Source organism: Bufo bufo, chromosome 2 (assembly GCF_905171765.1).
Source record: "Bufo bufo chromosome 2, aBufBuf1.1, whole genome shotgun sequence".
Classification (NCBI taxonomy): domain Eukaryota; kingdom Metazoa; phylum Chordata; class Amphibia; order Anura; family Bufonidae; genus Bufo; species Bufo bufo.
The window spans coordinates 360064322-360136410 of NC_053390.1; the positions used below are offsets into that span (position 1 = coordinate 360064322).

The following is a 72089-nucleotide window of genomic DNA, read 5'->3' on the forward strand; positions in this document are numbered from 1 at the left end:
TAGTTTCTTAGATGGGGTCACTTTTAGGGAGTTTCTCCTCTAGGGGTGCATCAGGGGGCTTCAAATGGGACATGGTGTAAATAAACCAGTCCATAAAAATCAGCCTTCCAAAAACCATACGACGCACCTTTCACTCTACGCCTCGCTGTGTGGCCGTACAGTAGTTTATGGCCACATATTGGGTGTTTCTGTAAACGGCAGAGTCAGGGCAATAAAGATACAGTCTTGTTTGGCTGTTAACCCTTGCTTTGTTAGTGGAAAAAATGGGTTAAAATGAAAAATTAGACAAAAAAATGAAATTCTCAAATTTCCTCCCCATTTGCCAATAACTCTTGTGCAACACCTAAAGGGTTAACAACGTATGCAAAATCAGTTTTGAATACCTTGAGGGGTGTAGTTTCTTAGATGGGGTCATTTTTGGGTGGTTTCTATTATGTAAGCCTCGCAAAGTGACTTGAGACCTGAACTGGTCCCTAAAAATGGAGTTTTTGTAAATTTCTGAAAACTTTCAAGATTTGCTTCTAAACTTCTAAGCCTTATAACATCCCCAAAAAATAAAATATCATTCCCAAAACAATTCAAACATGAAGTAGACATATGGGGAATGTAAAGTCATCACAATTTTTGGGGGTATTACTATGTATTACAGAAGTAGAGAAACTGAAACTTTGAAATTTTCTAATTTTTCCAAATTTTTGTTAAATTAGGAATTTTTTGGTGCAAAAAAAAAGAATTTTTTGACTTCATTTTACCAGTGTCATGAAGTACAATATGTGACGAAAAAACAATCTCAGAACGGCCTGGATAAGTCAAAGCGTTTTAAAGTTATCAGCACTTAAAGGGACTCTGGTCAGATTTGCAAAAAATGGCCTGGTCCTAAGGTGTAAAAAGGCTGTGTCCTTAAGGGGTTAAGGGGGGTCATTTATCAATCTGAAATACGCATAAATTAGGCGCATTTCAGGCACAGATTGCGGCGCAACAACTAGTTGCACTGCAGTCTACGACTTCTCCCCTCTCGCACCAGGTCTAAAAAAGTGTGCATGGCGTGAGCGGAAAAGGGGACTGGCCGGCAGGCAGACCCATTTTTGCACCTGTTTTAGGCCTCATGCACATGACCGTTTTCTGATCCGCAAAACACGGAAGCCGCCCGTGTGCCTTCCGCAATTTGCATAACGGAACTGTCGGCCCATTGTAGAAATACCTATTCTTGTCCGCAAAACGGACAAGAATAGGACATGTTATATTTTTTTGGCGGGGCTACGGAACGGAGCAACAGATGTGGACAGTATCTTTTGCGTCCCCATTGAAGTGAATGAGTCCGCACCCGAGCCGCAAAAACTGCGGCTCGGATGTGGATTAAAACAATGGTTGTGTGCATGAGGCCTTAGGCGTTGAAAAATGTCTAAATGTAAGACAGCAAGGAAGCGGTCTTACATTTAGAGTAAAGTTATAAAGAGGCCGGCACCTTTAGATAACTTCAGCCGAACTACCGCCAGCTTAGGGCTTAATAAATGTGCCCCTAAGAGTTTCAAAACCAGACAAATTTGAGCAATTATTGCTAGAGGCTGTGAAGATATAAACTGGCAGAGGCAGATCAAAGATGGACCTCTGTGAGGGGGGCGAGGCAGAGAGCCTTGGTAGCAGGACTCTGGAGAGACAAGAGGGTTGATGAAACAGAAAATGCAAGGGGAAGAAGCAACCCAACAGGGTTTTTTAGAGGAACAGAGAGAGAGACAGGTGTGCAGTGGCTCTGTATGGGGTCTAAGGTGGAGACCGTACGTTTGCAGGGGAGATGTAGAGGGGGCAAAACCCCAAAAAATCATTAAACTGAAGCTGCTGCCTGTACAGAGAATAGTCACTCACCAAGTTGTAGTGCTTGCTTTTATTTTTTCTCCCCCTCTGTCCACTCTCACTTTGTTTTATTAGTTCTTTTCCTTCACCCACTGCCTCCTTATTCCTCCCTTGGATCCTTAATGGTACACATTCTCCTGCTTTGGCATCCTTCCATCTAGGGTGTGTGCAGGGGCGTAGCTAAAGGATCATGGGCCCTGATGCAAGAGTTCAGCTTCGGCCCCTTTTCCCTCAGTGCCCTGTGGCCAGGGGCCAGGAAGCTCATAGCCTTCGTGCTGCCTGAAGCAAAAATTGAAAAGGCATCCCCACCGCCCCCCCCCCCCATGCCAAATTCTTGACATAACCACTTCCCTCCAGCCATAGGTGTAACTTAACCAGCATGCACTTTCTATAATACAGGTGTCTTCTTATGCGGCACAAGGGTCTTTGGACCCCTCAGGCTCCAGCACAGGCAGGACTTAAGGCTGCAAGACTGGGGGTAGGCCTGGCATGACAGGCGTTTGGAAGGAGTGAGTTGGGAGGCTTAGGGTTAAGGGGTATTGCAAGGATGGGGGGGTGGGGGGACGTTAAGGGAGGAGTGTAGGGTTTAAAAAGGGCAGCGGGAGGTGGGATCAGGGTCATCTCGTGTGGGACAAAAGTCTTGCAGCAGCCCCCTCCCACCCACCCGTTGGCTGCTGGTTGGGTAGGGAAGCTAGCGGTGATCAAGGTTGATGTGGTTTATGGGTGGATTTTGGTCCAGCAGGGACGGCATTGTCATAGCGGCCATGGCGGGGGTGGGTCCTTGGAGTTGGTGGTTATGGTGGCTCTGGCGTGGTGGGGAGGGAGCCAAAGGGGCTCTGGACTCCCCAGGTATTGAATGTTGGGGTGTGATATGGCGGGTATCTGCCCCACCGTTGTTCCCCATGGTTACCGGTTCTGCCTCCGAGCTGGCGTTTATCGGCTGGAGGTAATTTAATTGAGGGCACGGGCTGTTATCCGTCAGGTTTTATGGGGCTCCAAGGACCCTCTCCGTGCTGGGCATGTTTCTCTGTGGTCTGGAAGTTTTTTCTTGCGTGGGAAGGCCTTGGATTGGTTATGTTATATGTTATTTATGCTTAAATTATTATTATTTAATAAATAAATGACTGCTGTGGCCAATAAAATCCACCGGAGGAGTTGTGTCTTTATTTGGGGAAGGAGGGGAGAGTGGGAGGTAAAACGACTCGACAATACGCTGGTCATGAGCCCGGAAGCGACTGCTACCTCTGCACCCCTTATACCTGCTCCCCTGGGTGTGTGTCACCTGTGACACAAGCAGGGAGAAAGAGTCAGCCAGTAATTCTTTTGTGTCTACTCCTTACCATGGCTGAACACAGCAGGTTAGGAAAAGATGAACCTCCTTCCCTGCCATAACATTGATGTATGCTTGCTCCTTACTCCGACCCTTTCTTCTATCTATTGGCAAGGCCTCTGCAGTAATTACATTGGACAAAAAAGCCCCGTACTTGGCTCTGCTTATAAGGTCTCAAATAATATTCCTTGAGCGCCAGATGGGCCCCTTTTTATTTTCGTACAATCCCTGCTTTTTGATGGCTACCCTGGAGACACGGAGCATGTTTCAGGCTACCTCAGACTCCCTGTAGGCACTGTAGCTAAATTGTAGTCACAAATCACAACTCCGTCCTAATGGAGACTGAGCTAAAAAGTGGCCAAACAGCAAGATCTGGGGAAAATAAATAGCAGATAACCATTCCCAATAAGCGGACTTAAAAATCAATTTAAAACTCAGACCTGGGCAGTCGCTTTTAATGGGACGAGAGGGGCTATAACCCGCCCAGGGGAGTCCTTCATCTCTTAGCTTGGAGACATAGGAATGATACAGAACCTGGCTGATTAGCTCTGTATACCCACAGTGATTCCACTGCAGCTAGTAATAATTGATGAGCCTGTGATATAATTTTGCAATAGAAGCTTAACATCTTTTCTTTTCTCAGAAATTCATTTGAAGGGAATTTACACGTAGTAAGAAATAGGGAGGTTATTTAACTTTGATGAGAAGTTACAGTATGTCATTATGAGAAATTTAATTAACCAATAATGGAAAAGCCACAGCCTACATTTTCGGCATTCTTTTGTGATTGGACTTTTCCTTTGGTCAACAGATTTCCTCGAAGATAATTTTTTTTTCATAGCTGCTTACAGTAAGTTAATATCGGATATACTCACATATACAAAAACACTTCCTTCTTGTGCAGCAATATTTATCTGTCATGAATGAGGAAGCACAGAACAGTACAGAGCAGACTATGACTTCTGTGACTGCAGCTTTCTGGGTGAGTAGTGCCTTTATTTATCTTTAACCATACTATCCCCTCACTATGACAATGTCTATCAAGAAAACACTTCATCTAGTATATTCAGGGCTTTAAAACTAACATCAAATGTCGATACACTACATTTATTTTATGAACTCATTTTCTGGAGAAAATGTTTTCGGGCTCTTTGGTTCTTGGCAAGCTCTAAATATCTATTTTGAAACAAGCAGTCTCTAGATGTCTTCTAGTATATATTCCAATGCACAGTATTCACTTCCTTTACATGAATATTGTAAACTAGACTGTGCTACGTGTCACTAGGGGGAACTTGCTGCATATGAGTTTATAATGCTCCCACTGGTTGTAACGTTAATTGTATGATTTCATTCTGTGGCTACTGCATGTAAAGGAGAGTGCTAGGCGGCCACTGTGTATGAAGGTGCACTCTGTTGGCGGTGTTGTCTATAGTGGGAAGTCTGCTGCATTGTTTATGAAGGTGCACTCTATGTGCGGTGTTGTTTATTATGGGTGGGCAGTAAGCTGGCACTGTTTATGAAGATGCACTCTGTTGGCAGTGTTGTCTATAGTGGGCAGTAAGCTGGCACTGTTTATGAAGGTGCACTCTGTTAGCGGTGTTTATAGTGGGCAGTCTGCTGCATTGTTTATGAAGGTGCACTCTATGTGCTGTGTTGTTTATTATGGGTGGGCAGTAAGCTGGCACTGTTTATGAAGGTGCACTCTATGTGCGGTGTTGTTTATTATGGGTGAGCAGTAAGCTGGCACTGTTTATGAAGGTGCACTCTGTTGGCGGTGTTGTTTATAGTGGGCAGTCTGCTGCATTGTTTATGAAGGTGCACTCTGTTGGCAGTGTTGTCTATAGTGGGCAGTAAGCTGGCACTGTTTATGAAGGTGCACTCTGTTGGCAGTGTTGTCTATAGTGGGAAGTCTGCTGCATTGTTTATGAAAGTGCACTCTGTTGGCGGTGTTGTTTATAGTGGGCAGTCTGCTGCATTGTTTATGAAGGTGCACTCTGTTGGCAGTGTTGTCTATAGTGGGCAGTAAGCTGGCACTGTTTATGAAGGTGCACTCTGTTGGCAGTGTTGTCTATAGTGGGAAGTCTGCTGCATTGTTTATGAAAGTGCACTCTGTTGGCACGATTTCTTTTTTGTGGGCAGTCTGCTCCATTGTGTATGAAGGTGCACACTGTTGGCGGTGTTGCTTATTGTGAGTGGGCAGTAAACTGGCACAGATTATGAAGATGCACTCTGTTGGAGGTGTTGTTTATTGTGGGCAGTCTGCTCCATTGTTTATGAAGGTGCACCCTGTTGGCACGATTTCTTTTTTGTGGGCAGTCTGCTCCATTGTGTATGAAGGTGCACACTGTTGGCGGTGTTGCTTATTGTGAGTGGGCAGTAAACTGGCACAGATTATGAAGATGCACTCTGTTAGAGGTGTTGTTTAATGTGGGCAGTCTGCTGCACTGTTTATGAAGGTGCACTCTGTTGGCAGTGTTATTTATTGTGGGCAGTCTGCTCCATTGTTTATGAAGGTGCACTCTGTTGGCAGTGTTGTTTATTGTGGGCAGTCTGCTGCATTGTTTATGAAAGTGCACTCTGTTGGCAGTGTTATTTATTGTGGGCAGTTTGCTCCATTGTTTATGAAGGTGCACTCTGTTGGCACAATTTTTTTTTTGTGGGCAGTCTGCTCCATTGTGTATGAAGGTGCACTCTGTTGGCACTATTGTTTATTGTGGGCAGTCTGCTCCATTGTGTACAGGGGCGTAGCTAAAGGATCATGGTCCATGGTGCAAGAGTTCAGCTTGGGCCCCCTTCCTTCAGTGCTTTATGGCCAGGGGCAGGGAAGCACATTGCCTTCATGCTGCCTAAGGCAAACATTGACACGGCACCCCCCTGTACAAATTTTTGACATTACCCCTTTCCCTCCAGTCAGAGGTGTAACTTGACTGGCATGCACTTTCTATAATACTGGTGTCTTCTTATGTGCCACAAGGGTCTTTGGGCCCCCTCAGGCTCCTGGGCCCGGTAGCGACTGCTACCTCTGCACCCCCTATAGCTACGCCCCTGATTGTGTATGAAGGTGCACTCTGTTGGCGGTGTTGCTTATTGTGGGTGGGCAGTAAGCTGGCACAGATTATGAAGGTGCACTCTGTTGGCAGTGTTGTTTATTGTGGGCAGTCTGCTGCATTGTTTAAGTGTGAAAGTAGCCTATGTCCAGCAAGCCCCCTCGGAAGCCAGTGTAGAGGATGGGAGTGGTAGTGGCCCTGGTGTAGTGTTGTATAGTAGTGTCATGGTGCCATTGATCCCTGGGGTCTGTTGCAGTGAAAGTTATTGTACTGAAGAGTTAAACGTAACAAAGTGCAATGTAGAACTTGAAATACATACAGTAGCAGCAGGCTTTAGTAATTCTTCGCTGGCACCAGCAAGGATATGGAGACAGGTTGGCTGGTGGTAATTCTGCACTTTACCTGTGACTTAGTGGTTATTTTGTGATGAGGGCTTGAATGTTTCCCTAACCTCACAGCAGTGTCTGTAGAAGCTGCATTTAGCAGTTCTCTCTGCTGTCTTTATCCTCTCAAGGCTTCACTTGAGGCAATTTAGTGATGGTTCTCACTGGAGAATCTGCTGTAGGAGCAGGAGCACTGCAGTCTGTGTCCTCTCCGCTCTGTCTCTAGACAGGAACTCCCCTCTCTTAGCAGGAAGATGGGCCGGCCTTTGGGGTGTGCGGGCTGTGCGGCCGCACAGGGCGCCATAGCAAAAGGGGCGCTGGGCGGCCGACAGCTCGCAATGTAATATGCGGCAGGCGAGGCTGCACTTGTGTTCTCCCTCGGGGCGCCCCCCTCCATCTCCCCCTCCCCTGTCTGACCTGCCTGCTGCCCCCGCCGCTGCCAATAAGAAGAGAGACAGGAGGAGGAGGGGAGGGGCTGTGGCCACTGCGCCACCAATGAAGATAACTGACCTGTTAATACAAATACAGGAGGCGGGTGCTGGAATCAAAAAGCCGGCACCCGACCTCTGTGACAGGGAGCTGCGATCAGCTGCAGTTGAGTTAACCCTTCAGGTGCGGTACCTGAGGGGTTAACTGCCGCTGATCGCAGCTCGCAGTCACAAAGGTCGGGTGCCGGCTATTTGATTCCGGCACCCGCCTCCTGTATTTGTATAAGAAACGTTGGTGGCACAGTGCGCCCCCCCCCTAGTATAAGAAACGTTGGTGGCACAGTGCGCCCCCCCCCCCCCCCCCCAACACCCCAGTATAAGAAACATTGGTGGCTCAGTGGGAAGTGCCAATGAGGGTTAAAAAATAATAAAAAAAATTAACTCACCTCCTCCAGTTGTGATGGATCATGTGATGTATCATGTGATGAGCACAGTGATGTCACCACAGGTCCTTTGACAGGTAATGAAGAAAGAACAGAAGACGATCAATTGGAGGAGGTGAGTTAATTATTTTTTTATTTTTTAACCCTCATTGGCACTGCCCACTGCACCACCAATGTTTATTATACTGGGGTGTTGGGGGGGTGCACTGCACCACCAATGTTTATTATATTGAGGGGGGGCGCACTGCGCCACCAATGTTTATTATACTGGGGTGTTGGGGGGGCGCACTGCGCCACCAATGTTTATTATACTGGTGTTTGGGGGGGCGCACTGCGCCACCAATGTTTATTATACTGGGGTGTTGGGGGGGCGCACTGCGCCACCAATGTTTATTATACTGGGGTGCTGGGGGGGCGCACTGCGCCACCAATGTTTATTATACTGGGGTGTTGGGGGGGCGCACTGCGCCACCAATGTTTATTATATTGGGGGGGCACACTGCGCACAACGACGGGTTAGGAAAATTTCACAGCAGAGTGCGCATGCGCTGGGAGCCTTGCCGGCGGTTAGGGTAGGGAAAAATTATGGGCCAGTGCACTGGCCCGTACGTAATTTTTCCCTTCCCTAACCGCTGGTGAGGCTCCCGGTGCATGCGCAGTGTCGGCCGGTGTCCAGCTGAGAACATCCATCCGATCACTGCGCCTGCGCACTGGCCCATAGTTTTTCCCTACCCTAACCGCCGGCGAGGCTCCTGGCGCATGCGCACTCTGCTGTGAAACTTCCCTAACCTGTCGTTGTGCGCCTGCGCGGCGCTGCACACCTCCTCACGTCATGTCCGGTGCGACCGGAAGTGACGAGGGTAGGGAAATCTCAAGAAGTAGGGAAGGATAACATTACACCGGCCTTTGGGGTGTGCGGGCTGGTAACTACTTGGTTGGATAGTCAGCCAGCCTATGCCATGATGCCAGCAACAAGCAGTGTTTTTGGTTTTTTTTTTGGGGGGGGGGGGGGGCACCACAAGGTTAGCTCGCACAGGGCGCCTGAACACCTAAGGCCGGCCCTGGATGGACCAGCCCTCTCCTACCAAGAGGGGAGGAACAGGGTGGTAATAATGGCCAGGAACAAATAGTAATATGTATTATATAACAATATAAACAATTTGTAGTACCCCCAGGTCTGGCGTACTACACAAGTATTTCATAAAGGCATGCACATGTATTAATATATGCTTAATATCTTTATCTTACATTCTTTGAGTCTAGTCCTCAATCTCATCAAATATATGTTGTTATATAGCTTTATTATTTAGCTTTATATATGAAAATGTATGTCAATAAATACGGAGATATGTCGCACTAGAGTGAGAGGGGATCTCTCAGAGGTGCTCCCACTGACAGAAAACACCCAGTCTGACAAAATGTGAATGAATAAATAAATAGTAGTGGGGCACTCTCTATGGTAATGGGATCTTTATTGATAATCGGATAAAATTTGACAATAAATAGTTCGACAGTCAAGGATATAGTACAGTTCAAATCAATTAGCAACAAGAAGTAACAATATAAATATACTAAGAAGTTATTAAATTCTAGAATAAAAACAATACAATCTTATACATAAATATCTGGATCCCAATTGCTGATGTAATTCCTAAAAACCAACAATCTGTGAATTCTCTGATGGTTTAAAAGAAATCACAATAAGACAAGTGGTAAAATTATCGACCAGAGGGAATTCGATATAAATATTCAAAAATGGAGTGGCTAATAAAATTCGATATGAAAAAATTCGATGATAAAAAATCGTAAGAAAATAGAACATCAGGCTTTTCGAGTGTTCAAACTATGTACCAGGTACTATCAGATTTTTAGCACAGAACAAAGTTAATAGTCAGGTGTTATTCGATTTAAAACACCAATGAAAGTCAGTAGCATATGGAGCGGCGTCCCACTCACTGTATGCAGACAGCGGCGTCCCGCTGTATTTTCAACAGAATTCGATCGCTTTTTTTCGGAAGGAATTAGCACAATCTTACCGGGAGGTCTTTTAAATGGACTTCGTGCCCTCGACACGGTGTACCTTCTTTGAGGATTAGGGTTCCGGTCTCAAGGGCTTTTTTGATCAAAGATGGTGTTCCAAATACATCTGGCTCACTGCTGATGTAGTGAGATTATATCCTTCAATTCCACATCACACTGCACTTTTGGCATTAGAATTTCATCTACACAAATATAGCCATCATACCTATGAATACATTCAATATATTCTAGAAGTCACACAATTCTTGATGGTGCATAATTATTTTTACTTCAATAATTCGTATTATTTGCAAACACGAGGAGTTTCTATGGGGGCAAAATTTTCCCCCTCCCTAGCCAATATTACAATGTCATATTGGGAGGAACGCTACATATTCAGTACGGATAATCCTTATTTGGAGGACATCCAATGGTATGGCAGATACATCGACGACCTGCTCCTGATCTGGTTACCTCAACAGCAATCCCTATGCCCTTCGCTTTGTGTGTTCACACGATGCGGTTTCGATTAATTTTTTGGATTTAGTCCTGACAGGTGTCAAAGGAGAGAGAGTTCAAACTAAAACTTATCGCAAGCCCACAACAGGTAATACCATTCTTAGGGCAGACAGCCATCACCCCATACACACAATCAAGTCGATTCCTGTGGGCGAATTTATTCGCGCAAGATTAAATTGCAGTGATGACATATCCTTTCACCATGAGAGTAAAGTCATCACTGCACGTCTTGCATCCAGGAATTATCCCTCGTGGATGATACAATGGGCGCAAACAATAGCACAGAGAAAAAAGCACAGGGACCTGTTGTTTGGAAATATGCAATCCACCAATACCTCAAAAAATGCCAAACAATTACCAACTTTAGTACTTACATACAGCAATCAGTTCCATCAAATTCGAGAATCTATCTCAAAGTGCATTTCTTTGCTGTTCGAAGATCCAGTGTTATATCAATTGTTGAGAGATGGACACAGGGTGGTCTCAAGACGACCTCCGTCTCTTGCGACCTCACTGTCTCCCTCTCTCTTCACCTCTTTACCCAAGTCTAAACGCAAACAGATTTGGTTAAAATACACTGGGTTCACACGATGCGGCAGTCATCCTTGTAGAGCATGCGGTTATGTCCTCCCTTGCAAGACTTTTCGAGACTCTTCAGATAATTATAGCTTTTCCATCAAATCGTACATTAATTTTAACTCCACTGGAGTGGTCTATGTGATCGAATGTGTGGAATGTAGACTTCTGTATGTGGTTTGTACAACTCGAAAATTTTAATCAAGATTATTGGAACACTTAAATTATATCACGAACAGCGCATATGTGAATATTTCAAACGCTGCAAAACATTTTATTACTTCGCACAACAGAAGTCTGCATACCTTTTCTGCATATGCAATCAAACACATTTTTCTTTCATCAAGGGGAGGTGATCTGCAAAAATTAACTCGTCAAATGAAAGCTTTTTGGATCTTGAAATTAAACACAAGATACCCCTTGGGTTTAAATTTAAGGAAAGACCTAATGTATATCTATTGAGAAGGAAGTACCCTTCGAACCTGTATTTAACACATGGCCATGTTTCTTTATGTTTGACTTTAATTGTATAATACATGAGGTATTTGCTACAGATGACAATTCAGACACTGTGGTTTTTCTACTGAACACAGGATAATAATGTTTATTGACAACTGACTACTGTACTTATGCAACCCCTCTTTGTATGATTTTTTTTGTCAATTTTAATCTGTACCATATGTACCATATATTTGAGGTTAAAACAGACAGCCTCTCTGCCTGCGATTATCCACTTCATTGCTTATACCTGAACTTAACCGCCCACCCAGAACATGGGGGATGGTGAATCACAAAGTTTATAAGCAAATGGAGCACTGCAGACAGAGGGCAAGTCATGAGTAAGAATATTTATTTGTTCGAAACGCGTTGACTGTAACGGACTGTAACTGGATGTGTGAAGATTATGCCATCAATGTTTTATTACCCACTGCTGGAATAAAGAAATCGTCACTCAAAGATTATAGGTGCTGGAATTCTTTCATCTTTATATTCGCTGAGGTCTTACCTACACTACTGTGCACCAAGGGTGGATCATTTGGAATTCAAGCAAATGAGCTGGATTTTCCTATTTTCTACATGAGTACTGGTGCCCACACACCATACAGGACACAGTACAAACAACCACACCCAGGTATCCAGCACACCAGTTACTGCCTGGAAACCCCCATGCAAACAGGACGCATGGCGGCCCCAGGCAGAGCAGCATACAGACTTGTAGTTCCCCCTCCGGGGAACCCTGACACCCCCTTCTGGAGGCACACCACAGAGGAAACATGTCTAGCAAACATGCTGGACTATAAACACCAACAGACCAGATATGTAACAACCACTAGACAAGACAACAACCACCCATACATAAACAACACCAAACATATGCAAGGGTAGTGAAGGAAAGGAGAACAACTGGAACATAGGGGAGACATCATGGTGACCTTGATGTTCCACAAGGTGGCCCTCAAGCACTGGGCAGGTAGTAGAGGCCTGGCAGGAGCACAGCTTCAGCACAAAGCAAGGCTGCAGGAACACTGAGCCCAACCAACAGGCCACAGGCAATATAAACCTCGTGGCCACACCCAGGACACACCTAAATCCCCACCAGCTAGATAATTAACCCCTCCGTCACCAGACAGGGAAGGCCCCAAGAGAAAGGAGGAGGCACCTACATGCTGCAACCAAAACAAGTTGGTCCCAGAAAAGTCCTTTAAACAAGTATATTAAGCATCTATATTTCACTCACAAAATCACTTTATTACTAGTTTTGGGAGACAAATAAATCTGCTTACCTAATTATAATGTCATTTGTTTCAATGTAGTATTTTGGGTTGAAAAAGGGGGTCAGTCAGCACATCCCAATGCGCAGGGGCACGTTGCTATGGCTGAAAACAACACTGTAAAACAAAACATGCAATGCAACAGCTCTCTGTAAACCAAATAAAGTACAAAAATGCATAATAATTGCTAATGCTATACTTATAAATTAGAGATGCTTGGCAAATCATTTTGTACAAAATTATTTGAGTCTGTCTGCCGCACGTCAAGGCGATCTCTGTAAGACAGATTCCTAACACTAAATTCTACATGTTATGTGCCATGACGGCTACCATACAATTCAGGGAGTGTAGGTTCCACATGCATGCTGGGCCTGCTTTAATTTCTGTCATCTTTGGTGCCAAAATGGCCTCTATTATATCCAAGGAATGCAGGTACCAACATGCATGCCTAGCCCACTCCACACCACTCCCGGTGCCAAATGGCCACCAAAGAATGCAATGAGAGTCCACACTATACCTCTCCTGGTGCCAAATGGCTTCCAGTGAATGAGGGAGAGCAGGCTAAGCTATACACTCACACTAATTAAAATCAGCCTATGGGGCAGACAAGCTGGTCAGGAGTGCACGACTAAGGAGGCAGCCACACCTCCAGCACAAGCTGCAAAGAAAAAAGGGGTCAATCAGCACATCCCAATGAGCAATTGGCAATTATTATGCATTTTTGTACTTTATTTGGTTTGAAGAGAGCTGTTGCATTGCATGTTTCGTTTTACAGTATTTTGGGTTAAAACATTTTTGCAAAAACATTTTTATTTCATTTTTAGATTTTTTGGTTTCGCCAATGTCTATGATTTGTAGTACATGGCTGCAGAATGCTATACACAGTGAAATACATGAGACCTACTATATGATGGCTTGTTCTCCTGAGTGATTGCCTAAGCTGATTTATGACCAAATCAAATTTCAACTTTGACTTGCCCATATTAGGATGGTGCTACTGTGCCAACCAGCCCAGGAGAAGTGGAGCAGAGGATGGTTTTGGCTGTAGCAGTCAATCACAGTGGCAATCCTAATACCGATGCTCCCTAAGGCCAGGGCAGTGAAAGGAGGGTGCATCCTTACTTCCCTCCGGGCACACCCTGATTTTGGGGTCAACTGTCTGATGGTAACTGGGGTGCCTTTGGTGTTGTAGGTTTGGTGCAGGTACCAGGCAGAAGGTGTAGGGGGCACTGATCAGCATATGGTGCAGGAGTCAACAACCAGGCCCGATGTAGTAAATAAATCTATTTCTTTGCAGAATGGGAGTTGTAGTATATCCAATGGCACAAAACCACAGTGCAAATCTCACCAAATAGCAATGTATGGATAGGAACAAAGTACTATTTCTTCTCTATCTTCTCAAGGTCTCTTTCTGTAGAATCTATGGCTGGCAGTATTACAATGATATTTGGAATTTCCAACTGAGAGATACAGGGCTTAAGATACAACTGGGCAGGTCGTGTCCAAGTGTGAAGGGTATCTCAACAATGTCCCTCTCACACAGTAATGTCTGTCAGCTTTGATCAGCAAATGCCTTGCTCTATGGCTCTAATGCTGTCGTGCAGATTCTAGTCATCCTTCTTGGCCCTTTCCTTTATCTCTCTCTCTTTGAGTACTGTAGAAATTGTGAGGTCTTTCACTCAGTAGCTAATATTCAGAGAAGGTGATTCCCTGGTTCTTTCTCCAGTCCTGTGAGGAGTGGAGCACATGTAGCAGCTTCCTCCCTCTTCCTATGCTAATACTAGACTACACCGAGCTAGGGATGGATCAAGATCTACACCCAACTTTCTGCAGGTGCTGTGTCATCCAGTCTGCATCCCACATTTTGCGGTCCCGTACTTTATGCCTTATGTTAGAAATGCCTATTCTTGTTCACAAAAAGGACAACAATAGGACGATTTATCTTTTTTGTAGGGTCGCGGAACGGACATATGGATGCAGACAGCATACGGTCCCATTTCCCCATTGAAATGAAGCCCGAAAATTTGGTTCTGTGAATAGACCCTAACTCCGTCACATCCATACAAAGCCGTATTGGGAATATCCATGGCATAAAATTACATAAAATTAAATAATGAAACAATTTTGCAAGTACCCTGGTCTGGGGTACGGCAGCACAGAAAAGCTTTTTTGTGGCAGTTTTTTATTTATCCAGAAGTGGATCCAGCAAGAAGAAGTACTGTATAATACACTGCTCAAAAAAATAAAGGGAACACAAAAATAACACATCCTAGATCTGAGTTAATTAAATATTCTTCTGAAATACTTTGTTCTTTACATAGTTGAATGTGCTGACAACAAAATCACACAAAAAAAAAAAATGGAAATCAAATTTTTCAACCCATGGAGGTCTGGATTTGGAGTCACACTCAAAATTAAAGTGGAAAAACACACTACAGGATGATCCAACTTTGATGTAATGTCCTTAAAACAAGTCAAAATGAGGCTCAGTAGTGTGTGTGGCCTCCACGTGCCTGTCTGTTTCTGACCGTTTGAGCAGACACATGCACATTTGTGGCCTGCTGGAGGTAATTTTGCAGGGCTCTGGCAGTGCTCCTCCTGTTTCTCCTTGCACAAAGGCGGAGGTAGCGGTCCTGCTGCTGGGTTGTTGCCCTCCTACGGCCTCCTCCACGTCTCCTGATGTACTGGCCTGTCTCCTGGTAGCGCCTCCATGCTCTGGACACTACGCTGACAGACACAGCAAACCTTCTTTCCACAGCTCGCATTGATGTGCCATCCTGGATAAGCTGCACTACCTGAGCCACTTGTGTGGGTTGTAGACTCCGTCTCATGCTACCACTAGAGTGAAAGCACCGCCAGCATTCAAAAGTGACCAAAACATCAGCCAGGAAGCATAGGAACTGAGAAGTAATCTGTGGTCACCACCTGCAGAACCACTCCTTTATTGGGGGTGTCTTGCTAATTGCCTATAATTTCCACCTGTTGTCTATCCCATTTGCACAACAGCATGTGAAATTGATTGTCACTCAGTGTTGCTTCCTAAGTGGACAGTTTGATTTCACAGAAGTGTGATTGACTTGGAGTTACATTGCGTTGTTTAAGTGTTCCCTTTATTTTTTTGAGCAGTGTATATTCCTTCATAGTTTTCATTCCCTACCCAGTTCTGGCTTTGGCTCAAAAAACTGCCATTCCATCACAAAAAGCCACAAAAAGCTGCGTGTGACCCCCTCTCCCCTTAATCAGCTAAGAATCTTGTTCAGTAGGGGACAGAGACCGAAATCCAGGGACCCAGTTGAGAAGACAGAACTGCTCAATGAGTTAGGCTACTTTCACACTTGCGGCAGTGTGATCCGGCGTGCAGTTCCGTAGTCGGAACTGCCCGCCGGATCCGCCGATTTGGATGTGACTGAAAGCACAAATGCATTGCAAGAACGGATCCGTCTCTCCACTTGTCATGCGGACAGACGGATCAGTCTTGTATTTTTTTTCACATTTTTACCGGTCTGCGCATGCGCAGGCCAGCAGGACGGATCCGGCATTCCGGTACTTTGAATGCCGATCCGGCACTAATACATTCCTATGGGGAAAAATGCCGGATCCGGCATTCAGGCAAGTCTTCCGTTTTTTTTCCGCCGGAGATAAAACCATAGCATGCTACGGTTATATCTTTTGCCTGATCAGTCAAAACGACTAAACTGAAGACATCCTGATGCATCCTGAACGGATTACTCTCCATTTAGAATGCATGGGGATATGCGTGATCAGTTCTTTTCCGGTATAGAGCCCCTGTGACGGAACTCTATGCCGGAAAAGAAAAACGCTTGTGTGAAAGTACCCTAATATGTAGGGAATAGAAGCAATGACAATGTTGCTGTCTGTTAGACGAGGCGATCACATGATTTCTGGGTACTAACTCTGCTAGTGATTGGTGAAAGTATAGAGAACTGTATTCTCTTGTAATTGGGTCTTCTGTGGATGCTATGTTAAAAATATAAAAATATATCCAAAAATAATAAAAATATTCGCAGTGATTGGAGACAGCTCAGATCAAAGACATTTAAAGGGAACCTGTCACCATGAAAATGCTATGTAAGCTACAGGCACCATGTTATAGAGCTGGAGGAGTTTAGCAGATTGATATATACCAGCTCTGTAAAAAAATTAAGAGACTACTTTAAAATTATCTGTTCTTCTAGTATTACAATATATGAGTATGTGTTAGATGAAAATAAGAATTATATAAACTATTAACAACATTTCTTACAAATTTCAGATACAAATATTGTATTTTAGAGCTTTTTTTAAAATAAAATTACAACTGGTCAAAATAACAAAACCGTTCCGGTAATATAAGACAGCAAATAATGCTTAAAAAACAAGTTCACATTCATGTTTAAACAACACTGTACTAATATTTAAACTTTGGCGGAGACCAGAAATTTTAATCACAGCTTTCATGCATCTTGGCAGTTTTTTTTTTACCAGTCTTTCACATTGCTGTTGGGTAACTTTATTCTACACCTGGCACAGAAATTCAAGCAGCTCAGCTTTGTTTGATGGCTTGTGATCATCAATCTTTCTCTTCATCATGTTCCAGGGGTTTTCAATGGGGTTCAGGTCTGGAGATTCTGCTGGCCATGATGGGGTCTTTAATCTGATGGCCCTTCATCCACACCTTGATGGACCTGGCTGTGTGACATGAGGCATTGTCCTGCAAGAAAAGAAAAACAATCGTCAGTGATGGGAAACATTAACAGCAGAAGGAAGCAAGTTTTCTTCCAGGATAAGGCCTCTTTCACACTACCGTTTTTTTTTTCCGTTTTGCGGTCCGTTTTTTGCGGTCCGTATACGGTCCGTATACGGAACCATTCATTTCAATGGGTCCGCAAAAAAACGGAATGTGTTCCGTATGCATTCCGTTTCCGTATTTCCGTTTTTCCGTGCCGTGAAAAGATAGAACATGTCCTATGTTTGTCCGCAAATCACGGTCCGTGGCTCAATGCAAGTCAATGGGTCCGCAAAAAAAACTGAACACATACAGAAATGCATCCGTATGTCTTCCGTTTCCGTTCCGTTTTTTGCTGAACCATCTATTGAAAATGTTATGCCTGCCCAATTTTCTCTATGTAATTACTGTATACTGTATATGGCATACGGAAAAACGGAACGGAAAAACGGAACAGAAACGGAGACACAACGGAACCCAAAAACGGGACAACGGATCCGTGAAAAACGGAACGCAAAACACTGAAATGGACATACTGTAGTGTGAAAGAGGCCTAACTTTAACATGGCTTGATTCATGTGTCCAATTTCAGTCTTGCTGAAACAACCCCACGTGATTATCGATCCTGTACTAAATATCATAGTAAGGGCCCATTCAGACGGCCGTATGCTATCCGCAAAAATGCGGATCCGTTTTTTTGCGGATTAGATGCTGACCCATTCACTTCTATGGGGCCCTTTTCTATTCCACAGTTCCGCAAAAAAAATGAAACATGTCCTATACTTGTCCGTGAAAATCAGGACATGGCCCCATTGAAGTCTATGGGTCCGCAAAAATACTGAATGCTATCCGTTTTTTTGCAGATCCGTTTTTTTGCGGATCCGCAAAAAAACGGATAGCATTCAGTATTTTTGCGGACAGCATACGGCCGTCTGAATGAGCCCTAAAGACTGTGAGACACTATGGTTTGTAGGTCTCTCCTTAAAAATTGGACTCATCTTAGAAAATTACCTTACTCCAGTCTTCCATGGTTCAATCCTCATGGTCTTTTGCAAACTTCAGCGTCACTCTTCTTTGCTTCTCATTGATGAAGGGCTTTTTTCTAGCTTTGCACGACTTCAGCCCTGCCTCTAGAAGCCTGTTTCAAGCAGTCCTCACTGTGCATTTCACCCCAGCTCCCGCTTGCCATTCTTTTTGTAGGTCACTTGATGTCATTCTACGGTTAAGTGATATTCGAAAGATGTGGAGATCATCACGGTCAGCATTGAATTGTTTTCACCCTCTGCGAGTCTCAGTCCCAATTAGGGATGAGCGAATTTGCATAAAACTTTATTTCAATACTGTACGAAGCGAGCGCTCCATACAGTATTAGAATGTATTGGCTCCCATGAGCCAAAGTTATTACTTGGAACTGAACCTGAGTTCGGGATTTTTTTTTTTACAGAAGTAATCAATTTATAAAGTTATTATTACGCAAAGTATCACAAGACTTCCCAAAGTAATAACTTCGGCTCATTGGAGCCAATACTGTACGGAGCACTCGCTCCGTACAGTATTGAAACAAAGTTTTATGCGAATCGACTTCCGATGTTTGCTATTGACCTTGTTCTTATGAACTGCTGTCTTTGAAATTTTGAGGATGGAAGCACCCTGACGCTCAAAAAATTCAATCCTTTTTCCACTCAATCAGAACTTTTCTTTTCATCTCTTTTGGCATGTTCTGTAGTTATTTTTTCATTACACTTACTTTTTGAGTACTACTAGCACTGCTTTTGCCAACCAGCTTGTTCTATAACAAGAGAATAGTGATGACTACAGGAGTGTTTTTATATAGTAAATACAATTTGGTTTAGGTCATTACCTAATCAGCACCTCAGTAAGTAGAATTAGGTGTAGTACCTGTGATGGAATTCAACCAACACTGGAATGGATGGCTACCACATATGTGGAGATGCTGATTTAAAGGGTTTCTGTCACCTGAAAAATGGGTACTAAGCTGGATGACATTAGCGATGTGCTAATGTCAGCTGAACATAACTATATTAGTGCCACCTCACTGCCTAAAGCCTTTATTGAGAAAAACAAACGTTTATAATATGCTAATTAGCATCTAGGAGCTAGGGGGGGGGGGCGTTGTTCCTGCTCCTAGAGGCTCCGTTTGCCCACCTCTTTTCACGCCCTTCTTCTCTTGATTGACAGGGCCAGGGCAGCACTGCTCTCCTCCCGCCGGCCGTGTCTGCAGTGTAAATCTCGCGCCGTTCAGTATTCGGCGCAGGCTCAGTGAGGGAAGGACGCTCGGCGGCTGCTGGCTTCCTCACTGCGCCTGCGCCGTTCAGTATTATACTGAACGGCGTGAGATTTACACTGCAGACACGAATGAAAACAGCTGCAATAATTTGACTACATGACATATCCTCTTAATAACTAACTATCCTACATCTAAGGCTAGTTCCACACCTGTTGTACAGCTACATATCTGATAATGTCCCCCGCTGACCCAGCAGGTAGTACCCCGTACTGCCCCTAGTAATGTCTCCCACTGTCCCTAGTAATGTCCCCCACTGCCCCCAGTTTTCACTCATATGTAACGGGGCCAGGCATTTTCACTGTATTTCATCCCCGGCCCCGTCAGAGCACTTAACTCACCAGCATCATATGCGCTCCAGCATCAGGCCCCGACATTGCCCTATGGTGGGCGGAGCCTAACCAATGTTAGTCAGGCACCATGGTGATGGATCATGTGACGGACCATGTGATGAGTGCAGCGACATCACCACAGGTCCTTTTCCTCCTGCACAGCAAAGATGAAGACAGAAGAGAAGCCGGGCTGCGTGAACAAGTGGATTGTGGTGAGTAAAATGTATTATTTTTTTAACCCCTCCAGCCCTGTTTTACTATGCATTCTGTATTAAGAATGCTATTATTTTCCCTTATAACCATGTTATAAGGGAAAATAATAATGATCGGGTCCCCATCCCGATCATCTCCTAGCAACCGTGCGTGAAAATCGCACCGCATCCGCACTTGCTTCTGCACAGCCCCATAGAAATGAATGGGTCCATATTCAGTGCGGGTGCAATGCGTTCACCTCACGCATTGCACCCGCGCGGAAATCTCGCCCGTGTGAAAGAGGCCTAAACCGGCCATAGATGGTGTGCATGATTCTGCTGCAGCACTGGCACAGGGATCTTAAACAGGACATATACTGTAGAAGACTAATTAGAATGTGTTTCCTCCAAGTGGTCCAGTTACAGACTGGGTGAATGACGCCAGAGGGACTCCTGTGAAATCCATGACATGCTTGGAAACAGAAGTGGCTAATGTAGTCCATCATAGTGACCAGTCTGCAGGTTTATTGTACATGGCAGACAACTGTATCATAATTGTATTGAATCAGGAAGAAGTGGTCTGCAGCCCAAACAAATGACTTTAAAGGGATTTTCCAGGATTACTATCTTTTTTTAACAGATATGCTCATGTAATTGTTTACCTCATTTGCATTTTCCCAAGGCTTTTTTTTCAATTTGGACTCTCCCGACCTTTTGTCACCATGTAAACTAATCACTCTGTTTCTTTACACCCTGTATGTAGCACTTCCTGTTGTATACAACCAAACCCATGCACATTTGTCATATGACCACCCTCAGGTATTGCACATGAGCATGTAAGAGCACTCGGAAAGTTTTTATTTTTCACTCAAGGTACACTTAAGAAGTCACACTTTGATAGTGACAGCCCCTTCCGCTAGACACTGGTAGACTCTATACATTATAATAAGGCAGCACATACCAAACTTTTGTTTTGTGTTATCAAATTGACTTATATTTTACTATCTAAAAACTGTATAAATGTTTTATCGGTGTCGGTACTTATTATGTATGAAGCTTGTTGGAATATTTGACAATCTGTATTGTGTTATTGTTTTTGTGGTTTAGGCTCCAGATGGCTGTATATAGTAATTTTCTGCTTGTCGTGCTTTTGTGGATGTGTTGCACCATTATAAGTGGTAAGCAGTTTTTTCCCTATTCATTAGAATTTGTATGTACTATTAAAGAGGACCTGTCACCTCTTCTGACATGTCTGTTTTAGTAAATACTTATATTCCTCATGAAGTAACAATTCAGGAGCATCTTTTCTTATAACTCAGTATTGTGTGTGTGGTGGTGCTCCTGCCATTGACACCTGGGTGTTACCAGACACATCCCTAGGAAAAGGGGAATGACAGCACCCAGTTATCAATATATTCATACATTTCTAGAAGGAGTAACACCGGAATCACAGAGAGAAAAGTTCTAAGGTAAGGTGCTGCCAGATAGGTATTTCTTGGGGAATACAAATATTTAACATACACACACGTTCTCTAGTTCTCGAGTTTTTCCCCCACATAAAAAGAATGCGACTCTGTTCACACTTCCTGTAGATTAATGGCTTTAGTTCACAACAGAGCTAAATGGATAACAAGGAATCTTGATGCATCCCATTCACTTATAATGGGATCCTTCAGGTTACAGTATTTTTATGGTAAGAATAGTGCTGCATATTTCACTTGGAACCCGGTCGAGATGGCAAAAAGGCCAGCATGAACATAGCCTAAGGCTACTTTCACATCTGCGTTAGGTGCGGATCCGTCTGGTATCTGCACAGACGGATCCGCACCGATAATGCAAACGTTTGTATCCGTTCAGAACGGATCCGTTTGCATTATTCTGTAAAAAAAAAAGTCTGTCAAAACGGATCCGTCCTGACTTACATTGAAAGTCAATGGAGGACGGATCGGTTTTCAATTGCACCATATTGTGTCAGTGAAAACAGATCCGCCCCCATTGACTTACATTCGTAGTCAGGACGGATCCGTTTGGCTCTGCATCGCCAGGCGGACGCCAAAACCCTGCAAGCAGCGTTTAGGTGTCCGCATACAGAGCGTAATGGAGGGCGGAACGGAGACAAACTGATGCATTCTGAACGGATCCGTATCCATTCAGAATGCATTAGGGCTGAACTGATCTGTTTTGAACCGTTTGTGAGAGCCCTGAAACGGATCTCACAAATGGAATTCAAAATGCCAGTGTGAAAGTAGCCTAAACAATAACCTAATGTTCAGCTGTTCTGATTCTCTGCAGTAAAAATGTAACACCCACATTCCCCCCGCCCCCCCCCCCCCCCAAAAAAAAACAACATAAAAAACTGGTAGTCTAGTGAAAAATGGCCCTAAAGTCAACTCCTAATGGGGTTATGGCTCAGTAAGACAGACCAGCAGATGATCATACAGTCCTGATCAAAAGTTTAAGACCACTTGAAAAATGGCAAAAAATCATATTTTACATTGTTGGATCTTAACAAGGTTCCAAGTAGAGCTCCAACATGCAACAAGAAGAAATGGGAGTGAGACAAAACATTTTTTGAGCATTCAATTTAATGAAAACAACGGATAAACTGAAACAGGCTGTTTTTCAGCTGATCCAAAGTTTAGGACCACATGCCTTTAAAAGGCCAAATCTGTGCAAAGATGTGGATTCATTGTCCTTTTCTGTCAGGTAGTCACACGTTGTGATGGCAAAGGCAAAAAAACTCTCCCTTTTTGAACGTGGTCGGGTTGTTGAACTGCATAAGCAGGGTCTCTCACAGCGCGCCATCGCTGCTGAGGTGGGACGCAGTAAGACAGTCATTTGGAATTTCTTAAATGATCCTGAGGGTTATGGAACAAAAAAGTCAATATGTATGTATGTCTCCTTTTGACATACACTGGGTCAATATGCAGTATTTTATTGTTGTATAGGAAAGAGTAGCCTGTGTGTTTTCTTGTACAGATAGATACACTGTAAAAACATACATCATACATGGTATACGGCATAATCTTCTGCGGGAGGTATGTGTCAGGAAATACTCCTGATGTATACTTCTGACTGAAGTAAAAACAAGATGTGAGCAGAGCATTAATTAAATTAATTATATAGCACCTACAACAATATGTATACATTTTTGTAATATATGTATATACCTCTACCAAAGGTTAAAAATAATTAAAAATGTGACGGTGGGGGAAGGTCAAGCCCAAAATCAAGTTAGGGAAATACTACCATACACAAATAGCTGACCAATAATGCAAACACCAAGTATGAATGTGCATCCATTCATAATTCTCCCAAACCTTGCAAACAACAGTTTCCAAATAGCAAAAGAAATGCACCAATAACGCAGGTACCTTCTGCAAGATTCAAGCTTTATCCACAAAATATAAATAGTAATTTCATGACATAAAAAAATCATCCTTAGAGGTCATAAAGTAACAATACTCAAACATATCAAGTGTATTAATGTCCACTTGGTATAACTTAAAATGCATTTAAATATACTTTATTAAAAACTTACCTAAAATGAATTTTTATAATATACTTTAACCACTTACCGTCACGCTAACGCCGAAAGGCGTCATTTCTGCGGCGCTCCCAGGTCACACTAACGCCGATTGGCGTCATCTCGCGTGAGCCGAGATTTCCTGTGAACGCGCGCACACAGGCGCGCGCGCTCACAGGAACGGAAGGTAAGAGAGTTGATCTCCAGCCTGCCAGCGGCGATCGTTCGCTGGCAGGCTGGAGATGTGATTTTTTTTAACCCCTAACAGGTATATTAGACGCTGTTTTGATAACAGCGTCTAATATACCTGCTACCTGGTCCTCTGGTGGTCCCCTTTGTTTGGATCGACCACCAGAGGACACAGGTAGCTCAGTAAAGTAGCACCAAGCACCACTACACTACACTACACCCCCCCCCCCCGTCACTTATTAACCCCTTATTAGCCCCTGATCACCCCATATAGACTCCCTGATCACTCCCCTGTCATTGATTACCCCCCTGTCATTGATCACACCCCTGTAAAGCTCCATTCAGATGTCCGCATGATTTTTACGGATCCACTGATAGATGGATCGGATCCGCAAAACGCACACGGACGTCTGAATGGAGCCTTACAGGGGCGTGATCAATGACTGTGGTGATCACCCCATATAGACTCCCTGATCACCCCCCTGTCATTGATCACCCCCCCTGTCAGGCTGCATTCAGACGTCCGCATGATTTTTACGGATCCACTGATAGATGGATCGGATCCGCAAAACACATACAGGCGTCTCCCTGGAGCCTTCCAGGGGGGGTGATCACCCCATATAGACTCCCTGATCACCCCCCTGTCATTGATCACCCCCCCTGTCAGGCTGCATTCAGATGTCTGTATGATTTTTACGGATCCACGGATACATGGATCGGATCCGCAAAACACATACGGACATCTGAATGGAGCCTTACAGGGGGGTGATCAATGACAGGGGGGTGATCACCCCATATAGACTCCCTGATCACCCCCCTGTCATTGATCACCCCCCTGTCATTGATCCCCCCCCCCTGTAAGGCTCCATTCAGACATTTTTTTGGCCCAAGTTAGCGGAATTTTTTTTTTTTTTTTCTTACAAAGTCTGATATTTCACTAACTTGTGTCAAAAAATAAAATCTCACATGAACTCACCATACCCCTCACGGAATCCAAATGCGTAAAATTTTTTAGACATTTATATTCCAGACTTCTTCTCACGCTTTAGGGCCCCTAGAATGCCAGGGCAGTATAAATACCCCACATGTGACCCCATTTCGGAAAGAAGACACCCCCAGGTATTCCGTGAGGGGCATATTGAGTCCATGAAAGATTGAAATTTTTGTCCCAAGTTAGCGGAACGGGAGACTTTGTGAGAAAAAAATAAAAAATATCAATTTCCGCTAACTTGTGCCAAAAAACAAAATTTCTATGAACTCGCCATGCCCCTCATTGAATACCTTGGGGTGTCTTCTTTCCAAAATGGGGTCACATGTGGGGTATTTATACTGCCCTGGCATTCTAGGGGCCCCAAAGCATGAGAAGAAGTCTGGTATCCAAATGTCTAAAAATGCCCTCCTAAAAGGAATTTGGGCACCTTTGCGCATCTAGGCTGCAAAAAAGTGTCACACATCTGGTATCGCCGTACTCAGGAGAAGTTGGGGAATGTGTTTTGGGGTGTCATTTTACATATACCCATGCTGGGTGAGAGAAATATCTTGGTCAAATGCCAACTTTGTATAAAAAAATGGGAAAAGTTGTCTTTTGCCAAGATATTTCTCTCACCCAGCATGGGTATATGTAAAATGACACCGCAAAACACATTCCCCAACTTCTCCTGAGTACGGAGATACCAGATGTGTGACACTTTTTTGCAGCCTAGGTGGGCAAAGGGGCCCATATTCCTAAGAGCACCGTTCGGATTTCACAGGTCATTTACCTACTTACCACACATTAGGGCCCCTGGAAAATGCCAGGGCAGTATAACTACCCCACAAGTGACCCCATTTTGGAAAGAAGACACCCCAAGGTATTCCGTGAGGGGCATGGCGAGTTCCTAGAATTTTTTATTTTTTGTCACAAGTTAGTGGAAAATGATGATTTTTTTTTTTTTTTTTTCATTCAAAGTCTCATATTCCACTAACTTGTGACAAAAAATAAAAACTTCAATGAACTCACTATGCCCATCAGCGAATACCTTGGGGTCTCTTCTTTCCAAAATGGGGTCACTTGTGGGGTAGTTATACTGCCCTGGCATTCTAGGGGCCCAAATGTGTGGTAAGGAGTTTGAAATCAAATTCTGTAAAAAATGACCAGTGAAATCCGAAAGGTGCTCTTTGGAATATGGGCCCCTTTGCCCACCTAGGCTGCAAAAAAGTGTCACACATCTGGTATCTCTGTATTCAGGAGAAGTTGGGGAATGTGTTTTGGGGTGTCATTTTACATATACCCATGCTGGGTGAGAGAAATATCTTGGCAAATTACAACTTTTCCCATTTTTTTATACAAAGTTGGCATTTGACCAAGATATTTATCTCACCCAGCATGGGTATATGTAAAAAGACACCCCAAAACACATTCCTCAACTTCTCCTGAATACAGAGATACCAGATGTGTGACACTTTTTTGCAGCCTAGGTGGGCAAAGGGGCCCATATTCCAAAGAGCACCTTTCGGATTTCACTGGTCATTTTTTACAGAATTTGATTTCAAACTCCTTACCACACATTTGGGCCCCTAGAATGCCAGGGCAGTAGAACTACCCCACAAGTGACCCTATTTTGGAAAGAAGAGACCCCAAGGTATTTCGTGATGGGCATAGTGAGTTCATAGAACTTTATATTTTTTGTCACAAGTTAGTGGAATATGAGACTTTGTAAGAAAAAAAAAATAAAAAAATCATCATTTTCCGCTAACTTGTGACAAAAAATAAAAAGTTCTATGAACTCACTATGCCCATCAGCGAATACCTTAGGGTGTCTACTTTCCGAAATGGGGTCATTTGTAGGGTGTTTGTACTGTCTGGCCATTGTAGAACCTCAGGAAACATGACAGGTGCTCAGAAAGTCAGAGCTGCTTCAAAAAGCGGAAATTCACATTTTTGTACCATAGTTTGTAAACGCTATAACTTTTACCCAAACCATTTTTTTTTTACCCAAACATTTTTTTTTTATCAAAGACATGTAGAACAATAAATTTAGAGCAAAATTTATATATGGATCTCGTTTTTTTTGCAAAATTTTACAACTGAAAGTGAAAAATGTCATTTTTTTGCAAAAAAAATCGTTAAATTTCGATTAATAACAAAAAAAGTAAAAATGTCAGCAGCAATGAAATACCACCAAATGAAAGCTCTATTAGTGAGAAGAAAAGGAGGTAAAATTCATTTGGGTGGTAAGTTGCATGACCGAGCAATAAACCGCTAAAGTTGTGGAGTGCCGATTTGTAAAAAAGGGCCTGGTCTTTAGGGGGGTATAAACCTGTGGTCCTTAAGTGGTTAAAGGCTATGTACACCTTTGGGGCATTTTTCTATTATTGCATTGTGCTGATTTTGATCTAAAAATCATTTCAATTGGAAAAAAAAAATTGGATCCCCTTTCTCTGTACAGCCTCGAGATTCTCTAGTAGGAGCCTCTATTCCATTAGGCAGCTCAGCTAATGGCTGCTTATCTTGGGTCTCTGACCTTATACACTCATTATAGCTCAGTTCTTATCTGGTACTGATAAGAATGTGGTTTAAATAAGTGTTTATGACCTTTTAGTAAATTAAAGATAAGGTTTATTGGATGAGTACGATTCACACCGCTAGACAGTTAATCCTTTGTGACAGAACAGTTAAATATATTTAATAAAGGCCATTTGAGAAAATGATTTTTAACCCAAAATGAGTAAGATGTAGTCATAACCAACTGCCCCTGAAGGGGTACATAGCTTTTAATTATTTTCTTTCATTATTTTCTTGCAATTCATGTGCCTATCGCGAGTTAGAATACATACTCCTACACAATGCTGTGTATGGGAATGTGGATTCCTCTTTGGCCACACTAAGCACTGTAGAGGCTGGAGCAGCGATCTGATATGTGAGCTCCTGGCTGCACCCATATGTTCCCATCTGCTAAAGCATGGCACTAAGTAAGGCTTTAGCAGAGCAGAGTGAACGTGCGCAGGCAGGAGCTTACATAACACATCGCTCCTCCCGTCTTCCGCTCTGCTAAAGCCTGGTATGGATATGCCATGTATACAACAGTAATGCTCCAGCCCCTACAGCGTTTAGTGCAGCCGAAGAGGAATCTGTACTTTCATACACAGCACTGTATAGGAATATAGATTCTAAAACTCGATAGGCACCTGAACTTCAGGTGCCGATTTTGCAAGGAAATGGTTAAAAAAAAAGTAATTAAAGAATATTTCATAGACTATTTGGGCAAGATTTATCATTACTCTGACAGCTCACTCCACTTTCACATATGGCTAAAGTCAGTTTTAGCCAAGTCAGATTTATGATCGGCCCTTTAAGACTGTAATAAATGTGGTTTGACGGTAGCAGTTTATCCGTCAGTAAGCAGCTTTACAAAAGTCGCACATCTTTACGAAAAAGTCGCACGTTTTTTTGAAAAAGTCGCATGTTCTATTAAAAAGTCTCATAAGATAAGCATGGTGTGCATCTCATAAGATAAGCATGGAGTAAAATTGCGACTTCTTTGCGACTTTTTAAATAATCCCAATAGTAAACCTGTCTAGAGATTCATTTACATAAGAAAACACGCCCACTTTCAGAAAACTGTCGCAAATTCGCAAAATCGCAAATTTGTGCGCAGTTTTAGCGTTTGGGACTTTTTTGGGACTTTTTCACTCCATTATTCTGACCTGAGCTAATGATAAATCTGGCCCTTTAAGTCTACAGGGTGGGCCATTTATATGGATACACCTTAAAAAAATGGGAATGGTTGGTGATATTAACTTCCTGTTTGTGGCACATTAGTATATGTGAGGGGGGAAACTTTTTAAGATGGGTGGTGACCATGGCGGCCATTTTGAAGTCGGCCATTTTGAATCCAACTTTTGTTTTTTTAATAGGAAGAGGGTCATGTGACACATCAAACTTATTGGGAATTTCACAAGAAAAACAATGGCGTGCTTGGTTGTAACGTAACTTTATTCTTTCATGAGTTATTTACAAGTTTCTGACCACTTATAAAATGTGTTCAATGTGCTGCCCATTGTGTTGGATTGTCAATGCAACCCTCTTCTCCCACTCTTCACACACTGATAGCAACACCGCAGGAGAAATGCTAGCACAGGCTTCCAGTATCCGTAGTTTCAGGTGCTGCACATCTCGTATCTTCACAGCATAGACGATTGCCTTCAGATGATACGAGATGTGCAACACCTGAAACTACGGATACTGGAAGCCTGTGCTAGCATTTCTCCTGTGGTGTTGCTATCAGTGTGTGAAGAGTGGGAGAAGAGGGTTGCATTGACAATCCAACACAATGGGCAGCACATTGAACACATTTTATAAGTGGTCAGAAACTTGTAGATAACTCATGAAAGAATAAAGTTATGTTAAAACCAAGCACACCATTGTTTTTCTTGTGAAATTCCCAATAAGTTTGATGTGTCACATGACCCTCTTCCTATTGAAAAAACAAAAGTTGGATTCAAAATGGCCGACTTAAAAATGGCTGCCATGGTCACCACCCATCTTGAAAAGTTTCCCCCCTCACATATACTAATGTGCCACAAACAGGAAGTTAATATCACCAACCATTCCCATTTTATTAAGGTGTATCCATATAAATGGCCCACCCTGTGGTTAGGGACTACATGCCTATGCTTGACAAAGGGCTGGAGCCTCTGAAAAGTAGATTGATACGCGCTTAGTGTTTGATCCCATATTGTATTCAAGTTATGGATGCCAGAATATGGTGACACAAAACAATTTATTTATTTTAAAGGTTTTTATTTTTTTAAGTAGTAAAACATAACAAAAACTATATTAGCTTGGTATTGTCGTCTCACACCCACTGAATAAAGTCATTTTTATCACACCATTAACTAGAAACAAAACCAATTTCATTTCTATGCCCACCGTAGATTTTTTTTTTACAGTGTCTTAATACATGTAGAAACCATTAAATGGACCATTAAGTTTTAACTTAACTTTTAAATTTATATTAAAAAAATATATAAAAAAGTTACAACTCACACGAAAAAGAGAAAAATGAAAACATTTTTTGCTTGGTTAAGATATAAATATCATAATTACCACCCACATAGCAATTAATTACCTCATTGTAAGGCTACTTTCACACTAACGTTCGGGGTTCCGCTTGTGAGTTCCGTTTGAAGGGTCTCACAAGCGGCCCCGAACGCATCCGTACTGCCCTAAAGCATTCTGAGTGGACGCGGATCCGCTCAGAATGCCTCAGTCTGGCAGCGTTCAGCCTCCGCTCCGCTCAGCAGGCGGACCCCTGAACGCAGCTTGCAGCGTCCGGGTGTCCGCCTGGCCGTGCGGAGGCAAACGGATCCATCCAGACTTACAATGTAAGTCAATGGGGACGGATCCGTTTGAAGTTGACACAATATGGTGCAATTTTCCAGCGGATCCGTCCCCCATTGACTTTCAATGCAAAGTCTGGACGGATCCGTCTGACTAACTTTCACACTTAGATTTTTTTGTGAAATATAATGCAGACGGATCCGTTCTGAACGGATACCATCGTTTGCATTATAGGAGCGGATCCGTCTGGTGTCACACCAGACGGATCCGCCCCGAACGCAAGTGTGAAAGTAGCCTTAGTAGTACAGCCAATATATAATGCACAGAGACAGAGAGTAGAGAAAAGGTCACAATTGCGGAGAAGGGCTTGATCTCCACCTCACACCCCAATGTGTATTTCACCCTATGGCTTCCTTTGGTGTATAAATTAGTTTACATTGCAAAAAGGCATTCAGTATAAATACAGTTTTTAAGAATTCATATTTTGAGGCAAATTCATTTTGTTTTATCTATTATGCAAAATTTTATAGGCAAATTAAAGATAGTTTTAGAGGGCAAACTCGAAGATATTACCCGTCAATGACATAAAGGGGGAGATTTATCAAACTGGTGTAAAGTAGAACTGGTTTAGTTGCCCATAGCAACCAATCAAATTACACCTTTCATTTTCCAATACAGCTGTGAAAAATGAAAGGAGGAATCTGATTGGTTGCTATGGGCAACTGAGCCAGTTCTACTTTACACCAGTTTCATAAATCTCCCCCAAAGCTCTGTTATTAGTTACAAGTGTACAAATAGTATTTTGTATCTATAAATTTGCAATTGGTATACACGTTTTTTTCTCATTATGGTTTTAGGCTACATTAGGTATATAGGGGGTCATTTATCAAACTGGTGTAAAGTAGAAATGGCTTAGTTGCCCATAACAACCAATCAGATTCCTCCTTTCATTTTCCAAAAGAGCTGTCCAAAAAGTTGCTATGGGCAACTAAGCCAGTTCTACTTTACAGCAGTTTGATAAATGACCCCCCAACTTATCAATTATATACTGTATAATTCTGTTATATACTGTTTAGGTTGTGGTACACTTCTCTAAAGAAACACAAAAAAGTATAGATTACTGTATTGAAGGGGTTATCTAGGCCATAGATATTGAGGACACCCAGCACCCCTACGTTCAACTGCTTGAAGGGTCCATGACACTCTTGTGTGCACTGTGTTCCTCTTCAATGTTTACCTGCATGCCATCTCCCATGTAGTGGAGGTGAAATGTAATCACAGCTGTTCGTCCCATTTCAAGTGAACGGGAGAGGAAGCTGTTACACTGCACCTCCACTAGAAGAGAGGTGGCAGGTAAAAGGATGTAGTGCCTGCATGAGTGCCACAGCCCCTTAAAACAGCTGATCAGCAGGGGTGCCAGGGAGTGGGACCTCAACCAATCTGATATTGATGATCTATCCCGACGACAGGTCATCAATATATGTAACCAAGCCAACCCCTTTCATTTTGGCCAACATAAGCAACTGTGTAAATATACAATTCCAGATATTTACACGCCTTTTCACAGTATACATTTTGCTTTTTAAAGGGGTTGTCCTATTAGGCTACTGTCTGTCCATATGCCCTACTACAGCACATTGATGTCATAGAGGACCCTCTTCTATAGAGTGGAGGAGTGGAATGCCTAAGGCTTTCCACTAGTGGCTCTGACTCAAGCTGCCCATATATTAAATTAACGGGACAGGCATTCATCTGAATGACCAACACGCAATACTAGACTTCCTGTGCAGCGTCCACTGAGTTTCCCCCTGGCAAAAACAAGCTATTTGCTGAATATGTGTTGGACCACTGTCAGATTACGGGGGTTCTTTATAAACTGACACCACAGCTCTACTGTCCAAATGTGACACACACATTTTAGGGTCAGTTAGGAGGTTTCTTTGGTGAGCTAAGTTAGGGTCAGGACAATTGTGGGGGATCCAAGTGTCACATGGTCACTAAAAGGAGCCATGTGACTATAAAATTCTGTATTTGATCAGCAGTCAGAATAGGAAATCACTGAAGTATTCATCATTTCAAAGTGATTCACCAATACCTGACATGATATATGTTTTATATTTCAGGGTTATTTACAGTACAGGCCAAAAAGTCTCACTACATGGCAGAGTATGGGGGTAACGTCTCCATGGAATGTCAATTCACAATGGACTTGGGAACAAGTATTGAAAATTTAAATGTTTTATGGAAACACAGAAGAGATAACATGAACAGTGTAGAAGTAGTAAAGTATATAAATGGCAAAAATATAGAAATATCGCAAAGCAGCAGTGGCAGTGACCGCATGAAGCTGTTATCAAATGAACTGCGCAAGGGTCGTGCCATCCTTCACATCAGTAAAGTAAAGATGACTGATGCAGGTCAATATCTCTGCATTATATCTTCTCAAGGATCAGATTTTAAAGTGATGAATCTGGATGTGCAAGGTAATGGGTTTTCTATGATATCATTATAATATGCATACATACGGTATGAGAACTGTCATTGGCTTAGTAACAGATCAGGCAAACTAAATATCATTGCTAACAATTATACTAGTCACAGGCTTGGGAATTAAAATATATGAAATTTATTTTTACGCTTACATTGCACATTTTTGGAAACAAGTTTTTTTTTGCCTTTGATGCCTAAAAGGATCAGGGGAACACAAATCTGCATTCACATTGCATTTGGAAGATTTGCTCCACTGTACAGTTCACAGCCCAATTAAGAAGAGAAACATTTTATTTAGGATTGTTTCCCTTCTTCTTTATTACTTACTGTATGTTGTGGTTAAGATTTGTAGGAGCCATATATTTAGATCCAAAGATGGGATTGTATCTTCTAGGGACAAGGGATTCCTGATATTACAGCATACTATGGCGATCAAAGCAATGATCACTTGTCACAGATGGACTCACTCTGAAATGCAAGCTATAATGTATACGTACAGTAGTTAAATATCCATGAAAAATGTATGGTACAGGCCACTTCTATACACTGAAAACCACAACTTTTGCCCAATATTGGCCCTTTTCTATACCTGCTTAAAGCAAGACACCAGCCCTGATAAGGGTGATCCCACACTGGATCCTGGCCTGATACATCCCCCAGTGAGAACCAGGATCAGGTAAAGTGTGTGTTGTCCACACTAATCACAAATGATGATACCAAATAGGTATAGAAGAGAAGGGGGATGGAGAAAGAACTAAAACCAAAGTGTGCATCACAGATAATAAAGGTATATGGTCGCAATGGTCACATTATATAACACAAATCAATGAGTGTAGCACTAACCAAAACAGCCAGATACAGTATGTCCTACTACATTTCCCTACGTAGAGGTCCTTTAATACTGAAGACAGCTATTGTTTTGTGTCCAAGGAGCAGACCAATGCCAAGCTAGGTGCACAGACTGGCAGAGGATGCGCCTAATTTATGACGACTTACAAAAACCCGTCAATTGACCACCCAATCCCTTTAGGGGTCCTCAACTATATATTATTTAAAACAACATATTTTGTTAATTTTATTTTGATTTAAAAAAAAAAATATTTAATTAATAAAAGATGTAGTTTTAAATTATATATAGTTGAGGACCCCTAAAGGGATTGGGTGGTCAATTGACCGGTTTTTGTAAGTTGTTATTATCCCGAGGGTCCCAATAAGGGCACTGAAGTTTATTAATTTATGACGAGCCTCATAATGAATTAGGCGGATCCTCTGACAGCTCAGGGGGTAAAAAAAGATTGGCATAAAATAATAAATTACCGCCATTGAATCAGGGCTACTAGACTGAAGGACCGAGATTAGGTTAAGACTATGCTAAACTGATGTCATCGGAATATGCCATATGTTACTTAAGAACTTCTGACATCTAAAACACATCTTGATGCTTCTGGTATGCCATGGCTTTCCTGGTTTATGTGATATGGACTAAAGAATCCACCTGGTGAGCATTTGTAGAAAGAAAGCTGTGCTGTAAAATTGTGTATATATAGCAATTTTCTAACCAGTTCATACAAAGGAGGTATGGGGGTCTTCAAACAACAAATCTGTAGATGCCACCAAATTATAAAAATGTCATTGCTTTCTACCTCTCTTCCTCGGTGATCAGTAGCATAATACAATATCTTTTTTTCCCCCAGCACCATACAAGGAAATCACAAAACAGGTCACATATGTGGTTAATTCCTCTGGAGAAACAGTCAGAGAAGTTTCCTGTCAGTCATTTGGATATCCAGAGGCCAAGGTCACCTGGATGATAGACAACAAGAACTTCACGGTGGTCCATAACACCAGCTACACACTAACTGCTGACAGATTGTTCAATGTCACCAGCATAGTCAGAATCCCAGCCATGTCTGATAGAACACTCACTTGCACCTTCTGGAACAAAATCACTCATAATCCAACATCTCTCACTTTCAATGTCTCAGGTAATAACAGTTTTCTGGACCTCTCAATATCTCAGCATTTATATATAGAGCCTGAATTCATTTTCACCTGTTTTGTATTTTCTTAACCATTAAATTTTTCTTGTTAAGGCACCTTGTTACAAGTTGTTGTAGGATCTCTCTATTTTAGGGTACAGCTACATGACTTTTTACAGAAAAGTCGCGGGCCACAAAATGTGCGACTTGGCTGCAACTTGCTGTCGGCTATTTTAGAACTGTGTTGACAATGTTACCGTGTAGCCGTATCCTTAGTCCAATACATTTTTTGAAATAGAAATTAAAGCACATGGCAGTATTACGGCTCTGTTTTGTACAAATCTCTAATAGGGTTCCCATAGAAGTGCATATGGGACCTTACTGTACCTCCGCATGCCTCCAATTTTGTAGGAAGAGCAACAGCTGTTTTTTTTTTTTTTGGTTGGTTTCCATATATAAAAATGTTAAGAGCAGCATTACTTCTTTGTCACCTATGGCATTGTAGATGCTGCACATATTCATATCATCTACTGAAAATTACAGTTGATGCATTGATAACGAATGGAAGAACTCAGGGAGGTTGCCAGGGAGCAGAAGCTACCTGACCAAAAAAGTTTTTTGATCCACATGACCCAGAAAAGTAAGCATTGATTTCATGAATTGTCAGTGCCAAATCAAATCCACTGTCATAAAGCATAAAAATGTCCAAGGTGTTGTTTATATACTATAGTACACTGAGGACCACATTCAGTGGTTTCACATGTCATTGTTTATTGCTTTATTTTTTATTTTTTTTATAATCTTTTGCAGAAAATGTGAAAAATGAAAAATCTCAAGCATGGAAACTTTCATTTGTCAGTTTGACAATATTAATTGTAATAGTTGTCTTCATATTAGTGTATGGTAAGTCAGATCAAGTTATGTATTTGTAGATACATGTAACTGTTTCTCTCTACATAGTATAACCTCTATGTTTCATTAAATGAAAAGTGACAGGTCGACACGCCCCTTTTCCCACCCACTCCGCCCACAACCCCTCCCAGTCCACCCCCAAAGTGCCGGCCATCGCCCGTCCCATCCACAACCCCTCCCAGTCCACCCCCCAAAAGCGCTGCCCATCACCCGTCCCAAACCACGCCTAAATTCCACCCATTCCACTTTATTCTGTCAAGCATCCTCCCCTTCCGATGTGCCCTTTCTGAAGCCAAAACACACCCTTATTTTTGCCCACAGAATCCATTTTGTGAAATCTGGCAACCATTTTGTGATTTAGCAAAGCACGTCAGGGAATGTGCTGACATGTTGAAAACATGTTCGGACATGTCTTAACCCCTTAAGGACTAATGACGTACATGTACTTTATTTCTTTCCGGGACTTAAAGACCCGTGACGTACATGTACTTCATGGTGATCGGGCGGGTACAGGAGCTGCGCCCGCCCGATCAGCGGCAGGGGTCTGGCAGTCACTGATAGCCGGACCCCTGCTGTATGCGCCGGCATCGGTCAAATCACAGATGCCTGGGCATTAACCCTTCATGTGCCGCGGTCAGCGCTGACCGCAGCACGTGCAATGTCGGGCGGGGATCAGAGCTGCCATCGGGTCCCCGTGCAGCTGTGACGGGGACCCAATGACATGGAAGGCAGCGCGATGCCTTCCTTAGGCATCGGGGCTGCCTTCCGGTGGAGAGCCTGTGAGACCCAGCCCCCTGGATCTCACAGGCAGGAAGCTGTATGAGTAATACACACTATATTACACATACAGCCAATGCATTCCAATACAGAAGTATTGGAGTGCATTGTAGAGGGGATCAGACCCCCAAAAGTTGAAGTCCCAAAGTGGGACAAAAAATAAAGTAAAAAATAAATAAAGTTTTTCCCCCAAAAAATTCAAAGTTTCAAGTAAATTTTCCCCAAATAAAGTAAAAAATATTTGTAAAAAATAGGGAAAAAAAAAAGTGGACATATTAGGTATCGTCGCGTCCGTATCGAACGGCTTTATAAACATATCACATGACCTAACCGCTCAGATGAACACTGTAAAAAAAATAAACTGTGCTAAATAAACCATTTTTTTGTCACCTTGCATCACTAAAAGTACAACACCAAGCGATCAAAAAGGCGTATGCCAGTCAAAATAGTACGAATCTAACTGTCACCTCATCCCGCAAAAAATTAGCCCCTACCTAAGACAATCACCCAAAAAATAAAAAAACTATGGCTCAGAATATGGAGACACTAAAACATAGTTTTTTTGGTTTTAAAAATGCTGTTATTGTGTAAAACTAAAGTAAATAAAAAAAGTATACATATTAGGTATTGCCGCGTCCATAAAAGCCTGCTCTATAAAAATATCACATGACCTAATCCCTCAAGTGAAGTAAAAAATTAAATAAAAATGTGCAAAAAAAGCCATTTTTTGTCATCTTACATCACATAAAGTGTAATAGCAAGTGATCAAAAAGTCATATGCACCCCAAAATAGTGCCAATCAAACCGTCATCTCATCCTGCAAAAATGGTACCCTACCTAAGATAATTCCCCAAAAAATAAAAAAAACTATGGCTCAGAATATGGAGACACTAAAACATTGTTTTTTTGGACGCGGCAATACCTAATATGTATACTTTTTTTATTTACTTTAGTTTTACACAATAACAGCATTTTTAAAACCAAAAAAACTATGTTTTAGTGTCTCCATATTCTGAGCCATAGTTTTTTTATTTTTTGGGTGATTGTCTTAGGTAGAGGCTAATTTGTGTAAAACTTAAATAAATAAAAAAAAGTATACATATTAGGTATTGCCACGTCCGTAACGATCGGCTCTATAAAAATACCACATGACCTAACCCTTCAGGTGAACACCGTAAAAAAAATTAAAATAAAAACTGTGTAAAAAAAAGGAATTTTTTGTCACCTTACATCACAAAAAGTGAAATAGCAAGCGATTAAAAAGTCATACGCACCCAAAAATAGTGCCAATCAAACCGTCATTTCATCCCACAAAAATCATACCCTACCTAAGATAATCGCCCGAAAACTGAAAAAACTATGGCTCTCAGACTATGGAGACATGATTTTTTTTGTTTCAAAAATGAAATCATTGTGTAAAACTTACATAAATAAAAAAAAAGTAGACATATTAGGTATCGCCGCGTCCATAATAACCTGCTCTATAAAAATATCACATGACCTAAACCCTCAGGTGAATACCGTAAAAAAAAAAAAAGTGTGAAAAAAGCAATTTTTTGTCACCTTACATCACAAAAAGTGTAATAGTAAGCGATCAAAAAGTCATATGCACCGTATAATAGTACCAATCAAACTGTCATCTCATCCCGAAAAATAATGAGCCCCTACACAAGACAGTCACCCAAAAAATAAATAAAACTACGTATTTCAGAATGTGGAGACACAAAAAAATCTTTTTTTTTCAAAAATGCTTTGTTATGTAAAACTGAAACAAACAACCAAAAAAAGTTGTCATATTTAGTATTGTCACGTCCGTAACAACCTGTCAGATGAATGTTGTAAATAACAAAAGATAAAAACCTTGCCAAAACAGCTATTTCTTGTTACCTTGCCTCACAAAAAGTGTAATATAGAGCAACCAAAAATCATATGTACCCTAAAATAGTACCAACAAAACTGCCAGCTTATCCCGTAGTTTCCAAAATGGGGTCACTTTTATGCAGTTTCTACTCTAGGGGTGCATCAGGGGGGCTTCAAATGGGACATGGTGTCAAAAGACCAGTCCAGCAAAATCTGCTTTCCAAAAACCGTATGGCATTCCTTTCCTTCTGCGCCCTGCCGTGTGCCCGTACAGTAGTTTACGACCACATATGGGGTGTTTCTGTAAACTACAGAATCAGGGCCATAAATATTGAGTTTTGTTTGGCTGTTAACTCTTGCTTTGTAACTGGAAAAAATGGATTCAAATGTAAAATCGCCCAAAAAAGTGAAATTTTGAAATTTTATCTCTGTTTTCCATTAATTCTTGTGGAACACCTAAAGGGTTACCAAAGTTTGTAAAATCAGTTTTAAATACCATGGGGGGTGTAGTTTTTTTTTAAATGGGGTCATTTTTAAGCCTCACTGAAAAAGTGGGTTTTATAGATTTGCTTCTAAACTTCTAAGCCTTCTAACGTCCCCAAAAAATAAAATGACATTCACAAAATGATCCAAACATGAAGTAGACATATGGGAAATGTAAAGTAATAACTATTTTTGGAGGTATTACTATCTATTATAAAAGTAGAGAAATTGAAATTTGGAAATTTGCTAATTTTTCTTAATTTTTGGTAAATTTTGAATTTTTTTATAAAAATAAATAAATAATTTTTACTCAATTTTACCACTGCCATGAAGTACAATACTTGATGTGAAAACAATTTCAGAATGGCCTGGATAAGTAAAAGCGTTTTAAAGTTATTAACACATAAAGTGACACATGTCAGATTTGCAAAAAATGGCCTGGTCCTTAAGTCCTGAAGGGGTTAAGATGTTATTTAAAGGGCTTCTGTCACCCCACTAAACAGTTTTTTTTTGTGTACTTATAATCCCTATACTGCGATTTATCCATACATAATGTGATTAATCATTTTGGTTCAGTAGATTCTGCTAAAAACTTACTTTTATAATATGTAAATTACCTGTCTACCAGCAAGTAGGGCGGCTACTTGCTGGTAGCAGCCGCATCCTCCTATCATAATGACACCCCCTCCGCATGTTGATTGACACGGCCAGCGAACGGGATCTTTCTCTGCTGGCCCTGTTTGCATTCAAAATCTGGCGCCTGCGCCGTAACGGTATTCAATCGGCGCAGGCGCACTGAGAGGCGGACGCTCGCTCGGCCGCTCCATCCTCAAGGCGCCTGCGCCGATGACGTCACATCTACACCCGGCGCAGGCGCATTGAGGAAGGAGCGGCCGAGCGAGCATCCTCCTCTCAGTGCGCCTGCGCCGACTGAAGACAGGTACGGCGCAGGTGCCAGATTTTGAATGCAAACAGGGCCAGCAGAGAAAGATCCCGTCCGCTGGCCCTGTCAATCAACATGCGGAGGGGGCGTCATTTTGATAGGAGGATGCGGCTGCTACCAGCAAGTAGCCACCCTACTTGCTGGTAGACAGGTAATTTACATATTATAAAAGTAAGTTTTTAGCATATTCTACTGAACCAAAATGATTAATCACATTATGTATGGATAAATCGCAGTATAGGGATTATAAGTACACACAAAAAAAAACTAAAAACTGTTTAGTGGGGTGACAGAAGCCCTTTAAGACGTGCCCTTTCTGAAACCAAAATACGCCCTTATTTTTAAATAATGCAATAACAATACAGGTGAGGGAGCTCACCGGAATATAGCTCAGCCTGCTATACCACCTAGCTATTACAATAAAAGTATCAATAATTGGCCGGCTCTATAATATATATTTTTTAATCCCTTTAAAAAACAATAGACATAAAATGATATATCATACATATTTTTCAATGAATCCCTATCTCATGAAACACAATCTACTATAATACCTTAAAATAACAATATAATAATATAGGCTCTGTATATATTGACACTTATCATAACATAAAATATAGTCAAGGTCCCGTTAATTACTATCAATGCGGAGCTCACGCACTGCCAATTTTTTTTTTTATTGCACAGCAAAATGTAAGCAAGGTATCTTGTAGATGTTGGTTCGTTCAGGTTAGTATTCACAGTTAGTTTTCACAACTAATTTTATATGGTCTTATTATGGCCCTTTTTGGTATCTTACAAAGTCACAAATTATTCAATTACTCAAATTAAGTTGCCGCTTAATGGTTAATTTCCATATGAACCACGCAGTTATTGTTGCGAGTTACTGCAGTTGTTACTTAGAAACTCAATTTCATAAACAGTATGAATAGTCATACGTGGTAATCTGATGAGTAGTAATATTGTCCGCTTATAAATATTGTCTGCTTACCAGATCTCCAATGTTGATATGGATTTAGACATTTGTACATGACGCATTCGCCGAGTATGCCAAATCAGAGTTGGATATCTTTCAAATACCACCTACGCAAACAAGTATTGAAAAATGTAGAGGTACAACCAATAGCGGCCATTGCCGACAATGTGCCTTTGGAGTTCTTCATCTCGGGCAGCTGCGAATATTATTACAACCTAAATAACACTGTCAGGCCTCATGCACAGTGATACACTCGTATGATCTATACGAGTGTATCACTGTACAGCAGCGGCGGCATGAAGCGCACGGCGTCATAGCAACCAATGACGCCGTGCGCTCCTGCTGTCAGAAGGAATCCCGGCCGGGTTACCACGGACCGCTCTCGGCCGCGGAACACGGCCGTGTGCATGAGGCCTTAGGCTACTTTCACACTTGCGTTAGGTGCGGATCCGTCTGGTATCTGCACAGACGGATCCGCACCTATAATGCAAACGCTTGTATCCGTTCAGAACGGATCCGTCTACATAACAGCTTTTTCAGATCTGAGTTTTCACAATCGTGAAAACTCAGATCCGACAGTATATTCTAACACAGAGGCATTCCCATAGTGATGGGGACGCTTCAAGTTAGAATATACTAAGAACTGTGTACATAACTGCCCCCTGCTGCCTAGCAGCACCCGATCTCTTACAGGGGGCTGTGATCCGCACAATTAACCCTTTAGGTGCCGCACCTGAGGGGTTAATTGTGTGGATTTCAGCCCCCTGATGGGGTGCTGCTAGGCAGCAGGGGCCAGATCCCCCTCCCTCCCCAGTATTAAAGCATTGGTGGCCAGTGCGGCCCCCCTCCCTCCCTCCCCAGTATTAAAGGCATTGGTGGCCAGTGCGGCCCCCCCTTTCTCCCTCCCCAGTATTAAAGGTATTGGTGGCCAGTGCGTCCCTCCCTCCCCAGTATTAAATTCATTAGTGGCCAGTGCGGCCCCCCTCCCTCCCCAGTATTAAATTCATTGGTGGCCAGTGCGGCCCCCCTCCCTCCCCATTATTAAATTCATTGGTGGCCAGTGCGGCCTCCCCTCTCCCCCCCTAATTAAAATCACCCCCCCCCCCATCATTGGCGGCAGCGGAGAGTTCCGATCGGAGTCCCAGTTTAATCGCTGGGGCTCCGATCGGTTACCATGACAGCCAGGACGCTACTGCAGGGTGAATTAACAGCTAACGCGGTTAACCGCTAACCGCGACCCCGCATACTCGCATATCTAACCATGAGAATCCCTTTCTCGGAAACATTCCAAAAACAGTAATACTCACGTTTGTGGACAACGACTCATTTTCCGGGAGTTACCAAAGAAATTCTTTGTGCTTCAGTCACAATAATGTGAATTATGCTGCCTTATATTTGGACGGACAGCAGATACCCGCAAAAACGTTGCAGCCTAATTTTCAAGGCAAATCAGCGGTTCGTGAATATATGTCGCTCGTACATATTTTGGGGAAGCAAAAGGCTGACAACGCTTTATCTGTGGATTGGTCAGAATTTTTGAACGGTTTCACTTTGTTCGCTTTTGATTTGTCGCCGGATCAAGAACCTGGCGGACATTTCTCTCCAGTAAAAAAAGGAAATCTCAGAGCTGAAATTAGATTTGCTGAGCCGGTGCTAAACACTATTAACATGATTGTGTATTCCGTTCATGAAAATATTATTGAAATAAACAATAGAAGGGAGGTTTTATATGATTTTCAATAAAAAATGAATAGCTATGAAATTACCTGCGTTATCAAAGCTAACTTTCAAGCCCGGCGCATATTTAAAGGTGTATTTCCGTGCGATTTATTACCGAGAAATAAAATTATCGACCGTCCGGCAGCCTATATTGTAAATACGGACAATTCGTATCAGCGGGGAAAGCAGTGGATTTTAATTATATTGTGCAGGAATGATATATCTATTTTTTTTGATAGTTATGGATTATCTCCTGCAAATGAAATATTTCCTGGTGAATTTATTACATTTTTATCTAGAAAATTCTATGATTATAAGGTATCAAAACAGACAAATACTGGACACCGTTAGTTCGGTCTGCGGAAATTATTGCATCTATATCTTACATTGTATTGCTAAAAAAATTTCTTTTGAAAATGTATTAAAAATATTTACAAGCGATTTTTAGAAAAAATGGCCGTGTTGTAAGTGACTTTGTAACAAAGCGCTTGAAACAATTATGTCTACTTTGTTGTAATTACATCAGGGCCATAAATTGACCAGTGCGACCAGGTGGTCAGTTGGATTGCAGCAGATAATGCTTCTAGTCGGTTAAGCACCACCCTGTCTTCCACAAAGTCCAGTCTCAGTAGCCAAGAGTCTGGTCAACAGAATCCTCACCCTGATCCTCCTTCTTCCCACCATGGAGAGTCTTGGCAAACAAGTGATCCCACATTCGGATATTCTGAGGAGCTCTTTTCATCACCTTTCCATTATATGGGCCTCTCGCCAAGCCCGCTTGAAGAGGGACATGAGGAGATCATGTGCACTGATGCCCAAACTCTTGAGCATCCACAGTCACAAGAAGATGACGGTGGGGAACGACAATTAGTGTTTCACGAGGTGGATGATGATGATGAGAAATAAATGCCAATAAGTCAATGGCAATTAGTGTCTCAAGAGGTTGATGATGAGAATGAGACACAGTTGTCAATAAGTGAGGTTGTTGTTAGGTCAACAAGTCAGGGGGATGACCAGAGTGAGGAAGTGGAAGAGGAGGTGGTGGACCATGAAATCACTGACCCAACCTGGGAAGGTGGCAAGCCGAGCGAAGACAGCAGTACAGAGCGGGAGGGATCTGCAGCACCGCAACAGGTTGGAAGAGGCAGTGGGGTGGCAAAAGGGAGAAGGAGGGCCACACCAAACAGGCCCACAACTGTTCCCCGGAGCACCCCCTCCGACAATCTCCCTTGCAAAGGGCTAGGTGTTCCGCAGTCTGGCACTTTTTTGAGGAAAGTGCGGACGATAAAAGAATTGTCATTTGCAACCTGTGCCGTACCAAAATGAGCAGGGGCGTGAACACTAGCAACCTCACCACCACCAGCATGATCTGCCACATGGCATCAAAGCACCCTAATAGGTGGGCTGAACGCCTGGGTCCACAATCAGTGTCTGCGGGTCACACCACTGCCTCCTTATTCCCTGTGTTACGTGCTGGCCAATCCCCTGTCCAAGAAGCAGGCCCGAATGCCTCTCGCCCTGCACCTGGACCTTCGCAAGCACCATCAGCTAGCACATCCACTTCTTGTCCCAGTGCAGCGTACAGATGTCCATACCCCAGGTCTTTGAACGAAAGCGCAAATACCCATCCACCCACCCACAGGCCATAGTACTAAATGCGCCGCCACTATTTTTCCCGGTGTGCCATCCCCGCCTTATACCAGCATGTGTCCCGTAACATCACCCGTACCCTGACCAATGCAGTTATTGGGAAGGTCCACTTAACGACTGACACATGGACAAGTGCTTGTAGCCAGGGATACTCCATTTTCCTGACGGCACACTGGGTGAACGTTGTGGAGGCTGGGAGCGAGTCGTACCCTGGGATGGCACAGGTGCTACCAACACCAAGGATTGCGAGCCCTACTTCCATCAGGATTTCTGCCACCACCTACACCACCTGGCTGCAACCCCCCCTTCTCCTCCTCCGCACTCTCCTCCACTTCCACCTCTGAATTATCATCTTGCAGCACCAGTCAGTCATCAGTCAGTAGCTGGAAGCAGTGCTGCACTGCAGTGGAGAAGCAACAGTCCGTCCTTAAACTAATATGTTTAGGTGACAAACAGCACACCGCCGCAGAGCTGTGGCAGGGTATAAGGGACTAGACTGAGCTGTGGCTCTCGACACTCAACCTACAACCAGGCATGGTTGTGTATGATAATGGCCGTAACTTGGTGGCGGCTTTGGAGCTTGGCAAGCTCACACACATACCATGCCTAGCCCACGTGTTCAACTTAGTGGTTCAGTGGTTTCTCAAAACCTACCCCAATTTGCCTGAGCTACTGGTGAAGGGGCGCCGCGTGTGTGCCCATTTCTGCAAGTTATCTACAGCTGCCGCCGGTCCGACAACGCTGCAGCAGCACTTGCAATTGCCAGCTGTTGTGCGACGTGAGCACGCGCTGGAACTCCACGTTACACATGTTGGCCAGGCTTTGTGAGCAGCAGAGGGCAGTAGTGGAATACCAGCTGCAACTTGGTCGTCGTCTTTCCAGTCAGCTTCCGCTCTTCACAACCGATTACTGGTTGTTCACCCTTCTCGACCCCCGCTACAAAGAGAACTTCTCATCTCTCATTCCTGTGGTGGAGAGGACTAGCAAAATGGTGCAATACCAGAAGGTCCTTGTGGAAAAATTGCTCCAAAGATTTCCAGCTGACAATGCTGGCAGCAGAGTATGTAGTTCCTTGGGCAACCGAGGAGGGGAGACGAGGGGAACACACAGCAGTTCCAACAGAGGGAAGGCAACACTCTCCAAGGCCTGGGACAGTTTCATGACAACCCGCCAGCAACCTCACCCTGATGCGCGGCCTAGTGTCACAAGGAGAGAAAGGTTTTGGAAGATGGTGAAGGAGTACGTAGCAGACCGTGTCGGCATCCTTAATGATCCCTCTGTGCCTTACAACTATTGGGTGTCCAAGCTGGACATGTGGTACAAACTGGCGCTCTACGCCTTGGAGGTGCTGGCCTGCCCTGCCGCCAGCGTTTTGTCAGAGCGGCTATTTAGTGCTGCTGGGGGCATAATAACTGATAAGCACATTCGCCTGTCAACTGAAAATGCTGACCGGTTGACTCTTATCAAAATGAACAAGGCCTGGATTGCCCCTGACTTGTCTACTTAACCAGAGGAAAGCGGCTGAACATAAAGGCACTTTAAATGTGACTTTTATGGTGTATTGAATACACTGTATTCCCATACACCCCTTCCACCACAAAAAAGGTATATGGTTCAATATTGCTTTTCTCAGCCTCCTCCTCCATCATATCAACATGCTTATTAGGCTGCCCTCGCTCAGCCTCAGGTCCTCAACTATAATTTTTTCGATGGTCAGCTCAGCAGCAGGCCCTCAACCATAATTTTTTCAATGGTCAGCTCAGCAGCAGGCCCTTAACCATAATTTTTTCGATGGTCAGCTCAGCAGCAGGCACTCGCCCCTAATGTTTTAGAGAGTCAGCTCAGCAGCAGGCCCTCGCCCATAATGTTTTCGATGGTCAGCTCAGCAGCAGGCCCTCAACCATAATTTTTTCAATGGTCAGCTCAGCAGCAGGCCCTTAACCATAATTTTTTCGATGGTCAGCTCAGCAGCAGGCACTCGCCCCTAATGTTTTAGAGAGTCAGCTCAGCAGCAGACCCTCACCCCTAATGTTTTAGATGGTTAGCTCAGCAGAAGACCCTCACCCTAAATGCTTTAGATGGGCAGCTCAGCAGCAGGCCCTCGCCCATAATGTTTTAGATGGTCAGATCAGCAGCAGGCCTTCGCCCATAATGTTTTAGATGGTCAGCTGGGCAACAGACCCTCACCCCTTATTTTTCTAGATGGTCAGACCAGTAGCAGGCCCTCACCCATAATGATTTAGATGGTCAGCTCGGCAGCAGGCAATCACCCATAATATTTTACTGTAGATGGTAAGTTCATCAGCAAGCCCTCTCCCATAATGTTTTAGATGGTCAGCTCAGCAGCAGGCCCTCGCCTATAATTTTTTCCATGGTCAGATCAGCAGCAGGCCCTCGCCCCTAATGTTTTAGAGAGTCGGCTCACCAGCAGACCCTCAACAATAATTTTTTCGATGGTCAGCTCAGCAGCAGCCCCTCACCCCTAACGTTTTATATGGTCAGCTCAGCAGCAGACCCTCACCCCTAATATTTTAGATGGTCAGATCAGCAGCAGGCCCTCGCCCCTAATGTTTTAGAGGGTCACCAGCAGGCCATCAATCATAATTTTTCAAGGGTGTGTATGATGCCCTCCTTTATGTGTAACAAAGGGTGTATTGGAGTGCCAGTTCCTTGTAATTTTTGGCAGCCTTTTCACTTAGTGCATAGGCTTTATGAGTGTAGGAGTCCCACTACCTGAACAATTGTACCACAATGTGAATGAGGCCCTCCTTTATGTGATATACAGGTTGTATCAGAGTGCCTCTTCCTCGTAATGTTTGGCAGCACTTGCACTTTATATACAAGTAAATATACAGGAAAGAATGTTTCCTAACAATTTTTCCTCTAAAATTGATTTTATCTTCAGTTTTGTGCGTATTATTGTCAGTCTGTAAAATTGGCATACTACTCGGACAACTTTGTTCCCAGCAGCGACCTGGGAGTCCAAGATGCATCCAGACATCCTCCCCATGCTGTTCCCGAACCATTTCAATGGTGTTTCCATCAATTTCTGACCTTTTCATGTGAACCAGACACCCTCCCCTCTTCAGAGCAGGGGCTGCCTGGTTTAATGCTCGGGTTCTCCCATTGACTTCCATTGTGCTCGGCATCCTGAGGTGTTCTACTCGAGCACCCGATGTAACGGTCGCGTACACACACACACAGGGGGAAGGGAAGTGACCACTGCGCTCCACCCTTACCCCTGGCCCTGCCTACTTGCCTCACGAGTCCTAATGACAGGGGACAACTGGACGGCAATCCCTAACTTGGAGTAAGTGCAGGGATGACAGACAGACAAACAACAGGACGTGAACGGACCGAGTCAATACCAGGAAAGCTGCAAAGTACAAATGGAGCAAGCAGAGAATTGTCAGGAGAAGCCGGGGTCATAAATACCGGGAGAGCAGAGAAGTACAAGAGGAGTTCTAAGAGAGTAGTCAGGTGGGAGCCGAGGTCACAATACCAGGACGGATGCGCAGTACAGGAGGATCAGGCAAAAGGATGGTCAAGGAACAGGATCAGGTAAGTAATCAGCAGTCCAACAAATACCAGGAACCTAGAAATTAACAGGCAACCTGTAGCCAGCAGGCTGCCTGTATTTATAGTGGGGAGTGAGGGTCATGTGACGTGGCCAGCGTCACATGACCGACAGACCAACCAGTCGAGCACCGAGTGATCAGCTCAACGCTCAAGGCAGACTTAGGAGCAAGGAGCCACCCAGCTAGTAAAGCCGCCCTGGGAATGAGGTCAAACACAGAACCTCATTCCAAAAGCTAAGCAACAGTTCTGCGGGCAATGGGGGACCGAGTGCACCTTCGGAACCCCGTGACACCCGAGCACTTTGGTGCTCAATCAACACTAGTGCCTACCCTACTGCGTTGTTGAAAAAATCTAACGTACTGCGGCGTAAATAAAGACATTTTCCTTAAAACACGTCTGCCTTCGATTTTCGTATTGTATCAGCGCCAGCCGAAGTAACTCAATTGGGTGAGTGTTAGACTGAAAAGCTAATTAAACACGATCGTATATAATTAAAAATAATTTCCTAATGACCAAAATGATTTCTGTACTCTTAAATAACGTCTTAGGACATGTCCGAACATGTCTGAACATTCCCTGACGTGCTTGGCTAAATCACAAAATGGTTGCCGTATTTCACAAAATAGATGCTGTGGGCAAAAATAAGGGCGTATTTTGGTTTCAGAAAGGGCACGCCTTAAATAACGTCTTAGTACATGTCCGAACATGTCTTCAACATGTCCGCACATTCCCTGACGTGCTTTACTAAATCACAAAATAGTTACCGTATTTCACAAAATGGATTCTGTGGGCAAAAATAAGGGCGTTGCCATAAGATGCTTGACAGAATCGGTTGGAATTTAGGCGTGGTTTGGGACGGGCGATGGGTGGTGCTTTGGGGGGGTGGACTGGGAGGTGTTGTGGTTGGGACGGGTGATGGGCGGCGCTTTGGGGGTGGACTAAGAAGGGTTGTGGGCAAAGTGGGTGGGAAAAGGGACGTGTCAATCTGTCACTTTTCGTTTGACAAAACATATAGAGGTTATACTACTTCTCTACATCAGATTCTAAGGAACCACTGCTGTTGTAAGACATAGAGAAAATTTGGCATGATGGGAATTATTTTTTACATCAGTTTTGCTTTGAGTCTGTATTGCAGTAATTTGCGTCAGAATTCTGCCACAAAGGGATCTATAAATTCCCCCCATAGTTTCTTCCCCTTTTCTCCATTGTCAGGGAAAAAATTTTGACCTTTCATTTTTGATAGCTCCTTTGGAAAATGAAAGGTGGGATCTGATTGGTTGCTATGGGCAACTAAGCCAGTTCTATTTTACACCAGTTTGATAAATGACCCCAATAATGGTTTGCATAATTTTTATTAATTTGTTTTTGAGGGGTAAGGTATGAAAAAAACAGCAATTCTAGCATTGTTTATTCGGTATAAATGGCATGATAACTTTCTAGGAGTCAGTACTCTTAAGGCGGTCTTAAACTTATTTTTTATATGTTTTTCCAGTTTTGCACAATAAAAACTCTTATTATTATTTTTTTTATAATTTATTTCTGTGTAGCTGCAAAGACCCAAAACATTTTAATTTTCCATCACTGAGCTGTCTGAGTTCTTGTTTATTACAGGATAAGTTGTAGCTTTCATTGGTACCATTTTGGGGTACATGCAGCTTTTTTTTTAGCATGCGTTTTTAATTTTTTATTTTAAGTGAATGGGGCTGATCTGCGATACCAATCACCCCCATTGTACAGTGTACAGCGCTATGCTTAGTGAGCTGAGAGAAGGCTAAAGGGCCCTTTACCTGGGCCGAGAATCCTAAAGATAATTGCTAACGAGCGTTCACAGGAACGCTCTTTAAAGATTATCTAGCCGTGTAAATGTACTGTTGATTACCCGATGAATGAGCAAAAGAATTGTTCATCCGGTAATCCAATCATTTTTGCACACACAAAAATCACCGTTTGCCGGCAGCAGATCATGCTGTGTAAACACGATTTTTAGAAACAAAATGGGGAAGAGCGATGGCATTAGCGATCAATCCTCCCCATACTCTGGAGCAGATCACTGCGTGTAAATGCACCAGTCTCCTTCACCCGCGAGCAGAAGATTGTCAGGAAGGAACTTATCCTTCTCGACAATCTGCTGCTCTTTTGTCCCATGTAAAGGGACCTTAAGGCGCTACTGCAAGTGCTGATGCCTTCTCAAACATCTGATCGGCGGGGATCCTGGGTGTCGGACCCACCACGATCGGATACTGATGACCTTTCTTATGGGTGTGTTGGAGCAATAAAAAATAAGTTGTGAAGGTGATTCATTAGTGCAGTACAGATTTTCCTCTATAATATGTATTTTTTCCTATAGTTTTTTTTATCAACTTGCCACATCATATGTCAGCATTACGTAGTGTACACTATCAAATTTGTAAAAAATTGTAGTCCAGTATGTGGATTTTGTTTGCTTTTTAACAGTTTCCTGGTATATGACTTTGCTTTTTCACAGTTTCAGGACGATACAAAAAATGTCATCAGTTAAGGACAAGCATCTGCACTGACACTCTCCGTATCAATGCTGATATGTCATCAGCAAACAAATATTCTAGCAGTCATTTTGGAAGCAAATCTGGGGACACAGTAGTTGGTAAATAATATACTTTACTATCTCTTTTACATTACATACAAGTTCTGGTGTAATTATCCAAAATTCCACTCATGCCATTTCAAAACTTTAAGAGAACTTGATTGAGTTGAGAAACTTGGAGAGATTTGCACACCCTCTGAGGCCTGGTGAAGTACCTCTTGATCCAGGTTCTTTCTGCCTTGGTTTTACAAACATGTAGTTATAGTATCTGCACACTGTCTATCCTGTCTAACATTTTGAATTGTCAACGGGAAGGCAGTGGAACATTTACAAAGATCTGTTTTCTAGTGACTATATGTGCACATGAACATAATAGAGGGGGTCTCTCGCAATACTTTCTGTGAGCCAGAGATTTTAGAAAAAACACTATCCACTCTGACTAGTATGATATGATAGTACTGCAGAGAACTTGGGGAATATATACTCCTCATCCATAACATTTGAGGGGTTAGCGAGTAATTTGATATTGATGGCCTATTCTCAGGATAGATCATCAATATCAGATCGTTGGAAGGTATTTTCAGCTGTTTGAAGAGGCTGCTGTAACACAGCGCTGTACATTGGATAGCAGCTAAGTTTGGTATTGCAGCTTGGCCCCTTTCACTTGAATGTAACTGAGCTGCTCCTAAGCCATTTGACTGTTGTATGGCCTAGGAGGAAGCTTAAGTTTTCACAGAGAGCTGCCACCTCTTCGAAAATCTGATCGGCGGGGGTGCTGAGAGTCAAACCTCCACTGATCTGATATTGATGACTTATTCTGAGAATGGGCCATTAATATTAAATTCCCAGATAACCCCTTTAAAACTATCTTTCTTAGGCTTTGTTCACATCATGTTAATGTCCCACATTTAACGTATATACATGCCTCCAACGGATGCTGTACGGTCACATCCGTCACAATAGTGTTGTAACACATTGTAAAAAAAAAAAGTATACATTTTTTTGCTGGTCTCTGCTGGACGGAAAAGCATACTGTACAATGCTTTTGCATCCTTTTTTCCCAATGTATATGTTAGGCTACTTTCACATCTGTGTTTACAATTCCAGTTTTGAGATCCAGCAGAGGACCTTAAAACCGGAAATTAAACGGATCCATTCCATTTAATACATCTGGATTCATCCGTTTCGGCTGATTTAAATCAAAATTAAACAAACCGGATCCAGTATGACAATCATTGTAAATGAATGGGCACCAGATCAGTTTTTTTCAATAACAGAAAAAACTGATCCGACACTATTGATTTACATTGATTGTCATGCTGGAATCTGTTTGTTCCGTTTTGCAAACCGGACACAAAACCACAGCTTGCAGGGGTTTTGTGTCTGGCACTAAATGAAACAAAATGGAGCAGATACATACTTATGCATCCTGATGAGTTTTGTCCCCATTGACAAAGAATGGGGACAAAACGTAACCATTTAATTCTGGTTTTGAAACCCTCTACCGGATCTCATAAACTGCAATTGAAAACATAGAAGGTAGCCTTAGTGTGTTGCCCTAAGGAAATAGGAGTGTTCTTTTTGTCATTCAGTATGCTTTGGGTAGCACAGATTTGTGTCAGTTCCTCTTTTGTAAATGATGCACTTTTGAAAATCAGTAATTACGGTATATCTAAGTGGTTGTATTCATAGCTGGTTCAATTTCATTTTCCAGATGTAAAAAACACTGTCACAAGACTCCTGAACAGTTCCTGAGATCTGTCCAATGATAAAACTACAAGCAAAGCAGGATGGAGAATATTTCATTTGCACTTTATGAAAGGAGAACGTTTACTTCATTGAGGTTTTGTGTTTGGCAGGTCCAAAACATTGCTTGTTCGGAATTATGCTTTGTTATGTCTGTTAATAGAAAAAAAATTATATGGAACTATTATTATTATTTATTTTAAAGCACCATTAATTCCATGGTTCTGTACATCCAGTCGGGGTTACACAAATATAAAAATACAATAAACAAAAAACTATTAAAACACTGATACAGAGGTGTAGAAGACCTTGCCCACAAAAGCTTACAATCTACAACGGAAGAGGAGAGCACAGTAGGTGAGGGTATACTCATGTGGTTGTTTGGTGGCAGCATGCTCATTGCAAGTGGTAGGCTTTCCTGAAAAGGTGGGTTTTCAGGTTACTCTTTAAGGTTTGAATGTTGGGGAGAGCCTGATATGTTGGGGTACAGAGTTCCAGAGTAGGGGAGAGGCACGTGAGAAATCTTGTAGTCAATTGTGTGAAGAACAGATAAGAGGAGAACAGAGGAGGACGTCCTGTGAGGATCTGAGATTACATGTAGGGAGGTATCAAGAAAGCAGGTCAGAGATGTAAGGAGGGCACAGGTTGTGTATGGCCTTATATGTAGTTGTAAGCATTTTAAACTGAATTCGCTGGGCAATGGGAAGCCATTGAAGAGATTGGCAGAGGAGGAAGGCAGAGGAGGAATGAGGGGAGAGGTGGATTAACCGGGCAGCGGAGTTGAGAATAGATTGGAGGGGATGAGGGTGCTGGATGGGAGGCCACACAGGAGGATGTTGCAGTAGTCGAGGCGGCAGGGGCGTTGCTAGGGTCTCAAAAGATATGGGGACCAAGCCCCAATGCATATGGCCCAATTCTCTAAGTCGACCAACCGCCCCCCCTCCCCCGCAAACGTTAGCACTGAAGACATTTTACTGTACTTGCTATACAGCAGCACGTACCTCTCACATCCAGTGCCTCCCAGGTGACGTCTCCTCTGATGTAGATCTTCTCTGTCATCATCTTCACTATTCGGTCCGTACAACTTCTCTCAGCAGCCTCGTCTCTGCAGAGTGTAACACACAGACATCTTAGCTTCCTCACTTTTCTGTACCCCCAAATAGTATCCTGAAGATAAATTAGTGCCATACAGATAATCTTCCCCATAGTAATAGTGCTCCTCATAGTCCCACCAATAGTAATTCCCTTCTAGAATACCCTTATTAGTAATACTGCCCCTACAGTGCCCCCAACAGTGATAGTGCTCCCCAAGAGTGTGCCCATTAGTAGAAGAGCCCTCCAGTATTAATAATGCCTTTACAGAGCCTCCAGTAGAAATAAGCCCCCCTATTGTTCCCCCAGTGGTAATAAAGCTCTATGCAGACCCCTCAGTAGTAATAAGGCCCCCATAATGCTCTTAGAAGAAATAATGCGGATCTATAAGTCCCTCCTATAGAGCCCCCAGTAGTAATAAGAACGCCTAATGTCACCTGGATTTAAAATGCCCCCCAGTGCCCCCAGTATTTATAATGCCCCCTACTGTTATAATGCTCACCCTGAAGTGCCCCAGTATTTATCACGCCCCCTACTGTTATAATGCCCCTACAGTGTCCCCAGTATTTATATTGTCCCCTACTGTTATAATGCTCGCCCTGAAGTGCCTCCAGTATTTATAATTCTCAGTTTAGTGTCCTCAGAAATTATAATTCCTCAGCCCCTCCACCATACAGTCCCTTGTAAATAACATTATTTTCCTACTTCCGCCATAGAGTCCCATGTAAATACTGTAACATCCTGAAGTATGTTACTAAAATTTCTTTCACCCTGCTTCATAATGTTAGGTGTACATGTGTATTTCCATCTGGTGTGATCTAACTGTGCATTGCCATGATATGTATTTCTATGCCTGTTCTATGTATTTTGCTGTAATTTCCATGTACACCAGCAGGTGGCAGCAATGTGTTTAGTTCAGTTTAGTATAGCTAGACTGGAATAGTTCATTCCAGTGTTTAGCTCCCCCTCTTCTAGGAGCAGAAGTGGGCTGGTCCCACGCCCTGCAGCAAGGGAGGGAAAAAAAACAGTTAGATCCAGTGTGTACCAGCCCCCCTCTTGGGGAAGGCTGTGTTGGTAGGAGCTCCCAGAAACAGGGATCCCAACCAAAGATCCTCTTCCCAGCCTGAGTCATCTAACTCAGTGCTGGTTGACAAGCAAGCAGCCATCTCCAGAACTAAAGATCTCCAGGAAGAAGCCATCATACCCTGCGAGCAGTCCTGTGAGTACTTATCCAAAGACCAGGAGAAGCCAAATTTCTCCTTCAGCTAGTCAGGCCCAAACCAAGCAGATTACAGACAGAGCATAAGACAGATACCTGCCAGTTCTATTAGGCATATGACAAGAAGCAGAATACATATAAATTCCTGCCACATATTGCCAATACCTGCTGGGACCTAAAGGACTATTGCTGTAACTCATATGGATTTATGCTGCACCCATTAAGTAAATACAAGTTGGATCATATTACCTGTTTGGATCTCATTCATTCCTCAATTACTCCTATTAACAACACTCATTTTATTGCAAGTGAGCCAGGATCCAGGAGTCCAGCCGCACCCAGGTAGGAGACACCGTTGACATTACACAGAGACATTATCCCCCTCTGGCATTCCTCACCTGGTACGTGAGTTATAACATCTTAAAGGGCCCTGAGACTATAACCTGCGCACATTGCAATTGGCATCACAAACTAAAAACCATTAATTTTGCGCCAGTGTGCATTAGTCACAATCCGGCTTACTGCAATACCATCACACCATCTCTCGAGCCCCCTCCAATATACAGTCCCACGTAAATAACATCACCTCCTCCCCGGCCCCTTTCAACATACAGTCTCATGTAAAGAACATCACCCTCTCGCCAGCCACCTTCAACATATAGTCCCATGTAAAGAACATCACCCCCTCCCCAGCCACCGTCATCATACAGTCCCATCACCCCCTTAATATTCTGTCCCATGTAAATAACATCACTCCGCCAGACACCTTCAACATACAGTCCCATGTAAATAAAATCACCCCCTCCCTAGCCACCTACAACATGCAGTCCCATGTAAATGACATTACCCCTCAACATTCAGTCCCATGTAAATAATATCACTCCCTCCCACAGCTGCCTTCAAAATATAGTTCCATGTAAATAAAATCACAGTGCCCCAGCCACCTCCAACATGCATTCCCATGTAAATAACATCATTAAATGACCAACAAAACCCTTTAGGGTTCATAGCTCCAGACCAGAATGTCGTAGGGAGGTGGTTCCGGGCCCAATTGGGTTCCGGCTACAACTAGAGTCCAAACATAGTGCCGCTATGTGGTTTCTGTGGGGAGTTATGTATATCTCCCTTCCCTGGCATCCCACCATCAAACTAAGACCATGGGCATGTTCATCGTCGCCACCAGGACACAAATATGTATCCGGTTTGCGCCTGCGATGGCCGGACGATTCATAATTCCTTATAAATCGCTGGTTCCGTGCTGTCTGCTAGATTCGATTGAACTGGGGAATTGCTTAGACCCCCTGCAGGGAGGTTTTCCTGCAAGATCCGTGCTGTCTGAATGAAGGTGTGAAATGTAACCAAATGTGGCCTACTAGCAGTTTTCTGCTTAATGGCTGCGGCTTTGAAGCAGGGCCCTCCTGTGGAGTTCACTACCTCTGCTATCTTTCAGCAAATGGTGGGTGTGAGGACATGGCTGACAGTAAATATTAATCCATATTTCTGACACCAGATACTACTTTCCACCAGACACCATTGACTATAATGTTGTCCGCTAGATATCCGGCTGCTACGCAGCAAATATGCAGAGAATTGGATGGACAAAAAACGCTGCACGCAGGGTTACCAATGTGAAGAACTGCATTTCCCATTGTTCATTTCCCCCCTCTCAGAGATTGTCTCTATTTACAGCTTTGTGCATGCCCCTCTATAACAATTTGTAAAGTGGTATTGTAATTACTCACTCACTGTATTTACAAACACCACACTACTGCTATTAAAACATTGCTCTGCTGTTTACCTATTCACTGGGCACTGCACTGCTGCCCAGCATGTGAAACATAATCCCTCTTGAGACGGGGAGGGAAGGGTTAGCCAGGGAGCAGTAAGGTCTTGTACTACAGGGAGTAGAGGGTAGATATCCAGGTTTTCTGGGAGTCTGGGACAACACACAAGAAGGAGATAAATACCAGGAGTATGGAAAAGTGACTGTAAGGCTGACTTACAATGACACCTCAACAGCACAATAGTAAATCTGATCTTACTGCATGTAATACGTTTGCATATAACCCCTTTATACAGTGAATTGTTTGAATAAAATATAATGAATTTATCTACAATGTATCTATACATCTGTGTAAATCAAGGGAGCTTGACCTTCTGTTCTGAGGTCCACATTGTCAGACTGTACCACAGCCAAAGGCCAAAATAAAATGAAAGGGTATTCCTATCTGAGACTTTTATTGCACAGTTTCTGCCTTAAAGGGCATCTGTCACCCCCCAAAAGTCATTTTTCATTTTTGGGCTAATTAAAATCCTTATAGTGCAATTATTCAATATATAGTGCTCTTACCCTTATCTGTTGTCTAGTTTCTTTAAAAACCGCACTTTTATAATATGTTAATTACCTGGCTACCAGCAAGTTACGGTTACTTGCTGGTAGCCTCCGCATCCTCCTTTCAAAAAAACGCCCCCTCCTCTTGTTGATTGACAGGGCCAGCGAGCGCTCTCCTCCTCTGGCTGGCCCTGTCTGCGTTCTAAATCTCGCGCCTGCACAGTACCGGTCTTCAGTCGGCGCAGGCGCACTGATAGGAGGACGCTTGCTCGGCCGCTCCTTCCTCAGTGCGCCTGTGCCGATGACGTCACATCTACAACCGGCGCAGGCGCACTGAGGAAGGAGCGGCCGAGCGAGCGTCCTCCTATCAGTGCGCCTGCGCCGACTGAAGACTGGTATGGCGCAGGCGTGAGATTTAGAACGCAGACAGGGCCAGCCAGAGGAGGAGAGCGCTCGCTGGCCCTGTCAATCAACAAGAGGAGGGGGCGTTTTTTTGGAAGGAGGATGCGGCGGCTACCAGCAAGTAACCGCCCTACTTGCTGGTAGCCGGGTAATTAACATATTATAAAAGTGCGGTTTTTAAAGAAACTAGACAACAGATAAGGGTAGGAGCACTATATATTGAATAATCGCACTATAAGGATTTTAATTAGCCCAAAAATGAAAAATGACTTTTGGGGGGTGACAGAAGCCCTTTAAATGTGTGATAGATTGAGGTGCACTGCTCCCATGATTGGCACTTCAAAGAAGAGAACAATAGGTGGCTGCTCATGAAAGAAACTATTTCCATTGTAGTTTATGGGGGTTACAGAAACAGTTAAGAATTTCACAACTCCCATAAATTACTATAGAGATTCGCACAAATGCATGCCATCCTCTCCTACTCATTTCCTACTCTGTGTTTAGTATGAAAAAAAGCTAATTTAATCTTTTTAGCAAGAGTAATAATAACAAGGAAATGGATGCAGACACATCCTCCAAATAGTGGAGTGGAAAATGTTAGGAGCGTAAATTATGAATACAGGATATCAGGGTATAAATAAGAATAAGGTAGGAATGTTTGGGGAAATTTGTGAGCTTTGGATACTTACTCTTCTGACACAAGACAGGACAAAGTTCCTTATAGAGTTTATTAATAAACATGAAATAGGTTATTTTTCATTTATTTATTTATTTATTCATTTATTTATTTATTTTGGTTTTTCATTTTTCTTCTCTGTGTCTGAGTTCCCCATCAAGAAAGGGAGGGGGTGAGGGTTTCGAAAGAGAGGAAATAGGAGGGTAAAATTGATTAAGGTCAACATGGTGGTTCAGTAACTGGTAGAACTTGGGTCCTGGGTTGGATTCTGACCAAGGGCGACAACTGCATGGAGTGTGTATGTTCTCTCCATTTATGCATGAGTTTCCTATGGATATTCAGGTTCCCTTCCATATAGCAAAATATTAGGCTCGATTGGAATTTAGATTGTGAACCCTACTGGGGGCAGGGGACAATGTGAGTGATGTTAATTTCTATACAGCACTGTGGAATATACTGGGGCTATAAACAGTAAATGAATGAAATAAAGATCTAAAATGATTTTGTAAAGGATGGTTTAGAGGATTATAAAATTGTGATGGAAATAAAGACAAAAATGAAAATAAAAATGACAAAAATAACGAAAAACAAATATGTGAAAACAGTGTCCCAAATAAAGTGACTGTGATTTAATCTATATATATCAAGAAAGACGTACATATATGTGTATGTATGCATGTTCCGCGATCACTCAAAAACGCAACCATTTTAACGAAACTTGGTATACACATCCCTTGCCACCTGGAAAGAAATCTTGTGGGGGTCACAGCTCTCCAGGATGTACCTTTCCTGAGATATTCCCAAAAAATGACCTGCTTTAGCCAATACAAGCCTGCAAGTCTTTCTCTTCATAACCCAACTGCCATACACACAGTCACATGTCCCTTATCAGCCAATAGAAGCTCGCAGGCCCTTAGTCTCCACATACATACAGTTTTACTAAAGGTTTCCATAACAATCCAGACATTTTTCTTCACTGCTGTAGGACAGCTTTAGCCTAGGGCTACACGACGACGTGTCGCGTGACAAAAAGGCTGCTTTCACATCTGCGTTCGGTGCGGAGACGTCTTGTATCTGCACAGACGGATCCGCATCGATAATGCAAACACTTGTATCCGTTCATAATGGATCCGTTTGCCTTATTCATTCTAAAAAAGTCTAAGTCAAAACGGATCCGTCTTGACTTACATTGAAAGTCAATGAGGGACGGATCCATTTTCAGTTGCACCATATTGTGTCAGTAAAAACTGATCCGTCCCCATTGACTTACATTGTAAGTCAGGACGGATCTGTTTGGCTCCGCATCGTCAGGCGGACACCAAAACACTGCAAGCTGCGTTTTAGTGACCGCCTCAAAAGCGGAACGGAGACCAAAGGCAGCCAAATTGATGCATTCTGAACGGATCCTTATCCATTCAGAATAAATTGGGGCTGAACTGATACATTTTGGGCCGCTGGTGAGAGCCCTGAAACGGATCTCACAAGCGGACCCAGAAACGCCAGTGTGAAAGTAGCCTTAGTCGCACGACACATAGGGCACAACTACACTGCTACATGTGTCGTGCGACATTGATGCTGCACCAATGTCGCGAGACAATTTTTATAATGATAGTCTATGGTGTTGCACTGCGACATGTGACATGCTGCGACGCGACAGTCAAACAAATATCCTTGTCGGATGGATTTTTGCAACTGTTGTGTCGCAGTCGCAAGATGTCACATGTCGCAGTGCGACACCATAGCCTATCATTATAAAAATTGTTGAGTCAAAATGTTGCGCGACACATGGCATTGTGTAGCCCTAGCATTAAAGGGGCAGGGCGCTGTGGAGGTCACTGTTAAAGAGGCGTTCACTGTGGATGTTACTGTTAAGGGGGCAGGGGCCACTATTAAAGGGGCAACTACTGTGGAGGTCAGTGTTAGGCCTCCTTCACATGGGCGAGTTTTCAGCGCGGGTGCAATGCGTGAGGTGAACGCATTGCACCCGCACTGAATCCGGACCCATTTATTTCTATGGGGCTGTGCACATGAGCAGTGATTTCACGCATCACTTGTGCATTTGCGTGAAAATCGCAGCATGCTCTATATTGTGCGTTTTTCACACAGCGCAGGCCCCATAGAAGTGAATAGGGCTGCGTGAAAATCGCAAGAATCCACAAGCAAGTGCGGATGCGGTGCGATTTTTACACATGATTGCTAGGAGATGATCGGGATGGAGACCCGATCATTATTATTTTCCCTATAACATGGTTATAAGTGAAAATAATAGCATTCTTAATACAGAATGCATAGTACAATAGGGCTGGAGGGGTTAAAAAAATAAAATAAAAAATTAAACTCACCTCATCCACTTGTTCGCGCAGCCGGCATCTCTTCTGTCTTCTTCTTTGATGACCTAGGAGGAAAAGGACCTTTGGTGACGTCACTGCGCTCATCACATGGTCCATCACACGATCCATCACCGTGATGATGGACCATGTGATGAGCGCAGTGATGTCACCAAAGGTCCTTTTCCTCCCAGGTCATCAAAGAAGAAGACAGAAGACGAGCCGGGCAGCGCGAACAAGTGGATGAGGTGAGTTAATTATTATTTTTTTAACCCCTCCATCCCTATTTTACTAAGCATTCTGTATTAATTCCTTAACCTTTGCCCTCAGCTTCATCATCTCGTCTCTTATTATAGTAACGTCCCCTTGTACTACTGCGAGGGATGAGGCCAATTCTGCAACCGAAGTACTAGTAGCATTTACCACTCCCAGTATGTCCTGCAGTTTATTATTAATGCTCTCAAACCCTTCACTGTAGGGGGAACTGGTCTTTAATATACCCTGTTCTAACCGGTCCGTGTTCTCTGATCCTGAATCAACCTGAAGAACAGATCTCAGTACCCCTCCTCTGGTTTTGGGTGGTGGTGACTTCAGAAATTTATCTAATCGAACCTGAGGGCTCCCCCCTGATCCACCTTTTGGAGAGGTCACACCACCTGATTTACGATATTTTGGCGGCATTTTTATAAAAATCAGTATAATGTATCTGCATACAAGGTTCCCAAACAGCAATATCTCATATATATAAATACAGAGCACCACCCATCAATATTAGCAAGACCAGTTAGAAAAAGGGGGGACAATACTAATTAGCTATACACAATGGACAAACAGATAAACGCTGAATCAGGTATAAATAGCAGCAACCCAGGGTAAATTCGGACTAAATGGTTAGTCTCCCCAGATGAGGAATATGATATAATTGCCAGCAGTTATATAACGACCATATAGATTTGAGTGGACATATCCTATTGAACTTTAACAGATTATTAAAGCACAGCGTTACATTATATATTCCATAAACGAGATGAAAAAACAGTATAGCCAGTGGGCGCACCCTCTGAGGATCAATCTGAAAGCACCAAAATTTGGCTTTTCAGCCACACAAATACAATATCGGAGCGCCCCTCGAATCTTCCAACTAGCAAATAAAGTTATCAGCAGGGCCAGTCCATTCAAGGAGAAATAAGGCAGGGTCCAGGAAGCTGTAAAGCAAGGAGGGTCTTTATTGACCTTAGTTGACCGTCTGTACTTTGCACAGCAAGAGGGGGCAGTTCACCTGAGGTCAGGACCCCAGACTCCAATGACCGCAGCGACCTCGCACAGATGGTAGCCCCTGGATTCGCAGGTGCCCAAAAACAGACACAAAAAAGATGGCCGCAAATTCACAAACCGTGCATTAGGACACCCAATTCATCCACATGGCGTCTGGCACCGGACCCCTACTTCATCCACAGGAGCCGGACCTCAATTAATCTGGTATCTTACCAGCACCTCGCAGGCAGCCAGACAGCATGCAACGGATCACAGCCAGGAACGGGCATCGGGTGACGGGTCAAACAGGACAGAATCAGCAGTGTAATGCAAGCAGCCAGATACCAACAAACAAACGGCAGGAGGATAAAGCAGTAGCCGAAGTATAGGAAGTGGGTTACCAGCTCCAGAATCCGACACCAAGCACCTCAAGGACAACGAGACGCCATACAGCTGGTCACAGCAAGTCGCGGCAGGCGGCCGGCCAAAGGAAGCAGGTTGGGACAATCGGCATGCAGAGAATCATCTTAGGCGGCAGGCGGCAGGTAAGAATAACTTCAGCTCCCATCTAGGCCGTCTGAGCTCGGCTAGCCAGGCCTGGCCAGGGGGCGGCACTCACTGGGATCTTAGATCTGCATCAAGGAGTGAGGTGAGGCAGAAGCGAGAGGAGAAGGCAGCCGGAGGAGGAGCGCGGCACACCTACGTCATGCCGCTGCTTGAGGTCTGTGAATCACATTCTTTGCCTCCTGTCTCCTCCTGACAAAAAAGAAATAGATGCCGGTCTTGGTAAATGTGCCCCAAGATATCCAGTTATCTCTTACAGTGAATGTTTGCCCTTACCATACCATTTTTACATGTGTTAATTTTATAATACATATTCATAATCTTTAAAACTGTTTCTTTCTCTTAGACAGCACCAAATCTCCCACATAGGCACAATAAGGCCTCTTTTACACGGGTGTCACGTGTGAGGGCCAGATAGGATGCGGGTGCGTCGCAGAAAAACGCACAATTTTTCCACGCGAGTGCAAAGCGTTTTAATGCGTTTTGCACGCGTGTGAGAAAAATCGGCATGTTTGGTACCCAGACTCGAACCCAGACTTTTTCACAGAAGTTCGGGTTTGGGTTAGGTGTTGTGTAGATTGTATTATTTTCCCTTATAACATGGTTATAAGGGAAAATAATAGCATTCTTAATACAGAATGCGTAGTAAAATAGGGATGGAGGGGTTAAAAAAAATTTAAATTAAAAATTAAACTCACCTCATTCACTTGTTCGCGCTGCCCGGCTCGTCTTCTGTATTCTTCTTTGATGACCTGGGAGGAAAAGGACCTTTGGTGACGTCACTGCGCTCATCACATGGTCCATCACATGATCCATCACCCCGCGACCTTTCCATTCACCTCTATAGGACTACAAAAAAATTGAGACAAGCACATTCATAGTTGCAGGTGCACATCCATAAAGCTAGCATGCAGAAAGCAAACAAAAAAGCTATGGAAGCACAACATCTCACATGCAAACAATAAAACTGGGAAATAGGGATTATTCTAAATTAGTATTCTCTTCTTTACTTTGTGGGCACATTCTGGAGACAGGTGTGGGTCCCAGAGGTGGGATATGCCATCAAAGTCTGGGATGAGACAACTCCTTTAATTCTATGGCTATGCAGGGAATATCTGAGTGGCACTGCCTGATAAGCGGTTTAAAATAAAATAAATCTTTATTGGATTTTCTAGTATAAAAAGGGCAAAACAATTGTTTCTCTTATTAAAGAGACAGGCAATAGTGGGATGTGATTGTATGGAAAGTGAGATACAGCATATATTACCCAATTTCCAATACCACCGTCACAACACTGCAGAGTGATAATTGCATTTGGAAAGACTCCCACTATGGCCGTCTCACTGAGTGTCTCTCTTAGATACCGCTTGTGGGAGGCTTTACCCTTTTCAGTGGGAAGGCACAGTAGATACACTGGACCAGCAGTGAATATCACCCCGTAAATATTGGGGGGTCGCTCTGCTCAGCACTGGATCCAGTTTATATTATGCGGATATTGGGACAGGTGGCTATCACTATACACACCTGCCCATGACCGCTAATTCGGTGTGGGAATGTACCGGTCACAATAAACTAATATATATCACACAGTTGGGGGTCTTTCCAAATACAATTATCCCTCAGCAGTGTTGTGACGGAAATTGGGTAATATATGCTGTATCCCACTTTACATACAATCACATCCCACTATTGCCTGTCTCTTTAATAAGAGAAACAATTGTTTTGCCCTTTTTATACTAGAAAATCCAATAAAGATTTATTATTTTATTTTAAACCGCTTATCAGGCAGTGACACATATTCTTAGTGCGGTGAACTTACTGAATATTTTGTCCGTTAGCTACTGAATATCTGAGTGGACTTTATAAACCCAGAAATACCTCACTTGGATTGTTAAAAATATATATATACGTTTAACAGAAATAGAATACATTTTTTTTTTCTTTTTTTCAAACCCAAAACCCTCCCCCTCCCATGATGTGTCCTACTTCTCCATCAGCCCTCCGTAACATGACCGAGGAATTATGGAGAAGGATGGAGAGCGGAGAGAGCTCTATAGATTCCATTCTCCCCAAATTCTACTCCATTTTATCTCGGTATCTCTTTGCTTATACAGAATATGTTCATATCTCTTATTGATATTTACCGAAATTTAACCATGTATTGATACTGGGAACCTCTCGCGCAAACTATGCGTGCTATTAGGAGTCTTGCCAGAAACATTATTTTAAACAGAAGATTTTTTTTTATATTGGTGACAGCCCACCTTGGCAAGAAATAGAATACATTGTAGTTAAAAGGTTATTCCCATATGAAACATTTATGGCATATCCACAGGATCTGTAGAAGAGGGTTTCGAGCCTACCAGTTATTTGAGAAGGCACCAGTACTCCTGTGAGCGCGCAGCCTTCTCACAGCTTACCAAGCATAGTGATGTACATTGTATAGTGGTATTGCAGCTCAGCCCCATTCACTTCAATCCCTTTAAAATGAAAAGAAAATGATAAAAAAATATCTCCAGCTGTGAACATCTCACTGACCATTGTTCAATCTATCATCCAAAAATGGAACTTCAAACCTACCAAGACATGGCCATCCACATAAACTGAGAGCACTAATTAAAGAAGCAGCCTAGAGAAGATTGCCACAAGCCATCTAGGGGACACAGCAAACATGTGAAAGAAGGTGCTCTGAACCTTTTGGCCTAAATGCAAAATGCTATAGGTGGCAGAAAACTCACACTGAACACACAACCCCCACCATGAAACATGGTGGGGGCAAGATCATGCTGTGGGGATGCTTTTCTTTAACATAGTCAGGGAAGCTGGTCAGAGTTGATGGGAAGAGGGATGGAGCTAAATACAGGGCAATTCTGGAGGAAAACCTGGTAGAGGCTGCAAAAGATTTGAAACTGGGGCAGAGGTTCACCTTCCAGCAGGGCAACGACCCTAAACATACAACCAGAGCTACAATGGAATGGTTTCGATCAAAGCAAATTCATGTTTTGTTGTATTATAATGGCCCAAAGTCCAGACCTAAATCCCATTGAGAATCTGTGGAACGACTTGAAAATTGCTGTTCACAGACGCTCTCCATCCAATCTGACTGAGCTTGAGATATTTTGTACAGAAGAATAGCCAAAAATATCAGACTCTAGATGTGCAAAGATAGATACCCCAAAAGACGTGCAGCTCCTAATTGTAGCAAAAGGTGAACTTACAAAGTATTGACTCAGGGGGGCTGAATACAAATACACGCCACAGTTTCCAGATTTGTATTTATTAAAAATGTTGAAAACCATGTATCATTTTCTTTTCACTTTACACATACTTGCTACTTTGTGTTGGTCTATCACATAAAATACCAATAAAATACATTTAAGTTTGTGGGTGTAGCATTAAAAAAATTTGGAAAAGTTCGAGGGGTATGAAGTTTTTTTTCAAGGCACAGTACATTTCCTGGGCTATCTGCATAGAAAATTTCACAGCCCCTTGCCCTCTGAGCTGTCACTCAAGAGCAGAGCTACAATAACAGAATTTCAGTTTTTTCCAATTAGACCCCTATAGCTACACCCTTGCCTGGCTGCTCAAGAAGTCTGTTTGATAAATAAAATGTGTTTGTATGAATTGATTTGCTCATCTCTAGATCTGGTTTTAGTCAAGTAAAGTTTGCCTTGTTTAAGTTGCAACTTTGATTCCTTCCACCTTCCTATGCTGGCAAGTCATACATTCCACTCAGGGCCAAAAAGATTAAATTCACAAGGTCTGAACCCCTTACATACACACACTAGAACTACACTCAGTAAAGAAAAAATACAGTACTGGAAACAAGCTTTTTATATAATATACCAAAACCAAAGTAATTACAATACCAGAACCAAGCGTTGTGGAAAAAATATACATAACTAAAAATGAATTCAGAAAATAAACATGGCTTCAGAACTAAGTTCAATAAATTCATGATACCAGAATCGAGCTCAGTACATAAATATTGTATCATAATCAACCAAATGTAAGTAAATACAGTATCAGAACCCAGCACAGAAAATACAGTTCATACCTGAGAATGTTTTTACCTAATTTGCGTAGCCCAGCATCTCCAATACAAAACAAATGAGTGGTCTTAGCATGCCTCCCAGGTAAATATATAGCCTGCCTTATCTGTAAATACAGTACCAGGACCAAACACATGAATTGCAATGCCAGCAATGTCATATACCATATCAACTGTACTGCATGTAACCTGGCTTATGTTGGTAGCCCCACTTGCCAGTTAAGATGTAGAATCAACTGTTAATATAAGATTGGCACACTCATACATGCGGAGCCCCACAGAGTTTGAACAATTTATTATAACTGTACTTGGTTAAAATATAATAAAATACAATAAAATACCTTTATAAATAAAATGTATAAGAGAAAATTAAACAGTATATTCAGCTATTTCTATATTGCTCTAGTATACTTATTGCAGATACTGATATTATCCAAAATAAGTACAAATGCCCTGGATATAAATTGGTTACATATATATCTCTTGTGGACCTGGATCATATAATCACATATCAGGCTTGATAGTAACTATCTGCTGAGTTTCAACAGTAAATCACCAACATACATATGTAACACTTCTTATTTGCGTAGTCCATATACTTCCCAAATAGTCTGTAATCAATTTCTCATGAGAATCTTCTCATGGGCTTTCATTTGAATTTTCGAGAGTGTCCGAAAATTTTCTTTCGAAAATATCCGAAAAAAGGGTTTTATCCGAAAGATTTTTCTATACAGACTTTCATTTATATTGGCATTCGAAAAAACTACATCACAGAATCAATGTAAAAGATCACATGCAAAGATTCTCTATAAACAGAAACTGTGCTGATGTTTTTCGCAAGATGTACGTTAGAGTTATAGTCGATACAATAACCCACAGGTGTGGGCTTACCTTTCCTTTTTACTCAGCTGTTTTTTTTCGAGTAGTTAGTTCCGATTGCAGGCCGGCGTCCCGGTCTTTACTGTGTCGTTTTTTTTAGTACTCTATATTTCGCATGGGATGTGTTCCCAGTATTCACTTTCAGCTGATTGAAGGTAGGTGTGTGCAGAAAGCCTCTTTCTTGGATCCTCGATATTCTTTGTTGTTAACAGTGCACTGTTTGATCGGGGTGAAACTTACACCAGACGCGTTTCGGGGATAACTCTCCCCTTCCTCAGTGGCATCACCCCCTGCAAGTGAATGGTGGGTTTTTATATCCTTCAATAATCTTGTGAGAAAAAGGATCATGGGAAAAGAAGGATGGTATCATGGAAAAACCAGTGCCATGGAAGAGAAGGAATATGGATTCCTTCAATGTGGATCCTTCACATACATGGTTATTTTCTCAATGTTGAAAGTATTTCTTCTTACTCTAACTGTCTATAATTGCTTCAAAGTTCATAGATAATATAATTTTGTCAATTTTCAAAATTTTGTATTTTTTTATTTTTTCATTTTTTCAAAAATTTTCGTACATGCGATTTTATGATGCGTTTTTTCTTGTGATGCTTTTTTTCTCTATTGATGCATTTTTTTTATATTTGTTGCATTTGTTCATATTGAATCAGCTGTATATCATTTTTTTTAAAACAAATCAATGCTAAATCCAGTTATAAGGCAATTTCTAGTTTGTCCTTCAAAATCATTAGCTTCAAAGTTGAATGAAGTGGTGGTATGTCAGACACATTCAGGGAAGGATCAGGGGACGTACACCCATGATCCAGGGGGGATCACAGTGTTGATAAACATCCAGACTGTGATTCCCCGTGGACACACGGGCGCACGGCCCTATATCTATAAAAATCCAAAAATTTCCAGCTCTGAGTTTAGCCCCATTGGCATCATGCTCCCAAAATCATAGATACGCCTAGATTCGGCTCTCGACATTTTTTCTATGTGATTTCCCCCCCTCCAGTGTATGTCTATCTTCTCCAGCGCCATAAATGACAGGCCTGTGCAGCTTTTGTTATGCATCTCTTTGAAATGTTTGGATAGTGGGTAGTTTTCACATCCTTTTGTGATATTATTGAGATGTTCTGATATTCTAACTTTAAGCTGTCTTTTAGTTCGGCCAATATATTGTTTGGGACAAGGGCACTGGATTAGATAGACCACACTGGAGGAGTTACATGTCAGGGATTGTTTTACAGTCATCGAGAAGGCGTTCTGGGTTGAGGAAATTTCCGTAGTTTTTTTGGGAAATTTTGTTTTCCTACATCCTATGCACGTTCCGCATCTAAAGAAACCATTAGGGTTCAACCAACCTGATATGTTAGTTTTTTTCTTTTTATCTTTTATTGAGGGAGCTATCTGTATACCCAGATTTGGAGCTTCGGTATAAGTAATGAGTGGTTGGGCCGGTAATATAGGGCCAATTGTTTTATCATATAATACATGATGCCAATGTCGTTTAATCAACTGTGATATTTGTCTTGATTGAGCATTATAGGGCAGGATTATTCTGAACTCAGATTTTTTGTCAAAGTCCTGTGGGGGTTTGGTTCCAAAAAAGGATTTTCTGTCCAGCTGTCTCACTTTTCCCAATGCTTCCTCAAGTATTTTTACAGGATAATTCTTCTCTCTAAACTGCAAACTCATTTTAGTGGTTTCCTCCTCAAAATGTTCATTTTCGGTACAGTTGCGCCTAATACGGCGGAACTGTCCGAGGGGGACATTTATGAGCCATTGTGGCAAGTGGCAGCTAGAGAAAAGAATAAATCCGTTTGTGGATGTTTGTTTGTGATAGGTGTTACACAAGTATTTGTTTTCTTTTTTTATTATTTGTATATCTAGGAAGTCTACCTTCTCTCTATTAGTGCCTGCCATAAAACGCAAGTTATATAGATTTTTATTGAGATCCTGTATAAATTGTTGCAGTCCATTCTCACCATCTCTCCAAATGAAAATAACATCGTCGATGTAGCGCCGCCATAGGACCAGGTCGCCCCCAAGCTTGGGATCTATGACCTCACGTTCCCATTGGGCCAAAAATAAATTGGCGTAGCTGGGGGCGAACCTGGTACCCATGGCGGTGCCCCTCAACTGTAAATAATAATCATCATTGAAGAAAAAATTATTGTGGTGAAGAATGTGGTACACACCCTCTAATATAAAATTTATTTGTTCCTGCTGCAAAATACCACTGGAATTAAGTTGTTTTTGTCTATTATTGTATAGAGGGACTGTACGTCCAGTGTGTTAATAATCCACTCTGGTTGGGCGTCCAGTCCCTCTAATACCCCAATAGTTTGGGTTGTGTCCTTTATATAGGACTTGGTAGTTTTTACCAATGGTTGCAGCAGGATATCGATATATTGTGATAGGTTCGATGTTAAGGAGCCTATCCCCGATATAATCGGGCGTCCTGGAGGGTTTACTATATCCTTATGGATCTTCGGCAGGCAATCCGCCCGATGTTCCTGTGATATAATTATTTTCTTGTTCAGTCAAAATATTTTGCTGAAGACCTTTATCACAATAATTTGCTAAAGCTAACTTAAATTCACTTGTCGGATCTTTTTTTATTTTCTTATATGTGGATTGGTCAGACAGCTGTGACAGACACTCCTCATTATATTGGTCTTTTCCCCAGATAACAATGGCGTCCCCCTTATCGGCCGGACGGATTACAATATTTTGTTCTTCCTGTAGTTCTCTTATGGCCTTAATTTTAGCACTAGTTAGATTATTTCTATTGAATCTTTTTGGTTTAATCTTATTTAGGAACTATTTCTATGTTTTTTTGAAAGGCGGATATTTCGGGACTGATTTCCGCCCTCGGAAATTTCTTAGATTTATTTTTCAAGTGAGTATGTGTGAAGGGATCTTCCTTCTCCGTGTTTGTGCTAACGGGGTTTTTCAAAAAATATTTCTTTAAACATAATTTACGGGGAAATTTTTGAATACCTATATAGGTATCAAATTTATTTAGCTTTTTTGTAGGGGCAAACTTTAATCCCTTGTTTAGTAAGGTAATTTGTGCAGATGTGAGAATTGTCTGACTAAGGTTTACTATATTATTTTGATCTGTGTTTAATAGTGTCTCTTGTGTTCCGGTTTTCTTCTTCCCTCTTCGTGTTTTGCCGGTTTTGTGGGATATTCTGTGTGATAATGTCTCTGACTGTCCATTTGGTGAGTGTCCTGGACATTGTGTGAGCGTGAGTCGTGTTTCTGCTGATATGGTCTCTGGTATGTCGGTTTTCTCTGTACGGTGGTCTGTAAGGTATTGGTGTCTGTTTCTCGTGATCTGGTGATTGTATGTGTCGGATTCTTGGTGGGTGGTGAGGCGGGGTTTGGTCTAAAAAAGAATTGTGCGCTAAGATTTCGAATCTATTTTGGGTTGGTACGCCATATTTACTATGGTCATCATTTTCTTTTGATATCTGTCTATTGGTGTTACATATGTATGTTGGTGATTTACTGTTGAAACTCAGCAGATAGTTACTATCAAGCCTGATATGTGATTATATGATCCAGGTCCACAAGAGATATATATGTAACCAAGTTATATCCAGGTATTTTATTGTATTTTATTATATTATATTTTATTATATTTTAACCAAGTACAGTTATAATAAATTGTTGAAACTCCGTGGGGCTCCGCATGTATGAGTGTGCCAATCTTATATTAACAGTTATTTCAATTTGAAGGGTGAATCATCAGATTGTGCACCTCCTGTGGTTGTGGGGTCGGTGAGCTATTTCCAAGACATCTATTCAAGATGTAGAATCAGAGAGCATTTAAATGGTGCAATTAAAGGGGTATTCCTGTAGTTAAATGTTACTCCCTATCTACAGGTAGGACCCCCCAGATCGTTGAGGATTCTACCACTGGGGCACGAACGATCACGAAAAAGGGGGTCCCATACTCCCTGCAGACCCCTGCTGTTCCCCTGAAATGACTGTTGCTGCGCAGCTGCTCCATTTATTTCTATGGGAGTTCCAGTAAAGAAAAAAATACAGTACCAGAACCAAGGATATAACATAGCTATAGCACCAAAAGAAATATCAGTAAATAAAATACAGCACCAGAACTCAGGTCATAACGTTTATACAGTACCAGAACTAAGATAATAACGCTCAAGCTCAGCCAATTGAGCGTTCTCCAGCACTAGGCTCATTTTAGTGATTTTATCAAAATATCTGGGTTATTTCAAGTAAGTGACCAGCCTGATGCTCAGGAGTAGAGATGAGAGAATTTCATATTTTGAAATTCGTTCACACTTCGTTTGGTGGTAAAAGGTGAATTGCGTTATGGATTCCGTTACCACGGACAATCATGCAATTCTATGAAGGAATGCATAACGGAGTGCCTTTAGAGGCATTCCGTTAATCATTCCATCATAATAGAAGTCTATGGCCTGTATAATGGATCCGTCCCGTTTCTGTTATGCAGGGGTTTCCGTTATGCAGGGGAGTCCACCCCTACATAACAGAAACGGGACGGATCCGTTTTGCAGCCCATAGACTTCTATTATGACGGAATGAATAACTGAATGCCTCTAAAAGCACTCCGTTATGAATTCCGTTATAGAATTACGTTATGGTATGTGGTAACGGAATCCATAATGCAATTCACCTTTTACCACCAAATGAAGTGTGAACGAATTTCATAAGCGTAAATTCGCTCATCTCTACTCAGGAGTCACCAGTTTATGCTCCCCTCAGATAGAGCAGCATAAACTTGACAGATTCCTTTTAACTGATCTACAGAGCATTTTCATTGAGGAATGTCAGATGTCAGAATTCAACATTCTTATCTTCTAACTTATATCTATGACTTATCTGTGGATCATATTAACTGGATTTCCCCTGTTGGAGAGCAATGCACCACGTTCAGAATAAACCATTCGCTTATTTATTTATTTATTTGTGCCTGTGAAGCTTTGTAAAGGAAAGTGAAAGCACAAACGTTATAAAGAAGCCTCAGAGCAATCAGCTGTGGACATTGTCAGGTAAGTCAGAAGGATTTTTAAGCTATATGACGAGGCATTTTCTAACAATTTCAGACTGCCCAGACCCATAAAGCTGGGCACAACAGCCTTTTATGCCTTCTATATAGAAATCAGGCAGGAATGTAAATACAGTAGCTAAAAGAAAAGAAGGATTGTCAGTCTATAATCAGTCTATAAAACTGTCTCTATATGTAAGTCTAGAGATAGATAGATAGATAGATAGATAGATATGAGATAGATAGATAGATAGATAGATAATAAATAGACATGAGATAGATAGATAGATAATAGATAGACATGAGATACGGTATTTTTCGCTTTATAAGACGCACCTGATGATAAGACACACCTAGATTTTTGAGGAGGAAAATAAGAAAAAAAAATTGAACCAAAAGGTGTGCTTTTGCTGGGTTTTGAACTAATGGTGGTCTGTGGATGACGCACTGTTATGGGGGGACCTGTGGATGACGCACTGTTATGGGGGACCTGTGGATGACACTGTTATGGGGGGACCTGTGGATGACACTTATGGGGGGACCTGTGGATGACACTGTTATGGGGGGAACTGTGGATGACACTGTTATGGGGGGATCTGTGGATGAC

General features: G+C 42.5%; 2 protein-coding genes across 4 annotated transcripts in view; both read left to right on the forward strand.

Annotated features, from left to right (window-relative positions):
* The first annotated feature begins 4080 nt into the window (after positions 1-4080).
* LOC120989200 (programmed cell death 1 ligand 2-like) lies at positions 4081-51881 on the forward strand. Of its 2 annotated transcripts, XM_040417139.1 has the most exons (7): positions 4081-4163; positions 21030-21100; positions 32083-32442; positions 34144-34434; positions 35239-35331; positions 49813-49950; positions 51605-51881. In XM_040417139.1, exons 2-7 carry the CDS (start codon positions 21037-21039, stop codon positions 51643-51645), a joined length of 987 nt encoding a protein of 328 aa, XP_040273073.1. In that variant the 5' UTR covers positions 4081-4163; positions 21030-21036; the 3' UTR covers positions 51646-51881. The 2 variants fall into 2 exon arrangements, with proteins under 2 accessions (XP_040273073.1, XP_040273074.1); XM_040417140.1 differs by lacking the exon at positions 35239-35331.
* A 19564-nt stretch (positions 51882-71445) lies between these two features.
* LOC120989201 (programmed cell death 1 ligand 1-like) overlaps positions 71446-72089 on the forward strand; it is a 174564-nt gene continuing 173920 nt past the window's right edge. For both annotated transcript variants that reach the window (XM_040417141.1, XM_040417142.1), the window contains exon 1: positions 71446-71486. The gene's annotated coding sequence lies outside the window, so the exon portion shown is untranslated. The remainder of the gene's footprint in view (positions 71487-72089) is intronic.

Coding starts and splice junctions, on each gene's coding strand:
- LOC120989200 (XM_040417139.1), top strand. CDS start 21,037: ATGGCTGTATATAGTAATTTTCTGCTTGTCGTGCTTTTGTGGATGTGT. Junction 21,101..32,082: donor GTGTTGCACCATTATAAGTG/GTAAGCAGTTTT, acceptor TTTATATTTCAG/GGTTATTTACAGTACAGGCC. Junction 35,332..49,812: donor TGTCTTCATATTAGTGTATG/GTAAGTCAGATC, acceptor GCTTTTTCACAG/TTTCAGGACGATACAAAAAA.